Source organism: Perognathus longimembris, chromosome 26 (assembly GCF_023159225.1).
Source record: "Perognathus longimembris pacificus isolate PPM17 chromosome 26, ASM2315922v1, whole genome shotgun sequence".
Taxonomy (NCBI): Eukaryota; Metazoa; Chordata; class Mammalia; order Rodentia; family Heteromyidae; genus Perognathus; species Perognathus longimembris.
The window spans coordinates 2,217,280-2,286,034 of NC_063186.1; the positions used below are offsets into that span (position 1 = coordinate 2,217,280).

Genomic DNA, 68,755 nt, shown 5'->3' on the forward strand with positions numbered 1-68,755 from the left:
GCGATGTCGGGGTGCTGGGCGGCCCCCCCCCCCCCACCCGAGGAAGCCGCTCTGCCCCGATGCCGCGACCGGCCTTCCTGACAGCGCCGTGGCCCCGTGGGGACCGGCCGTCCAGGGGCAGAGCGGGGGGGGGGGGGTGGAGGGGGGGCGGGGACACACCTGCCCTCGCAGGGCTCAGGCCGGTGGGGGGGGGGAGCCCCGAGCCTTCAGCCCCGGGGCCTGTGCCTTTGCAGCCGCACGGACCTCAAGCCCCCCACGCCACGCGGGCCGGGCTCGAACCCGGGCCGTGAGTGGGGTCCCCCCCGGCCCCCCCGGCCCGCTCCGCACCCCGCTTCTCGTGCCGCGTGGGGCGGGGGCCCCGCTGTGTTAACTCGAGCCCCAAACACGCGAGCGGGGGGGGGGGGCGGAAGCCGGGCGACCCCACGCCCCGTCGCCCTAATAAAGTGTGAGCTACGCAGCACGGTCGTGTGTGTCAGCTGCTGTCTGTGGGGGGGGGGCGGGAGGGGGGACCCAGGCTGGAGGAAGGGAGGGCCCGGCCCACGGGCGGGCCGAGGGGAAGGAGGAGGCCCAGGGGAGGGAAACTGAGTCAAGTCCCTCGACGTGACGTCTTCCTGTTCCACCAGAGGCGGCCAGGAGGGGGGCAAAGGCAGCCGCGTGTGCCCCGGTGTTGTCACACCACGAGATGCGCCACGGGGGGGGGGGGGGGCGGGGGGGGAGGGGGAAGGGGAGGGCGGCCCCGGGCTCCCGCCCCACTCACGGACGCCGCTCCCCTCCACCCCACCCCTCGCCCGCGGCCGTGTCTAAGAATCACGTTTAGATAAGCGTGAAAACTGGGGGGCAGTGCGCACACACGTGTACACGCACACGCCACGCGGGCGCGCACGCTCAGGGCCCCGGCGGTTCTGGGGGAAACGCAACGAAGGGCCGGGGCGTCCTCACCACAAGGTCGAGTGAAGGTCAGCGAAGGCCCACGTGGGGGACGGGGCGCGGCCGGGGCCCGGGGGCGGCCAGCGGGGGGGGTGGGGGCCATGCACGCGGACCTCAGGGTGTTTGTGCCCTTGTTCCCCAACTTCTAAGTATTTGGGGATATTTGGAACTAGAACCGCTCTCGGGACGCCTGGACTAGCTTCAAGACAAACCACCGCCACACACACACACACACACACACACACGTACACACACATTACACACACATACACACATATACATACACACGTATACACATTACACACATACGCACACACACGTACACACATACACACACGTACACACATACACACACATATACATACACACATACACACCACACACACACATACACACACACACCACACACACACACGTACACACACATTACACACACATACACACATATACATACACACGTATACACATTACACACATATGCACACACATACACACATACACACACATACACACATGCACACACACACATACACACACATACACACACACAGAGAAGCCAGGGACAGCGCTCAGGCCCTGAGTTTCAAGGCCCAGGACTGGCAAAACAAAAACAACAAAAACAAACCAAGAAGACGAGATGGGGGCAGCCTTCGTCCCTTTGAGGAGAATGTATTTGTGCCAAGCAGCAGCAACCCAGCTCTCACAAACCCAGGGCTGCTGTTTTTCTCTCCCTGGCCATGTAAAACCGTAAAGGATAATTTAGACAATCCCCAAACGATCTTCCCGCCGATGGCGATGAACGTTCCGCGCTGAGCGGCGGCTCGGCCCGTCTGTCTCCTTCCAACGGCGTCGTGGCGGAGGACGGCGAGGGAGCGCAGAAAGCCATTACCAACCAGCAGCGGGGAAAGGACACGGGGAACGGAAACTCCCAACGAAGACAAGCCCGGCATCCTGGCCACTCTAAAGATCCAGGTTCAAAGCCAGCCTGGGCAGGAGCGTCTATGAGCCTGTTATCTCCAATGAGCCAGCAAAAAAAAAAAAAAAAAAAGCTGACGTGGAGGCGTGGCTCAAGTAGTCGAGCACCAGCCTTGAGCAAAACAACGCTAAGAGAAAAAGGCCTTGAGCGCAAGTCCAGTACGAGCGCGCTAGTAATCACAAGGCCCAGAGTTCAAACCCGGCCAGGGAAAGCAGGGAAATGCTTCAACGCCCAGCTTTTCTTTTATAATAAAAGCATTATGGTTTCTGGGGCTAGGAAAACAACAACAACAAAAAAAAACATTCCCTTGATATTATTCGTGTGTGTGTGTGTGTGACGGTACTGGGCCTTGAACTCAGGGCCTCACACCATCAGCTTTGGAGGGGAAAGGGCTTCGCCTGCCTCTGAGCCCCTAAAGCCCACGGCCACCCCTTCGGAGAGGAGGAGACGCGGAATGGGCAGTTCAGCGGCGTCTGCTACACCCGCGGTGCACGTTCTCTATGCGAATCGCCTCCGGCGACTCTCAGCAGCCGGCTCGCGGCTCCCCGCCGCATCCGCGCACCAGGAAGACACGGAAGACGTTGTTATGGCTTAGGTCCGTCATACACCGCTTCGGCGGGCGTTGCTTTTTATCAGCCAGTGTATTAAAGTCTACTTTTAGTACTTGCTAATGTCTCGCCGGCTCATTTTTTTGAGACAACGGGAAAGAAATGGGAAACTTCGATATAGGTATATATTCATCCTAATGAGAAACGGTGCACAGTCACTAGGAAAATGAGTTCAAACTCCGATTGTTGTCGAAACGAAATTGCTTCCGAGAGGAGGAGGAGGAGGAGGAGGAGGAGGAGGTGCACAGATGGAAAACCACTTTTACCGAGTGGGGCGGCTCGCACGTGCCCAGTCATCCCCGCTACCCAGGAGGCTGAGATCTGAGGATCACGATTTGAAGCCAGCCTGAGCGGGAAGTCTGTGAGACTCTTCCCCTCAATTCACCATCAAAAAGCCCCACGTGGACCGGGTTTTCAGTAACTTCTGTAAATAATAATAATAATAATAATAATAATAATAATAAAGGTGTATCATTATACTTTTCTATCAAGGAAAAAAAGGGGGCAATTGGAGATCTTGAGAAGCTAATACAAAGCTGTTACGAAGCGTCGTGCTGAATCAAGTGAAAACGAAGGCTGGCTCTGAGCAACGCGGCCAGAGCCCCTTTGACCTTGAAGACAGAAGCCCGTCGCTTGGAGGCCCGGGCGTTAGCAATTCCGTATTATTTTTTCCTCCTCTGCGAGTCTAATCAAGTCCTTGGTTCTCCACCGCATAATATAACATTTACATAATCATAATTTCCAATTGCCAACTAATGGTATTCGAGGTGGAGAAACTAGCCAATCGTCCACGCGCAGAAGACTTAATTACAGCCACAGAACAGAATGTAAATGGAGTCAACTTTCAGCTGAGGCGAAGGCTGTAAGCTCAACTTTCAATTTATCAGGAGCAAGAGCTGGGGGGGGGGGGGGCGGGGTTGCTGCGAGCAGGTAAAGAATGATGTTACCCTTCGTGCAACACCTCAATGCTAGTTGACATTTTTCCTTATGTGTCTGAATTATTTATATTGCTTATAGTTTCTGCACCCAAAAAAAAAAGTGCTGGTTTAGTCTGATGATAAATATGTATAATGAACTTACGGCGCCCCAAGCCTTCTCTACATTCCGGCAATTAACAAAATAAAAACCCTTGCCCTCAAAAAGCTACCGTTCTGTTCCGTGGGTGAGATTGTGGATGCCCAGGAGACGGATTGACGGGTCGCGTCCTTTAAGGCCGATGGACTCGGGTGACATCAAGAGCCGGGGGGCGGGGAGGGGGGTGAAATCTTCTTTATCTGGGAGATCAGGCGGGCAGGAGCCTGAGACGGGAGGGAGGGAGGGAAGACAGACACACAGGATTGGGGAAGGATTGCTCTCGAGCCCGAGACTGCACAGAGCTTGACGGGCTCCCAGCCGAAGCGAGCCAGGGCTGGGCGGAGGCGGGCGGAGATCGTCAGCAGCGCTGCTCGGGAAGTGCAGTGGGGGGCAGGTTCCACTGGGTCTTTGAAGTCGTGATCCATAGTTCAATTATTCATGTAAGTCACAAGAACGTCGGGATTGACTCCCGCGGTCATCGGTCTGTCGTTGGACTCAGGCAACATCACGGCCTAAGCTCTGTTTCTAACCACTTTCCCACTAGCAACAGAGAAAGTCGTTGCCCAGGAAAATGGAGATAAGACCAACATCTAGGGGGCTGGGGATGTGCCTAGGGGCAAGAGTGCCTGCCTCGTATACATGAGGCCCTGGGTTCGATTCCCCAGCACCACATATACAGAAAATGGCCAGAAGGGGCGCTGTGGCTCAAGTGGCAGGGGGCTAGCCTTGAGCAAAAAGAAGCCAGGGACAGTGCTCAGGCCCTGAGTCCAAGGCCCAGGACTGGCCAAAAAAAAAAAAAGACCAACAGCTAGGAGAGCTGCGGTGGCTTTAAACAGGGAGATAGCAGTGACGATGGTAAGGCGATCTGATTCAGAATGTAGTTGGAGGAAGAGTGAGAAGACTTATGGGGAGGAGGGACAGATGGATGATGGATGATGGGTGGGTGACAGATGGATTGATATGTGGGTATACAGATGGATGAATGGATGCACATGGTGGATTGATATATTGATGGGTGGATGGATGGATGGATGGGTGGGTGGATGGATGGATGGATGGGTGGGTGGATGGATGGATGGATGGATGGATGGTGGGTGGGTGGGTGGTGATGGATGGATGGATGGATGGGTGGATGGATGGATGGGTGGGTGAATGGATGGATGGGTGGGTGGATGGGTGGATAGATAGGTGGATGGATGATGGATGGATGGATGGGTGGGTGGATAGATGGATGGATGGATGGATGGGTGGATGGATGGATGGTGGATGGATGGATGGATGGATGGGTGGGTGGATAGATAGGTGGATGGATGATGGATGGATGGATGGGTGGGTGGATAGATGGATGGATGGATGGATGGGTGGATGGATGGATGGGTGGATGGATGGATGTGTGGATGGATGGATATGTGGGTGGACAGATGGATATATTGATGAATACATGAATAGATAGATGGACGGACTGATGGACATGTGGGTGGATGGATGGTGGACAGATGGATGGATGGGTGGACATGTGGATGAGTGGTCACAGTATTGGACAGCTGTAGAAGGAGAGAACTGAAAGCATAGGTCCCGGCCATCCCAGGGGACCCTGCGGAGATCATCACAGGCAGGAGAAGAAGGTCCATAAGGAGGTTTATTCGTGGGGCCATAGCTTCCCCGGGAGAGGGCGCTACATGGCGTCTGCACCTTATCCAGGTGGCAGCTTCTCTGTCTGGGGGTAAAGGGGAGGTAGTTAGGTAGTGAGTAGGGGTGGCTCGTTAGGTGTGGGTGGATCTGGGGGCTGGTGGGGGGAGCTGAGGACCTGAGGCTGGGGCAATGCTAGCAAGAGCCACCATCAGGGCCAGACGACAGGGGTCAGGTGTAGCAGGCTCGTTTGTCCGCACAGGTGTGGGAACTGCCGGCACCACGCGCGCGGTTCACGCCCCTCCGCTCTGGGCCCCATCGACTTGTATTTCCAGCCCTGCTCCTGCCGTCGGGTGTGTGGTCACTGTGCCTCGGTTTACCCATTTGTAACGTGCGGACGGCGTAGCCCCTGGGCTCTGGCGTGTAGGAATGAGGTCGGTCCTGGCTGCCTCCGGCGGCCCACCCCAGAGGCCCGGGGGGGGGGGACCTCCCAGGCACGACGGGACGCGGCGTGGGGCGGAGGGGACGGGGAGGGGCGGCGTGGAAGGGCTCGGAGCCACGGGGGCGCCGATGGTGGAGGCTGAAGGTGGAGGCCCGCGGGGTCAGGACCTCTCCCGGGAGAAGAGGAGGAAAGATCTCGAACCCGCCGCCCACAGAGAGAGGGGGGCACCCACAGGCGGCGCGGCCTCGCCCCCACCCGCGAGAGGGAGCACCCCGCCACCCTGCGCGCGTTTGCACGGCCAAGGCCGCGTCACACCCGTCCCAAGCCTGAAACACCCACGGAAAAAGCAAACCCCACACGGAGGCTCGTGCGTGTGCGTGTGCGTGTGCGTGCGTGCGTGCGTGTGTCAATGGTGCTGCAAAGCCAACGCAGACCGGCCCACCTTCCAGACGCTTCTCCCCAATAAACGCAAGCAGCCGGGGGTGTGGGTGCGTGAGTTCAAGGCCCGGGCCCGCACCCAAAGGGGAGGCATGGCCGGTGTGGAATGACCACACCTGCCCTGGGAGGGGCGTGGGGGGCGTGGGGGGCTGGGGGGGTTGGGGGGCCGTCCTTGCTCGTTCTCTCACTCCTGGGCAGGGGGGCGCACGCCTGTAACCCAAGCCGTCGGGAGGAGCAGGCGGGAGATGGGGAGTTCAAGGGCAGTCTGGACTGCGAGTGGGGGGCAGGTGAACCCCGGGGTGCCCAACACCCGGGGGAAGGGGGGGCTGCCCAGGAGGCCGAGAGCTGAGGATCGCGGTTCGAAGCCTGCCGGGCCAGGAAAATGCATGGGACTCCCAGAGTCCACACGCACGCACACGCACACACGTGCACACACACACGCACGCACCCAGGTCTCCTGTGCGCTTGTAGTCGCTCCCTCCTGGGGCTCAGTGGTTCGTTCTGTGCACCCCAGAACCTTCTAGAAGCCTACGGCCTGGGGTTTGAACTCAGGACGTGGCCCAGGCCCCGCTGTCCCTTGCTGTAGTCGCCGGTGTCCCCTGGGGTCCCCCCCCCCGCCGTCCCGGGGACCCCCACCCCCACTGCCTGGCCAGCCGAGCACCGACGCCCTGAAAGCCCCAAGCAGCCCCCCAGGTGTTCGTGACACTGGGGTGCAGGTGACAGCTTGGGCCCGGGGCCCCGCGGCGACCTGCCCGGGAGCAGCACCCCGGCTCCACCCAGCGCACCCCGAGAGCCAAGAGGAGCAGCGAAGGCTCCCGCACCAACACCCGCCTTGCAGCTCAAGCTCCGCAGCGTGTGCGCGCGTGCGTGCCTGTTGCGTGTGCGCGTGTGTGCGTGCATGCGTGTGTGTAGGTGCATGTGTGTGCGTGTGCCTCGTGCGTGGTGTGCGTGTGCGTGTGTGTGGAGAGCTGCGGGCGGGTGGCGGTGTGACCCCGCGCCCTGGTTGCCATGGCTACGGGCGGGCTGCGTCCCTCCCCGACCCCCTGACTCTTCCTGCGGGGCCTCCCGCCCGCCTGTCCTCGCTCCGCCCTCCCACCACGCGGAGCCCCTCGCCACCCTCCCTCCGACCGTCACACACCGGGGAGGGCGCGGCCCCCCACGGTCGCAGGGCTGGAGCTGCACGAGCTGGCGTAGAGAGCTTGGATGGCGAGGCAAGCACACACACCATGCACGCGCACACACCATGCACACACACCATGCACGCGCACACACCATGCACACACACCATGCACGCACACACACCATGCACGCGCACACACCATGCACACACACCATGCACGCGCACACACCATGCACACACACCATGCACGCACACACACCATGCACGCGCACACACCATGCACACACACCATGCACGCGCACACACCATGCACGCGCACACACCATGCACGCACACACACCATGCACACACACCATGCACGCACACACCACGCACACACACACCATGCACGCACACATGCACGCACACACCATGAACGCACACACACCATGCACGCACACACCATGCACGCACACACCACGCACACACACACCATGCACGCACACATGCACGCACACACCATGCACGCGCACACACCATGCACACACACCACACACACACCATGCACACACACACCCTGCAGGCTGGGGCTTCCAGCAGGTTCCCCGACCTGGGGGAGACATGGGGGGGGTGTGAAGAGGCCTCCGCCTGGACCCCCAAGAGCAAGGGGCACAGGAACCGCACCCCAAGGAGCACAGAGAAGAATGTCGTTTATGATCGTCTTTATTAATACTCACGGCCCCGCGTGGACCCCGCGAGGAGGGGGAGGGGAGGGGAGGGGGAGGGAGGGGGAGGGAGGGGTTCCCCCCCAGGGGGCGCCAGGTCAGGACGTTCAAGTCTGCCCTTTCCGGTGTGCATGTGCGTGACCGAGGGTGTGCGTGTGCGTGGGTGCGCGTGCACGCACACGTGCGTGTCTGCAGTGGGGGGCGGGGCGTGTGAATGCGCACGTGCGTGCGCTCGCTGTTCCGTGGAAATCCATCCGTCCATCCCAGCCAGACAGCCGGCCCGGGGTTGACCGCGCGGCCCGCCCACGGGAGACGGGAGATCGGGCGGCCAGCCCCGCCTCCGCCCCGCCTCCGCCCCGCCGCCCATCCCGGGGTCCGCCCGCGGGCGCTCAGGGGCGGGGCTCGCGGTGACCCCGCCCCCACGGCGCTCAGAGGCAGGGCTCCGCCCACGGTCACTGGGGCGGAGCTTGCGGAGACCCGCCCCCGCCGTGACTCAGAGGCGGGGCCCCTGGCTCCGCCCCCAGGTCACTCCAAAGCAAGGATTTTGCCGTGGCTCCGCCCCCGGGTCACTCCGAGGCGGGGCTTGCGTTGACTCCACCCCCGCAGTTATCCATAGGCGGGGCTTTCTCCGGCTCCGCCCCCTGGTCACTCAGAGGCGCGGCTCGCTGAAGTCGCGCCCGTCCTCGGGGCCGCGGGCACGCAGGCACGTCCTCGGGGCCGCGCACGCACGCCCCGGCTCAGAGGCGCGGCTTGGGCCGCAGCGGCTCTCCGGGGTCGCGCCCGTCCTCGGGGGCCGCGCGTGCACACGCACGCACGCACGCACGCATGCACGCGCGCGCGCCCCGGCTCAGAGGCGCGGCTTGCGCAGCAGCGTCTTGCTGAGGTCGCGCACGTCCTCGGGGCCGCGCGGCGCGCTCGTAGCCCAGCACGGCCATGGGCTGCGCGCAGAACTCCTCGACCTGGCGCACCTGCGCGAAGCTGAGCGCCGAGCGCCAGGCGCTGGCGGCCTGCGTGGCGTTGCGCGCCGACACCACGAAGGGCTTGGCGGCGGCGGCGGGCCCGCTGGTCATGTTGAGCGCGAACTGCTCCATGGCGGCGCTGACGGGCAGCCCCACGAAGGCGTAGACGCGGCGCAGCGTGCGCACCGGGTCGCCCACCAGGTCCTCGTAGCGCACGGCCAGGTAGCGGCCGCGCAGCCAGTCGGGCGGGCGCAGCGCCGTCTGCAGCGTGGCCGCCATGCTGTGGCAGATGACCTCCATGGCGCCCAGCGCGTGGTAGTCGGCGGGGCCCGCGGCGGCGGCGGCGGCGGCGGCGTGGGGCGGGGGCTCGCGGCGCGGCCGGTCGGCGGCGGCGGCGGCGGCGGGGGGCGGCGGGGGCGGCGGCGGGGGCGCGCGGTGGGCGCGCGGTCGCGGCTGCGCACCACCTGCAGCGACTCGCGGATGAGGCCGTGGCGCGAGCGGATGCGCGAGGCGGCCACGGCGCGCGGGTCGCGCACCAGGTGCACCACCTTGAGGTCGAGCGCGGGGTCGCGCAGCAGCGGCGCCAGCACGGCCACGGTCGAACACGCGCACGCCCTTGATGGCGAGCGCGCGGTAGCGGCGGCACTCGGCCTCGAGGCGCGCCAGGCGCTGCGGCGGGCACTTCTTGCACACGCGGTCGTCCACCAGCGCCACCACCTCCTTGCGGTAGCCGGCCGGGCACAGCGGCGCCGAGCACACCACCTTGTTGGTGGCGGCGCCGAAGATGCCGAGCGTGGTGAGGTTGCGGCCGCCGCCGCCCGCCGGGCCGTAGAGCTGGAACACGGAGAGGTCGCAGCGGTACAGGGCGCTCAGCATGTCGCGCGCCGCGCCCTGCAGCGACACCGCGTCGCCCGGGTACAGCTTCTGCCACACGTGCCACACGGGCTCGTACAGGAAGAACACGTCGGGGTGCTGGTTGAAGAGCTCGCCGAAGAAGGACGAGCCCGAGCGCCACGTGGTGAGCACGTACACCAGCCGCCGCCGCGCCCGCCCGGGCCCCGCGCGCGTGCCGTTGTCCCCCCGGGGCGGCTGCGGCTCCGGCGGGGGCCGGGGCGGCGGCGGCGGCGGCGGGGCCGGGGCGGCCGGGGACGCGGGCGGGCGGCGGTGCGGCGGCGGCGGGGGCGCGCGGCGGGGCGCGGGGCCCTCGGGGGCGCAGGGCCGCGGCGGGGCCTCGCGGTGCCACCTGTGGTCCAGGAGGTTGAGCGCGGTGAGCAGCAGCAGCAGCGCGTAGCCGGCGAGCAGCAGCAGCGCCTTCCTGCGGAACGCCTTCATGCCGAGCGGGGACGCGGGCCAGCGGCGGCCCGGGCGCGGGGGCCGGGGCGCCGGGGCGCGGGGCGGCCGGGGGGCGCCCGGGGGCGGCGCGCGCGGCGAGCTGCGGCTCATCACAGGCCCCGCGCGGCCCGGCGGCCCGGGGCGGGCGGCGGCCCCGCGGCGGCCCGGCCGCGGGCTCCGGGTCGGGGGCCGCGGGTCCGGGGCGGGCGCGGCACCGGCGGCGGCGGCGGCGGCGGCTGCTCCTCCCCGGGGCCCCGGGCGGGCTGGGCCATGGCCGCGGCTCCGCGGAGGAGGGGGGACCTGCGCGGGGGAGCGGGGTGAGTCGGGGCCCGCCGCCCGCCCGGCCCCGGCCCCGCACTCACCGGGCCGGCCCCGGGCGGCCGATCGCGGGGCGGCCGGCTGTCCGCGCCTCCTCGCCCGGCCTCTGGCGTTGGGGGCCCCGCCGCGCGGGCGCCCTGCGGCTCGGGAGCGGAAACTTTCACCGGAGCCCCGGCGGCTCTAGACGGGGCCCGGCTCCGCGGCTGCCCTCAGCCCCGCGCGGGCGCCCCGCGGGGCCTCGCCGCCGCCCGGGGCCTCGGGCCGGGCCGGGGAGGGGGGACCGGGAGGGGGGCGCCCGCGCGCCCGGGGCCGCGGCGCCCCGGAACCCGCAGCTCGGGATCCACCAGGAATCGGGGCCGAGGGAGCCGCCGCCGCCGCCGGTGCCGGTGCGCGAAAGCGGCGGCCGGGAGGAGGAGGACGCGGCCCCGGCTCCCCGCGCCGCGCCCGGGCCCGCCCGCCGCCGGGGTTGGCGCTCCGGGCCGCCCGTCACCGAGGCCCCGCCCCGCGCCCGCCCCGCCTCCCCGGGCCGCCCGTCACCGAGGCCCCGCCCCGCGCCCGCCCCGCCTCCCCGGGCCGCCCGTCACCGAGGCCCCGCCCCGCCGTCCTCCGCAGCCCCGGCCGGCCCCGCCTCCCCGGGCCCCCGCGCGCAGCCGCCCCGGGCCCGAGCCGAGTCGGGGCTCCGACCCCCGCCCCCGGCAGCCGCCCCGTCCGTCCCTCCCCGGCACCCCGGGGTCCCCGGGCTCGGGCGGCCTGGTGGCCTCGGGTCCCGAGGGCTTGGTGATCGGCGTCTCCCGCCGCCCCGACCCGCCCCCCTGGGGAGGGGAGGGCAGCGAGCCCGTGGCCGAACAACGGAAGTGCCCGCGAGGCCAGGAGCTCGAACCCAGCCAGTGACCGCGTTCTGGGCCTTGGGGGCGTTTGGGGTGCTGGGGGCGCTCCGGGCCTGTCCGCCCCGGGGCCTCAGCCGTCCGGGGAGAGCGGGGCGCGGGGCGGGGAAGGCGCGGGGCCGCTGCTTCTGGTCACCGCGGGGCGGGCGGCGCTCGCCGGTGTGGGTCGCTGCGTGGCCGGCCTGGCGTGGCCGTGCGGGCCCCGGGGCCCCCAGCGATGGACGACGGTCTTCCGAGCTCAGAGGGGGCCCCCTCCACCCCCCCCCTCCCGACCGCGCCCACCCGGGTGCCGCTGCTGGGGCCCGAGGCGGAGGCGCCCCCCCCCAGCATGATCAACACTGCTTATCGGAGCCGGTGGGGGGGGGCGTCCATCTGCACCCCGCCCCGACGGGCAGGGCTTGCCGCGCGCCGCAGTCGGGCCGCCCGGGTCGGTGCACCGGGTCCCTCGTGGCGAGGGCGCCGGCGTCCGCGGGGCACTCGCGGTGGCCGGGGCGGCTGACCTGACCCCGCCTCGGCCTCGGCCCACGGGGCTGCTCCTCCGCCTGCCTGCTGCCCCCCCCCAGCAGCTCCCCCAGCCCGCCTCCCCCCCCCCCATCCGCGGACCCCGCCGGGAGTCGGGGAGCGGGGCCTCCTGAGGGGCGGTGCCGTGGGTCCCCCGGGCGGGCCGGGTTTCGGTGGCCTCCGGGCGGCCCTGCCCGCAGCTTCTCGGCGCCGCCGGCCGCTCCGAGCGCTCGTCCACGGCAGACGCGGACCCGCGTGCCGGGCGCTGTTTGTGTGTATGGTTTCCAGGTAAGGCTTTGCGTGTGCGCGCGCGCGCGTGTTTTAAGGCGTCTTCCTGTGCCGCCCCTCCGGCGGGGGTGGGGCGGCCTGCGGGGCGGGGCCTCCGGCGGGGGTGGGGCGGCCTGCGGGGCGGGGCCTCCGGCGGGGGTGGGGCGGCCTGCGGGGCGGGGCCTCCGGCGGGGGTGGGGCGGGGCCTCCGGCGGGGCGGGGCCTCCAGCGTGGGTGGGGCGGCCTGCGGGGCGGGGCCTCCGGCGGGGGTGGGGCGGCCTGCGGGGCGGGGCCTCCGGCGGGGGCGGGGCGGCCTGCGGGGCGGGGCCTCCGGGCCGGGGGCTGCCGTCTCGTGCGCGGTGTGGTGTGGATGTGAAGGCGTCTCCTCTCCCGCGGCTTTCGCAGCTCAGCGGGTAGCACAAGGACAGGCGCCAATGGGGGGCGGGGGGGGGGGGTTCGCTCCCGAGCCGCTGTCCGCGCGGCCCCGCCGCCCAGGCCGGGCTCCAGGGAAGAGGCCGTGGACGGGGCCCCTCCGGAGAAGACCGGAGGCCCCACTGGCCGCCGGGTGGGGTGGGGTGGGGTGGGGAGCGCTGCCCGCGTCCGCGTCCTTGGGGCTGGCCGGGGACTCACTGCGGTCCGTGGTTCCGGGTCCACGAGGGGAGGAGGGGGCGCCCCCCCCCGCAGGCCTCTCCCCAGGGCTGGCGAAGGGGGGGCGGACGCCCCGCTCTCCACCCGGGGTCACAGCACGCGGCGGGAGCCCCCCCCCCGCACAGGAGGCTCCGCCGGGACAGGTCACTGCCCCCGCCCCCGCGAGGGGCGCTTCCGTCGGGGCCCGGGCCCCAGGCGTCGGCAGGACGAGGCCCAGGCCTCCGGGCAGGGCCGGCCCGGGCTTCCCCAGCGTCCTCGTCCTCGTCCTCGAGAGGCCGGCGCGGCCCCGCCACCGCGCTCCCGGCTCCCGGCCAGCGGACACGTTGTGAACCGACGCCCGGCCTGCGGCCAGCACGCCACGCCGCGGTGAGGAGCGCTCCCGGCGGGAGCCTGAGAGTGCGGGCGGGCGGAGGCCGTGCCCGGCGCCCGGCCCCTCAGGGCGCTTCCGGGGGGCGGGGGGGGGGGGGGCAGGCACCGCCCGGCCCTGCCGAGCGCGTGGAAGAGGCCAGGCAGAGGCCGCCCGGTGGCCAGGCGCGGCTTCCCCCGCACGCAGCCTTCCAACGCGGAACACAAGAGAAAGGCAAGCCACGGAGCACGGCTATTTATTTGTAAAACAACTTTGCAAAAGAAATTAAAGTAGGAGTCATCGTGGCAAAAGAATTTTTTGCTGTTATTTTTTTAATCACAGTAAGGACAAGTCATTATTATGGTCGTGTAATTTCTTGGAACTTAAAATAAGCATGTGCAGGATATTTCTAATAAACTCACGCATAAAAAGAGCAAAATGTCTCTGCAGTATTTCCACGCGCCCAAGAATATTCAAGTTTGAAGGGGGGAAAAATACCCAGGTTAAAAGCTTTACCTGGAACCCCGGTCGCAAGCCCACAGGAGTCACTTCTGCAAGCTCGGCAGGAAGGGCAACGCGACTCGGACAGATCACAGCTTCCTCTCTGGATGGGCGCTGTTAGGTTAGTGCATTCACCTTGAACTTTGAAAACAAGTCATAGTTCAGGAAACACCATGGCAAAGAAAGATACGCCAACACCTTTCTCCAAGTCGAGGGGCAGATACTTCCACCTCTCACCTGTGGGAGGAGGGCGGTGGCACCTGCCCCGTTGGGGACGTCAGTGGGGAGGGGGGCACTCATCCACACCCTCTGTCTACACTAGAAGATTCTAGCCAACCCACAGACATCCGACTGTCAGAGTGTTCTTTAGATACAATACAAAAACATGATAAAACATCTGCCTCCGTACAATTCACCAATTCCAAACGCTGTCCAACTTCCATACGCTCTAGTCAAAATATGACTTCTACTTTTGAGATGTTGTCCACCCTGGCCGTGAACCCGAGCTCACATCATCTTCCCTCCCCCCCACCTACCACCTACCTGAGGCACCAGACTAAATCTAGGGGGAAAGTACACACACTTCCTCGACTTTCTCCTCAGAAAGTAAAATGGAAAAACAACTGACCTAATGTATCGGCAATTCAAGGAAACCAAACCCAGTGTAACCTAATGTACATCTTAATAAGCTCCACAAATAAGTAAGTCTCCACCTAACCAAAGGAAGCCAGTCAACTCCATTGCAAGACCAACAGATCCACATAAAGAACACGGCTCAGTTCCACTACAGTAGGAAAATGCATTAAACCAACCTAACATTCTCTACCCACCTGGTTCCCGGGAACTGTTTTACGGGAGGGGTGGGGGAAAGACAGGACAGAGCTAGAATGGGAGCGTCTCGACTGGAAAAAGGCCGGCCTGACCAAATTACTTCCACGCCTATGCAAGATCACCTGTGAGCAGGGAACAAGCACCAAAGCACCAGCTATTCAGCATCAGTTAGTTGTGCAAAGAATACAGATAGATTTCCATCAAATGACAATATTTACAGCTTTCCTAAGTTATCAGCACCCAACGGCCACTCTAATTTCTGAGTAACTTGTAGGAATGAACATTCCTAAGGAAGTGGATGAAGAGTGGGCGACAAAGTGACTTCCACTCCTACCATCCCGTGAAATCACAGGGGGAGATGGCTGCCCAGCTCTGCTTGGCTAATCCAGTACTCCCCCAAACTACGGACTACGGGCACAGACCCTTATTTCTTAGAGTAGGCTGCAGTGAACAAATCAAAAGTAACTAAGTCAAAACCACACGGGATGAGGATGGTTTCCTACTTGCGGTCACAGTCCCTCAGAGCACTGCTCAGCGACCAACTGAGGGCATCTCCGGAACCAGGGAACCCTTTATTACATCACAGGGACACGGGGTGGCTCACCATGACAGCCTTCCTTAGCCCTACCTCATCCTCGCTCAACGCAAAGTCAGCATTCTGTACCTGGAATTTACAAGCCACGCGTGTGTTAAGACTCTGGAAAACCACCTGGCGTTAACATGTTTCCTTAAAGCCACACCTGAACCCAAATCCCTCCAGAAGAAAAATCACGGTATTTCAAACACAAACGCGTACAAATTATTCAGATACTAACGACTGTTTGAAAAACAAGACTGCAGACTTTTTTTAAAAAGGCAACTATTACAGGAAAGAATTCTATGGCCGGATCTAGATACAAAATTTCTCTTAGAAATAAACTTCCTTCATGAGAAGCAGATAAAAGTCAAGGCAGGCTCCTTTTTCCCCTACAGACACACGGTGGAGAAGAACATGGGCTGAGTGGGGAAGTCCACAGACACGGCCCCGGCCAGGGATCTGTGCGCGGTGGCCCGTTCCAGCCCGCGTCTTCCGGCCTCGGTGAGGGCTCTCCACGACAACTTCCTACCGCCACGCGCTGCGACCGAGCCGCGTGGCTGGCGTCTTCCAGTCATCAGTCCACGGCCAGCCTGTCGGCCAGGCCCACACCGGGGCTCGGAACGCGCACTCGTTACGGGGCAGAAACAACAGCAGTGCCAGATTCACTTCGGGGGCCGGGCAAAAAAACAACGTGATGCTTTTCTGTTCAGATTTTATTTGAAATCTAATTCAAATTGTCAAAGCTACAAAAAGGGGCAACATCTGTATTATTTCTGCTAAGTCACATCCTAAGACAGAATACTACTACCACCAGCAGATCCGTTATACACATCTGATGAAATTAGCACAATAAAAATTTCATCTTGAGAAACAGCCACAACGAAAGTAGTTTGTACAATATAAAACAACGACAAGTCTACAGATGCAGTTACTCGTGAGTTTACACATGCATTCACAAACAAACAAACAAAAAAACCCAGGAATGCTTTCATTTGATTTTTTTGTTTTTGGTTTTTGTTTTTTTTAAAAAAAAGAAAAACCAGACCATTCAGGCACAGAACAAAATTGCATTTCCAATAAGTGGCAGCATCTTAAAACCGTGTGTCAGTGTTTGTTTTTCTTGGACTTTTTATGAGACCTGTGTGGAGAGCGGGACTGGGATCTGGACTTCTTCCCTGATTTTTTAGGGGATCTAGACCGTGACCGCCTAGACCTTTTGGGTGTCCTTGAGCCAGACGGTGATCTGAGGAAACAAACAAACAAGAAACCAATCCATCAAGGTACCCGAGCACCAAAGCGGCGTAGCCTTACACTCTCTACAAGGGGCTGGAAGTGGGCACCCTAGAGGAAGGAGACTCGAGTGGACGCGACTGACCTTCCCTGCCAGGGAGGGGCCCACGGGCGGGCCCGCGGGTCTGCAAAGACCAACTCCAGAGCCTGCGCTACTAGAACCTGCCTCTTAAAAAGGCCCCAAACTTGAACCTCTCCTCTAGAAGGTCGAGCTCCAGATGGTGCCTAAGATCATTCACAAAGTGCTTAAAAATACACAGTAGATAATTCTCTTTGAAGAAAAGATAATTTGCAGATAATTCTCTTGGAAAAATAAAAAAGCATTTGCTACTACAATAGCATCCGAAGGCATCACTGAAATGGTGTTCCTGAAGATTTCCCAACAAAGAAATGTACATGAACATATATACATACATACATGTACGCAAGTGCCATTTATAAAAGGAGAAAGTTGTCATTCAAAAGTGTTAGCACATAAAGCAGTTGTAGCTCTCGGGAAAATTCTTCTCTGTAATAAATAAAGCATTTCTGAGCCACTTTCCCGCAACCAAAAGGTTTTAAATAAAATGTATAAAACACTAAATTACTGAAGAAGTGGTATAAATAGTATTTCTGGTATTTATTTCCACAAATCTCTACTTACAAACATGCTAACAATCTTCCTTTGGGGGAAAATAACTTTTCCTTCATATTCTACAGAAACAAACAGTGAGATGAAAGCAAAGCAGGCGTCCCGGCTCCCCACCGACCCCCGACAACAATGCGCATGTGTAAAATTCTTGGCTGGTCTTGAACTTGTTAGAAGTCTTCTTATACTTTAGTCATGAGACTGGGATAGGGGTGGAGAGAAATGACCTAAAATAAAAGTACATCTCCCTGGTTTTCTGCAATTCTTTAAAAGACCATCTGATAACCAGATTATTGTCAAGATCTGGTGGAATGACAAGGAAGCTAGTATTTGCAGTATGGTTTTTGAAAATGACTTGCATTTACCTTTTGGCTTTTTTGCTAACATCTCTGGGAGAATCTTTGTGAGATGGCCTGGACCGAGAGCTTTCTTTGTGAGATCTTTCTGGTCGCTCCGACCGCTCCGACTTGGGGGATGGGGACTTCACCCTTCGACCGCTGCTACTGCGAGAAGGGCTGGGGGAGTTACTGTGTCGCCTTTTCCTACGGAACAAAGTCGCCAAACATGTCAAGTGAGCGCCGGAGTTACTTTCCTTTTCCTAAGTTAGCTGGCAGTTCCTACCAGTTTACACTGACCACACGTTCCCTAACCATGTCAGCTGTCAGCATTATTTTCTAACCACACTCAAAGTCTTTTATATCAAGAACAAACAGGCCTCTGGACAAACTGTCAGATGAATTAGAGGAACTGGACTTTTATTTGCTACAAGAAGATTACTGGAATGATCAACAAGACTTTAAAGTTTCTGGACCAGCAACGGAGGCATTTTTTTCCCTGACCCAGTATTTTGTTGTTGTTTGTGAGACTTAAACTCGGGGCCTGGGTGCTGTAGCTGAGCTCTTTTTTGCTCAAGGCTGGCACTTGAGCCACGGCGCCACTCCCGGATTTCTGGTGGCTCATTGGAGATGAGTCTCAGGAGTGTTCCTGCCCGGGCTGGCGCTGCTGTGGTATGTTTACTACGACTAAATGAGGACAGTTAAGAGAACTGTATTGACCAGATAAGTCTTCAATGATTGGAGGTAGAGTTGGAAAGGAAGAACTGAAACCTAAAGAATAAATCAACACTTGGGGACCGTGGATGAAGGCTGTCTAGGAAACATTTACACTAGACGTTTCCCTGAGTCTGAAATGATGCCAAAATGAAAGTGACAGGCCTTTGAATGGAAACAGGTGGTATCATGGTTATCTCTAATAAGTATCCGCAGAATGACTAGGAAAGGGCGTTTTACTCTGCAGTCACATTCTGGTTTTGATTTGGATAACTTCCACTCTGTGCGACTGGAGCTCTGTTCTTAGAAAGTGAGGCAGAGGCGCGGACAGGGCACAGTGGAAGGACGCCGCTGTGTGCGCTGGGCATGGAGCCTGCAGGCCCGGGCCCGGGGCCGTCACAGGACACGCGCACCTGAGGCTGTAACCCAACCCCTCAATCAATTAGGGCTCAGGACACCACCGGGCCGTGCCAGGCGCGATGCCCTACTTAGTTAAAGCGAGAGGCAGCCAGGCGGCCCGCGAACGGGACTGATCTGATCCTGAGCTGCCACCAAAGCCCCTCCGCTCTGCGGCTGCGCGAGGACCGTCCCGACCCCGCGCCGCCCGCCACCCCAGAGCCGCCACGTGCCTCTCTTTCCTCGTCGGGGTGCACTCGTCCTTTTCCTTCTTGTCTTTGGACCGGGATTCCAACTTTTCTTTATCTTTCTTGTCTCTTTCCCGTTCTCTTTCTAATTCTTTCTCTTTCTCCTGTTGGTTGATAAGAGGAAAGTCGTTATTTCTGAAACCTGGGCTGATCCCGTGGACGTCACCACACTTGAGGAAACTTGTTTGCTTTTTTTCAGTCACTAATTAGGTGAAATTCCATTTTCAGAAAGCTAGCTACTGTTCCAGGAAAGCAAACCATCCCTTCCACCCCGGCTGGCGGGTCACACAGCGCTGAGTGTGCGTGAGTGTGCGTGAGTGTGCGCACCTCCCCGAGGGACTCGCCGCCCGCCCGCCATGCGTGTAGCCCCGGGCGCCCCCGCGGGGATTGCCCCCAACAAGCCCGGTGCTTTTGTCTTAACCTCTTTCTTACGCTGGACGTCTTGAGTGTCCAGCGCCCACGCTAGCGAGAGGACAGGGCGCCCTGGGTACAGCCTGGCACTAGCTAGAGTAGCAGCGCGGGCTGGCGGGCAGTGGGTCCCCTGAGGCCCGGGGAGGGCGGCTCTGAACGCGGGCCGCACGCAGCAGGGAGGCCGCGCCCCAGGCGGTGGGCGGCGCTCACTGCAGCACAGGGGGGGGGGGGGGGTACCGGGCCTGGGTAGGTGTGTTATCTTTGCCACTTTGTGGTAAATTTGCAGCTGTCAATGAAACTTAAGACAATGGTGGAATTACACACACACACACACACACTTCAGAGGTGGGTCTGCTACAGTTTTCAGTGTGTACAAATCACAGGACATGACTGCCCGCGCGCTCAAGCACACGCGCGCTCTGGGAGTGTGTACGATTGCATGGACTGATCCCTTACTCGTTGAAGCAGCTTATCTCTGTAGTGCTCTACTTGCTCTTGGAAACTCTGGCCTGGCTTTTTAGGTCGTTTTCCTGATTCCAGTTCATCCTGAAACTTCATAACTTTGAGCTGCGAAATAAGACCAGTTTAAAGTCAGTATTTCCCATCACTTACAGGAGCGGCCAGAACCACATGCAAATATGTGAAAGCATGCAAAAAAGCCGCTGACATCCGTTACAGGGAGAAAGGTGGCCACAGGAAAAGGGAAAACGTTTTGTTCCTGAGATTCAAGTATTTTCAAACACTTAACTACCAAGTACAAAACCAAATGCTCAGGCGGGCGCCCGGGGCCCACGCCCGCCATCCCGGCTACTCAGGAGGCTGAGATGGGAGGGTCCCCGTGCAAAGCCAGCCGGGCAGGGAATCTGTGAGACGCTCATCTCTAATTAACTAAAAACTGGTAGTGGAGCTGTGAGTCCAAGTGCTAGAGCGCCAGCCTTGAGCACAAAGAGCTCAAGGACAGTGCCCAGGCCCTGAGTTCAAGCCCCAGGACAGAACAAACCAAACCAATACCAGTTGTCAATTTGTGGTGGCCCGGTGCCACACATCCGTCCCCACGCCTCCTGACCTCGGGACAAGGCAGAAAGGCTGTTTCCTCACCACCACCAATGGCCCTAGGGCTGCTTCCATCTTCTCCTCTCCTCTCCGCACCCCACCCACCCACAATTCTACGTCCCTTCTGGATGGACGTGGGGTCCCGTCACATGCAAGGGCGCTCTGTGTCACCAGGGGCTTCCCTCAGTCCACAGCTGCCAGTGCTTAAAGCATTTTTCTTTTTTTGGCCAGTCCTGGGGCTTGGACTCAGGGCCTGAGCACTGTCCCTGGCTTCTTTTTGCTCAAGGCTAGCACTCTGCCACTTGGCCGTTTTCTGTATATGTGGTGCTGGGGAATTGAACCCATGTATACGAGGCGAGCACACTTGCCACTAGGCCATATCCCCAGCCCCAAGGAAACAGAATCTTTTAAAAGAATTAAGCATTCAGAGCATAGATAAGTCAACTTCAATTATCAAAGAAACGTTCTCACTGAACTCAAGCTTGCATTTTTTTTTTTTTGATGGCCTCAAGGTCTGAACCCCGGCCTCCCCCGGCCTCAGGCAGGAGCTCTGCGGTTCAAACCAGCCCTCCAATCCTTGGTGCTTTAGTTGTTTCTCAGATAGCCTCCCAGTAAGCACAGGGGGCAAGATGCTGGGCGGGGGAGCTCACTACTCACTGCCCCATGGGGGGGGGGGGGGGAGCAGGGACAGCAGCGCTGGGAGGGGCTGGGGGGGGGACCAGGGCCAGGAGGAACACCCGGATGGACAGAGGACACGCATGCATTTCCTGGGGTCCACCTGACTGGCTAGTTGTGATTACTGGAAAGGTTTGATCAGCCTGAGGTCTCTCTCTCGGGTCACCCGCGGTAGGCAGGCACGTCATCGGGGGGGGGGGGAGGGCAGATCCAGGGCGGTGGCGAGCTGGAGGCCAGCCTGGAGAGCAACTCCCAAACCCCTGCCTCAGGAATGAAATGCACAAACACCAGAGACATGGCTGGCTCAAGCGCTCCACGCTCCGGAGCCAGCCCCTAGCACTGCCCAACACGACCACAAATCACATCTCCCTCTGGCAGGCGTGGATAGTCTTTGACAAAACAAAAGGGAGAAGAGAGAGGAAGAGATGGAGAAAGGGAGGGACGAGCCCGAGGTAGGGCTCCACCCAACACTCCTCCTCCTGTACCAGAATAAAATGTAAGCATCACTTGGACCTACTGGGAACCGTGTCCTGTGTGACCCCGTGCTCCCAGTCACACACTTGATACTACACACATTCCAAATATGAATTCTAGTTCTGTTCACGAGAGCTCGCCTCTCCACTGCCTCTCCTGTTTCTCCATGCTACACTATCAGCCACTTAACAAGGAAGGAAACAAGCCACAGAACACAATGCACACCCCATATGGGACGTGACGCCACACCGGGAAGGCGGGGGGGGGGGGGGGCCTCACCTCGATCTCGCGGAGCTTGGCCCGCTTCTCCTCACTCATCTCCGAGTACTTGGAGAGCTTGGACTCAGCCATCTCCTCCTTGATGGGGTTGGAGTACAGGTGGTGCTCTTCAGACTTGGAGCTCTGGGTATCTTCCTCGTCTTCGCTTTCTTCTTCTTGACTTTGGAAATAAGAGTGCATTACGTGTCAAGACGGGGGAAAAAAAGCCTACTTTACAGTCTGGACTTTTTTTCACTGTCTTCGAGTATAAGTAACATTAGCAAAACCTGAGGCCAACTCAGCTGAAAAACTTGTTTTGCAAAATATTAAACAAACTACTATATTATAGACATTGGTGGGGGGGGGGCAGTCCTGGGACTTGAACTCAGCACTGTCCCTGGCTTCTTCCCGCTCAAGGCTAGCACTCTGCCACTTGAGCCACAGCGCCACTTCTGGCCGTTTTCTATATATGTGGTGCTGGGGAATCGAACCCAGGGCTTCATATATGTGAGGCAAGCGCTCTACCACTAGGCCATGTTCCCAGCCCCTTGTAGACAATTTTTACAGGCAGATTTTTCGAGTTGCAACTGAAAAAGCTCAGTACTCAAGTGTCAGGTGACTGACGGTTGTAATGGTTCTAAATCAGTGATGAAGACACAAAACCCTGAGTCCCACAGGAATGTAACACGCGTCGCGTGCAAAGCCAGCGCCCAGCAGACAGACAGCTGTCAGTCCTAGAGCAAGGCCAGTTCCAGTCTTGTCCAGAGAGATTTTGAAAATGAGCTACACTACTTTGGTAATTTTCAGTATGCACATGTTTTTAAATTTCTACTATCATTTCTGAAGGCCTGAGCAGTTTGTTCTCATTAGTTTTGGCCTTAGCTCTTAGCTACCAATTCTAGGTTCAGACTTTATTTAACATAACTTCTTACTACATTTCTTTAAAAAACAAACAGGAACCACCTAAATCCAAACAGAATTTATTAAAAATGAGGCTTTGTGGGAAGACCTATCTTTAAAAGTTTTATTACAAGTGCTATACTTCAAAAAAAAAAAAATGTGCAATGAAGTTACATAAAGCAGCCTACATAAAAAGGCGGTTTTGGATTCAGCCACTAGAGAGCAGCAGTGAGGTCTAAGAAAATTTCTAACATGCGTTTCTCCTTGCTGGGCTTCCATCATGTTTATTTTAAACACGAATTAAACATGATCATGATTTATCTGAAGTTCCTGAGAAAACTCACATAGATAAATCACAATTCCATCGATCCACACTTCTCTGGGTGACTACTGCAACCTCAATACTAAAACTGCCTCCATATTCTAAACATTATTGGAAGGATCAATTTGATGACCAAAATCCTAACAGCTTTAGAAATAAAACCCACTAAAAAATACATTTTGGTTCTTTGGTGGCTTTCCTACATTCCCTTCTTGCTTTACAAATTAAGTAATTTTTTTATGAATATACGGTTTAAAGCAATGATTCCAAAATCCTGAAAATAGGGCGAATGTCACAAAAGGATCTTGGACGTTAAAAAGTCAAAGCAAACCGCACTACACTTCCCTCACTTCCTGTCCTCCACAGTGCCCGCTATTTCCGTGAGAAAGCCTCGTTCCTGTCTTGTGAGTATTTCCCCGGGAGCAGCTGTGTCCCTGGAAAGCCGTCTCTAGGGCCAGCTCACCTCTCCGCAGCAAGCTGCCCCCCAGGCGCTGACTGGCCACATTCCTCAGCGACGACCCAGAGGCCCCGCTCCTTCCTCAAGCCACCCAAGGCACGTTCTGTGCGAGGACACAAAGGAGCTTTCTCTCTGCTCCTTCTTCTACTGGAGAACACTCAATTAGACTTTTAAAAACAAAAAAACCTCAGTGCTGTGTGCCTGGTGCAGTTTCGTCCTATTTGAAAACGTACACGGTAAAACGTGTTAAATGCTTCCTAAAAATTACCCCTACAATTGTAATGTATTGACCACCACCTGTTAGCAACAACTTGACTGCCAGAGCAAAAATAAAAATGTCTTCCTATTTCCGAGAAAATGGGGCTTTCTCCTTGGTTCTTAGTTCTTGTGAAGTGTACACATGAGCAAAGGGAAAGAAGACGAAGGCCAGAAACCAAACTATTATTTATTCACTGGAAAAAGAATGGAAGTGTCAAAGCCATCCTCTCCCAAATTCCTAAGAGGAAGTCTTCCCCCATCCCATCCCATCCCCCCCCACCGTGATCTGCACGGACCCCTAATGGAAAGGAGGGTGTGGACCCACAAGAAACTGAGCAGGTGCAAAACTGAGATTCTTACTTTTGATTTTCTTCTTCTTCTGATTCTTCATGCTGATCAAATAACTCCCACTTAGAAGTTGTTACAGCTGAGTAGAGAGGGGAAAAGGATGAAATTCCATAAGATAACTTGGCATTCTTACCGCAGCACACAAGCCCAACTTTAGAAGTGAAGTTTTTCATTACAGGAGTTCTTATCTACGTTTATTCCTTGAATAGCCAATTCTACATGCAAAGTAAATCTCTTTCCTCACACCTCCACTACCATGAAGTGACCAAAAAAAAAAAAATCCTGTCATTTCTGTGTCAGATGGGGAGATGCGTTCCAGTTAGAACCTACCAATATGAACAATGAAGCCAAGAATATGGTCCAAACCTCACCTGCAACGACTAAGCGTTGTGGAAGGGTCTAAGTGGTTTCTCTGAAACTGACCTCTAAGCCATTTCCCCATTTTCTCACAATACCTTAACCTGAAAGGTCTGCCGTAATGTCTCCATTACTCTCCAAGCCTCTGTTACCGCAATGCTAACCACAATGAAAGCTCACCCCTGACATAAAATAGAGAGCTTTAGAAAAACAGTGTACACAGAAAAAGAAAACACTCAGAAACACCAGGGGTACCTACAAATCCTCCCTCTGTCCCAAGTAATAGGGAGGGAGCCCAGAACCTCGCGTGTGCCGAGCAAACGCTCTGCTGTGGACATCTCCACTGTGGAGTTCTAGAAGTCTCCACTCACCCTGTGCTTCCAGTTCGGATTCATCGACAGCTTCCCACTTGGATGGGGCCACCTTAAATATCGGCTCGTTCTTCTTGGAGTCTTCAGTAGCATCCACTGTTGGAGAGAGAAGCGTTACCGCTGACCGCAGGGGGAGCCGGATGGGACTCCTTAGAAAGTATCTACCGCACAGAACTAGGCAGCCCCGCGCGGTCCCAAGAGACTCCTAGCTTGAGGAGGCTGCCCCCGGGAGGCCGCGAGGCCGGGTGGATCGGGGAGGCCGCGAGGCCGGGCGGGTCGGGGAGGCCGCGAGGCCGGGCGGATCGGGGAGGCCGCGAGGCCGGGAGGATCGGGGAGGCCGCGAGGCCGGGCGGGTCGGGGAGGCCGCGAGGCCGGGTGGGTCGGGGAGGCCGCGAGGCCGGGTGGATGGGGGAGGCCGCGAGGATCGGGGAGGCCGCGAGGCCGGGTGGATGGGGAGGCCACGAGGCCGGGTGGATCGGGGAGGCCGCGAGGCCGGGTGGATGGGGAGGCCACGAGGCCGGGTGGATGGGGGAGGCCGCGAGGCCGGGTGGATGGGGAGGCCGGGTGGATCGGGGAGGCCGCGAGGCCGGGTGGATCGGGGAGGCCGGGTGGATCGGGGAGGCCGCGAGGCCGGGTGGATGGGGGAGGCCGCGAGGCCGGGTGGATGGGGGAGGCCGCGAGGCCGGGAGGATCGGGGAGGCCGCGAGGCCGGGTGGATCGGAGAGGCCACGAGGCCGGGTGGATGGGGAGGCCACGAGGCCGGGTGGATGGGGGAGGCCGCGAGGCCGGGTGGATGGGGGAGGCCGCGAGGCCGGGAGGATCGGGGAGGCCGCGAGGCCGGAGGGTCGGGGAGGCCGCGAGGCCGGGTGGATGGGGAGGCCACGAGGCCGGGTGGATCGGGGAGGCCGCGAGGCCGGGTGGATCGGGGAGGCCGCGAGGCCGGGTGGATGGGGAGGCCACGAGGCCGGGTGGATCGGGGAGGCCGCGAGGCCGGGTGGATGGGGAGGCCACGAGGCCGGGTGGATGGGGAGGCCACGAGGCCGGGTGGATCGGGGAGGCCGCGAGGATCGGGGAGGCCGCGAGGCTGGGTGGATCAGGGAGGCCGCGAGGCCGGGTGGATCGGGGAGGCCGCGAGGCCGGGTGGATCGGGGAGGCCGCGAGGCCGGGTGGATGGGGAGGCCGCGAGGCCGGGTGGATGGGGAGGCCGCGTGTCCGCGCGTGGGCTTACGAGGCACTCCGTCCAGGTCGTCGTCCAGGCTCTTGATGGGGACGCCGTCCAGGTCGTCCATGGGAGCGGCGTCAATGGGGACGCCGTCCACGTCCTCCAGAGGCGCGCCGTCCAGCTCCTCTTCGATGGGCGCGCCATCCAGGTCGTCCGGCACGTCCTGCGCGACAGGGACCGCTCTGACACCCGCCTCTGCTCGCGGGTCACCACAGTGCCAGACCGGCCGGCCCTCCAGCGCCGGGCCACGCTGGCCGCACACCCCAGAGCCCCGTCGCCGGGACGGTTCTTTATCTGCTACCCACCAGGTGTCCCTGGTGCCAGGTGCTACCCAAGTTGCTAAGGGGCAAAAACCACAGGCCTTCCTGTCACAGAGCTTAGGAAGCTTCTGTGGCTGCTGGAGGAGCACATCAAGAAAGCACATGATCACACCTGCGCACACGCGCACACACACACCTGTGCGTGTGCACACACCCCTGCGCCACCAAGGAGACCCGCACGGCCATCCTAACGAAGAGAGTAACAAGCAAGTTCACTTAAAGAGGCTCCTGCAAGCGAGGCTTAGGCTGAGCTCTGGTAATTTCCATGAAGAGAAGTTCCAGAAAAGAGGGAAGAGCACACCCAAGGTCACCAGTAGGAGACTGTTCATTTAAGAAACAAACTGGGTTGCAGCAAGGAAGACGCTGCCCCAGTGAACAGGGAAACAGCTGCCTTAGCAGGGTGCAGACGGAGAGTGCAAGAGCGGCTTGGGTGAGAGGGAAGAGAGCGGGTGACACCCCCCGCAACCACGCCACTGCCACCGAGGACCCGGAGCCCGAGAGGCAAGCGCCGCACGCGGTGGCTGACAGGGCTTGGCAGAGATGCAGGGGCGTGGAGGGGGCACGCGGAGGGCTGGCGTGAGTGGCGTGCCCCCCTCACCCCACCCCACCCCACCCCGGGGGGCACGGAGGGCTGGCGGGAGCGGCGTGCCCCCTCACCCCACCCCATGGCGCTGGGCGTCCCGCGGGGACCGCGCTTCCCCACACGCACTACTCAGTGACCACAGGCGCTGCAACACTTCAGTAGGCATCGTTTGCCTATTAACATAGGCGAGGCAAAGCTGTGCCCACGAGGTTAGGCTTATTACACTGCTTTTTCCCCTCGTGGGGCTTGAACTCGGGGCCTGGGCGCTGTCCCTGAGGCTCTTGAGCTCCAGGGCCCCAGTGCTACTTCCCGCTTGCTGGAGATGAGTCTCATGCACTCTCCTGCTCCTCAGCCCTCAGCCCCCTGAGTAGCTAGCTAGGATCCACCAGCTTTACATGCATTTCCAATGCAGGGATAGAGTCAGGAAGACAATGCACTGACCCAGGCCCTCTGGGGTGTTTTTACTACTAACCTGTCAAAAGTGTTTATGTGTCAGCAAATAAAACAGCCACCAATGTTCACATAACACAACAAAACCATATGTAACTTGGGACTCCTGAGCTCCTGCTACTCACATGTGGAACATATGCATCATTCTCCTCCCCAAAACCTCCTTCAAAAATAGACCAAGACAAAATGCCTACCTCTGCTTCTTTTTCTTCGATAATATTTACAAGTCCTAAGAATATATTCTGTAGTTTGATCAAAAATGGCTCTGGATAGATTGCCCAATCTTCCCAAGCTCGGAAGCAGGTCATTACCCGTTGCTAAATAAATAAGAAACACACAGTGAGTTCTGGGGATACTTGAGACATTATGTCTCACACTTCAGTCCCTATGAACGACCATCATAATTTGTTAAATCTCCTGTAAGCTGATATTTTTCCTCCCCAGTCCTGGGCCTTGAACTCAGGGCCTGAGCACGGTCCCTGGCTTCTTTTTGCTCAAGGCTAGCACTCTGCCACTTGAGCCACAGCGCCCCTTCTGGCCTTTTCTATATATGTGGTGCTGGGGAATCGAGCCCAGGGCTTCACGTATACAAGGCGAGCACTCTTGCCACTAGGCCATATCCCCAGCCCCAAACTGACATTTTTTTAAACTAAAATTTATGAGGGAAAAGCCAGCAAAAATAATAGTTAAAGAACCAGCAACTGCTTTTTACCACTTCAAAAGTCCACACCTACACTGGGTGGACTCAATGTGAGCCAGATTCTGAAACACACACACACACACACGCGCGCGCGCGCGCGCGCGCGTTGACTTGACTTGGGATAGCTGGAAACAAAGTCACAGTTCCAACATGAATCCCTTCCGGTCCAATGAGGAACTTCTTGTTTCCGACCCATTCTCTCTGCCCATTCCCTAATGTTTTCCCTAAGTTGTAACTTACGGTCAACACTGAAGGTCAAATAGTTTTTAAACAGAGTGGCTTCAAGTCCCTCTAAAATGGTAATAATCACTGGGCATTTTTCCAAGCTTAAAAAAAAATTAAAGTCTTCTTCCCATAAAAAAAAAACTAACATACCCAATTATCAATAAGTAATTATTTGGCTCTGATTGGCTTAACACTGGTCTAAGCATAAGAGGCTAGAGAAATCTTGCCCTCCAATGCCCTCCTCCTATTAAACATATTAGGGAAAAATAGTAAAAATACACATACCTTAAAGTTTTCAGATTGTAAATGGCCTTGAATTGTACGATAGGTAGCATTGAGGTCTGAAAATATCTGACATAACTTTGTTTCAAAACTGAAAATTAAATAATAATAGTCTTTAAAACAGAATTGGTTTAAAAAAAAAAAAAAAACCATCCTCCTCAGTATGCTAGCCAATGAAACCCCCCCTGGACTTAAAATACCCATTAGTTGAGAAATCCTTAAAAATCAACAGCTAGGTAGCTGTAAAACTATAAATGAATTGATCCCTTTTTACTCTGGATTTTTCTCCTGCAAAGTCCTCAAGCCTTAAGTTCTCTCCATTAGCAAAGAAACTTTACATCTAGGATATTTTGAGCCATCAAAAATGAGCTAATCAAAAAGTGAAGTGACTTGGGGTTCAAGTCAAGCAAAGCTTAACAGCAGTTAAGAAGCAGGACCCCAGCTTCTAAATGTCATTGTAGTCAACAATTTCTCCCTGAATCTAGCTCACAAAGACAGAGAGATTCTGTGACTCTGAGTTCTGTGAATCTGCAGCATAACCCTCTATCTGCTGCTCTAGAAAACGTGGGGGTAGGATAATCACTACACGTGACCTTACGGTTTATACCTTTCAGCTAAATTAGGAATAAAAGTGAGGTTGCTTGAAACTCCTTTTTGTGTTCTATTGTCAATAATTAAGAGGCTAATACAAAATCAAAGTTTTGCAAGACCTGTTAATTCAACTTACAACAGAGCAGTCCAATGGAGTCAAGTCTATTTTTTTAATTTTACAAAATGAATAAATTCAAATTACTTATTAGTGAAGGAGGCTAACAAAGCGATCCTCTTGTCTAAACTCCTTTTACGTATATGTGTATATAATATATACATATTTTGTTGTTTCAGGACTACCACCTGATACCATTATACTTACAATTTCCTATAATATGAAGCATTGGCAACTTTGGCTGAAGAGTTGTACAAAACATCAGAAACCAAATATAATCTGGCAATCTATAATACCAAAAGATAATACAAAATCAATTTAAAATCAATGCAGTTAGCCAATATTGTATTCTAAACAACAAACCTGTATTCGCATTTCTTGGAATCAGTGGCATTTGGGTAATGTTTGAATGTAATTAAATAATCGCTACGATTTACAAGAGACTGAACATCTCGACAACTGTGACTCTGGCAAGAATTAAATCTGATCCTTCTTTTACATTTCAACTTGTGGAAAACGTTGTGTTACCAACGAAAATAGTTTCCCAGGCAGAAGGACAATAAGACTACACAGGAAAGATCTCATTAGTCAATTTTTTTTCATGCAAAAAGGAAACTAATTATAAGCCAAAAACAAGTCAAGTACCGCCTCCTGCCCACACTGGCTTCTCAGCCTCGTCATCGGCTAGGCGGGTGTGAGCCCAGTGCTGGCTTGGCTTCTTCCTGACTGCATGTTCGCAGGGAACGATCACGGCGTACCTTTTTAGGAAGAGGCGTCTTTAGGATGGACAGTGACTCAGTAATGCAGTCCACTATCTCCTCGGCAGCTTCGGCATTGTTCAGACAGAAAACCATTGCGTCTCCAATGTCATTTTTCCTTGGCGTTAATCCCCGCAAGATTTCCTCCAATTTGTCTCTCTGTCTAAATACAGTGTTAAGCTTATAAACATCTACATAGAAATCTCAAGTGCCATTGAAGCTTTTGCTCACAAACTAATTAAGACCCACCAAGATGGAGTAGGTCTGCAGCATGCACTCTATTAAGTCTCTTGAGTTTGTTAGATTTTGTAGGCATTTATAAAGAATAAGGAAGAACAGTTTTCAGGGAACTAATGAAAGAATCCAGCTGAGGTGTTCTTAGCTTCCAAAGGAAGCATATTTTAACTTAGGGCATTGTCACAGGTCTTCACGGGTGCCAATCCTATTTTCCCATTCCACTGGAGCAGCCCTTCCTAGGAGTCTCTTCAGAAGAGCAGCTTGAACTGGCTGGAGCAGCCGTTCCTGGGCGTCTCTCTCAAGAGCAGCTTGAACTGGGCTCCGCCACCAACGGCACGCTGGGAAGAGCTCCAGTGTGGCGGGCTCTGGGGTCTCTGCCAGTTACTCTACTGACGCAGGGAGCCGTAAACAACAGGTAAAGAATAGGTGGGCAGGGGTGTGTTCTAACAACACCAAGAGGGACTGGGGAGAGGGGAGGGGGGCGGGCAGGGGCCTGGGGCAGTGCTGAGCTTTGGACTCAGGGCTGTGTGCTTGCCAGGCAGGTCTTCCATCAGAACTGCACCTGCAGCCTTGTGGGCATTAGTTCTGTCTCAGGTGGGGTAGTGGGTATCTCTGCCTGGGGTTGGCCCCCGCCTTCTGTCCTCCCACCCATGCCCTCAGCTGGAACCACACACCTGGCCTATGGACTTAACACTGCCCTAACTCTTGATCCTCTACCATGACCGCCCAAGTCGCTGCCGTTACAGACGGGAACCACCAAGGCTGGCTTCAACTACGAATGTTTAGGAGCCTATCACTAATTTTATCAAGGTCACTAGGGAGCACACGTGCATTTGCCAAGACGTTAAAATTACAAAGCATATAGTAAAAGATGTTCTATTTGAAACATTCAAAAGTGAGAACTATCGTTTCATTGTAGAGTTAGGAGCATCTAAGATTGTTAAAACAACTTTCTCAGAACATACAACAGAAAAGGAAACATCTTACTCTTCCTTCAGCGCCCCCTTTTTACTGGGCTCTTCTACAAACGCTTCTGTCTCCTGCTCTTCCGACATGCCATGGAGGTATGGATTTAATGGTGGTGGCCTCCAAAAAGATCCGTTCTTGAACATACGAAAATCCTCTGTCCTCCACTTAGTTGGAGAATCACCCTAATGTACACCCAAAAGTGTTAGTGGAAAGTTCTGGCACTCAGAGTCAAGAATCACAAAGGAATTTAATTCTACTTGCCTGCAGAATAGAATAAAGCTTCCACCTATAATAGACATGGGCTGGTGTCTGGTTTTCAAATAAGAACCTACGTAAAATAAAACAGAACATTAAATATCACAATCTTTCAGAAAGAGCTATCTCATACTGAAAATAAACAGGAAAGACTATTTACCAAGTAAGCACTAAATGAACCCAAAGCAAGGACCCCAGAAAGGCAACTCTCACCCATTACTCCCTGTAGCCAACCTCTTCTCTGACCCAGACCGCCCGGACCACTACTGCTAGCCCTGAGAGAAAGTGGCTGTGCTGGGTGTGATAATCATGTCATTATGTAATCTCCAAAGCAGTGGTGCACACTATGCACGAATATGACACCACGTCAGCTCAGAAGAGACGCCCTTACCTTCCTAACTCATTTGTCCAACTCTATGACTCTCAGTGAGAAACAGTGAAAACCATTTTCCTCTTAGAGAATGCTAACAAACAAAAACTGCTATTAAGTTACATCAAAAGGGAACTGGCCTAACACATTCTCCTCTACTTACTAAGACCAAGTATGACTCAATATTGGAAAGAGCTCTGGAACCTAGCTACCATCTGGATAAAGCTGGAGGACATCATGCTAAGGTAAGTGAGACCCAGGACAAGTGCTGTGTGATTCCACCCCTAGGTACCCATGGAATTTACGACAAAGTGGAAGAGTGGCTGCCAGGGCAGGGGGCGTGGAACTGTTGTCTGATGGGTTCCAGAGGAGAAAACAGGTCTAGAAATGGATGGCAGTAATGGCGGCCATCCATGTGAATGTACTCAAGACCACTCGATGGCACTGTTATATTAGCAAGCTTCGTTATACTTGTCATAGTGACAACTGCCATAACCGTTAGGGTATCACAACTTTTAGAAAACGCGCACCTGAACATAGGGTTGTTGATTTCTCTGTTCATAATCATAGCTTCAAACATCGGCCCTTCACGTACAACAAACTCTATCATTCGATGTATCAGAGCGAGCAAATTCCTACAACAACAACACAGTTAAAGAAAATGGATTCAGACCTACCACTATAGAAAGCTACACTTGATCTAAGTTACTACAATTGTGCAGAAAAAGATTATTGTGCTGACTAGCAGAATTGGAGCCTATGTTAACACGTGTGCATTAGGAGGGGCCAGGGCGGTGGAGGCAGGGCAGAGGGAAGGGCAGGTGAGGGTGGGGAGCCACAACACGGCATCGTAGCAGTAAGACTGAATTTTCTAAATGCCACTTCATTCTAGTCTCCAAGTGCAAAGTATTAAATTCTGAATCACAACTAATTAGAAGGCTGCAAGTATATGAAAACAGTAACTTAGAGCTTTGTATGTTATTGAAACCATCTAAAAATTTGCACACTGTGTTTTAAAGAAAATATTCCTAACCCAAGCACTTTGTGGTAGTATTTTAAAAATATTACAACAATGACTATAATGTGTGAAATGCAAAACTACGTAACAAATTTAAGGCCTGATTCAATAAAAGATCCATCCAATCACCGTGCTTTTCTTATATGCACACACCAGATGGAATTTTCATTAAATCTGACCTTTAATGAGGCAACATCCCTTTGGACCACACTTCAAACTCGTTTTGAGACTCATGAAATGTATACTTCTGCCTGTGTATTATCAACCAATGCTATTATTTCGCCACAGCCATAAATAAGTCAAGTCCCAAGTCCCACTCTTTCCAAAATAAGGGATATAGTGAGAAGGCCTTCTCATTAGATTCCAATGGGTAAGTCAAAAATAAATGTGAGTAACTTGGTATTCGTTTGATTGTATGGATTCATACAAACTCTTCATCTTAAAATCTCTACTAAGAGACTTCAAAAATAATTTCAGACACTGACTATGCTGTCAGGCAAAAATGAGTCGGCTGCGTTTTTATTTCTAAGCGGCCTTTGGTTTCTCCTTTCACCAGTGCTCTGGTATGTGGCATTGACAAGTTAACCATCGGGAGAGCAAAAGGATATTGGCTCATGGTATAAGGCAAACACTGTCACATCTTTAGCATTCCCGGCTCAACTTAGGTTCTTATAACTGCTAGGATATAAATATAGTTATAGAACAAGACAGCTTGGTTTTGGCTCTATGATGGCCTGCTTCAGAGTATCTAAACAGTAAAATAACCTCTTATGTTCGAGATAATTATTCTGTCACAGTTTCAAATAAACCTACTTATGTGGACACTAAAATTTCTACACAGTTGTGGAAAAGAATACTTTAAAATTCTGAAGGAAGGTCAAAAAATTATATGAAGATTTAAGTATTTACAAAGGGGAAACTATACATGTAAAATACTAGCTCAACAACCTTAACTGGTCAAAACAAAAAAGCATGGCTTATTTTGAACTTTAAAATTTTTTTTCTTTCATGAAAATTATCGGCTGTCCTGCAAGGATGCAGTTCGTGACGTCCCACTACAAAGGGAGTCTCGGCCTTTAAACAGTTAATGACATTATTTTTCAAGAAAGGGAGATAAAATCACTATTCATTTCCAAAATTCCAACTCGTATTATCAGCCAAATTAAAGCTAACGGGAATTTTGTGAATGTAATATATATGACCACTTACGAGGTGGACAAATGCTACAACACCCAGAAACTTGTTGTAAATTAAGTCAAAAGCAACTTGACCTCAGTATTAAAGATACACGAAGAAAGAATTTAGCAAGTTTAAAACCACTGTATTTGTTCTAGCAGTAACTTAAGATTTTACAGCCAAATGTACACTCAAAATTTTGTTCAGAAATAAGCTGAGCCACACACCTGAGGTTTCTATTGAATATATAGTTTTGAGTACTAAAAAAATTTCCTGTGAATGCTTTATCACCAGTGGAAAAAAATAACCCACAATAGTTTTAAATAGGCTTGTAACTGGTAAAAATCTATGTTTAGAAAGTTAAGAGCTCCAGTTTTCTTTAAGTGTTACATATGATTATTTAAAATCAAAATCTGACAATTGGTTGTTGCTAACCCGAATTCAAGATTAAAGAATTGCAACGATACTCTACTTAAGTAATGTATAATTTTCTTACTTAAAAAAAAAATGGTGACTTTTCTACCAGCATGAAACAGTGTAGTACAAAAAGATGTTAGGTTTTAAAGTGCATTATTTTATTTTTAAAATGGAAATTATCTTATTCTGGGCAACCACAATAAAAAAATAAAAATTAAATTAAATTAAATTAAAAAAATTGTCTCTCATTTACTATAAAACCACATTTATTGGATTGATCGTACCAATGTCTGGTCAAAAACTGTATACTTTCCCAATCCAGCCCATGATGTTTCCTGGTCCCCCGCTGCCGCAGACAGTTCAGCTGGTGTTGCTCACCAAGGCCAAGGTCAAAGAGAATTTGGTATTTTGTGTTCATTTATTATTCAACCAGTGTTGTGTTCCTGTGTTTGGGAAAAGGCTTAGCTTGACTGAGCAAGAGCACAACCTACAGCATGAATTCTTCCATATTCATAAGTGTATTGACAAAGAAAACAAAGCAGAAAGAAACGTAAAAGTGATCTAAACATCTTTGTTACTGTGGAAAAAAGTTGTTCCTACTATGTCCACTGTCCATGAATAGGGATTTCTTCCTAAAATCAATTAGGGGGAAGAAAAAAAAAAAACTATGCCTTCATTAAAAAACTAAAGCCAAGGTTGAGTATTAAATGCACAGTTCAAACACTTAAAAAAAAAAAAGAAAAGAAAAGCAACATACTGGATCAAATTCTATCATCTAAAATTCACAATACATTTTATTTAAAGTGTCTACTTCCCCCTCGCAATCGTTTAACATTACTAGACCAACAACTCAAGATTAAGCCAGTAAATACATTCAAACTTCTACAGCTATAAAACTCCCTACACTGGTGCCCATACAAACTCATCAAAGATTGCAAAGTACACTGTAAAGTTAAATTTCACATATCCCCCCCAAAATGTACTGGGAAGGAACCATTGCTCAGTCAAGATGTTACCTTTTCCTCAACACCATTTTTTTTTAATTCAGAAGGGGATATTGTCTATATTTAGATCAGTAATAATAAAGAAAAACATGTACCTTTCTGTTGGGATAACCACTTTGACTATGGCTTGCGACAGAGTCTGTATATGAAGTCACATCAGATAATAAACATAGAATATGTGAGTATTGTTAACAAGTAACAAGCAAAAATATACATATGCATTGAAAATACTACACATCTAATGACAAGTTTTGCAGGCAATCACTGCACTTGAAGTAATTATACACTAAGCAATTACATAAATGCAAATGGATGTGTTCAGCGAACAATTAGTTCACCAAATGCAAAGAACCAGAACATTCCTGCCAGAATGCACACCAATGCACTGAAATAGTACTACACTGAGAATTATCAGATAAAGATTTTAATTTGTGAAATAATTAACTGTTTGCCTCTGACCACAGTTTGCTAATTTGTTCCCAAGCCTTTAAAACCAGCCCTGTCATTTTAGGTGTAATTAAAACTCATAACAGAACCAACAAATTCTTGTAACTGCAAGTTGGTTTGTGTTTAAATAAAGAAATACTCACCCTTTGCTTTTTAACTAGGTTAATTTTTTTAAAAAAACATACCACATACGCTCTCAAGTATTCTAAGACCTCAAGACCTTGAGAACTAAGTTAGCTAGCTGACACCCAAACCATTTATTTAGGTGCCCTTTCTAATTGAAAAGTCACTTAGCCAAATACAAATTATCACTTTCTCAGAACAAAATAAATTTTAAATACTGTGCTTAAGTAAACTTGAATACAACACTGGACAAAGGGGAAAAAAAACTTAACAAGTTGTCAAAAAAGGAATGGTAACCATAAATAAAAATACAACCTACTATTGCACTAAGGGTTTCCATGGGCTAAGGCAGGGAACACATCTACTTGGCTCTTTAAAGAGTTGCCAAACACAATCAACACACACATTTTCTATAAAATTGTTGAAAGGAAATACTACCACAGATTTAGTATTCACAAATTAGGTTCAGACCTATGCACGTTTTTGAGTTACCTTCTCGAAGTCCTCCTTGTTTTTGGGCGGCGGCAGCATGGGGGCGTTGGGGTTTTTGAGCCGCTCTCTCGGCTGCGCATTGAAGGGCAGTCCCGAGGGGGGCGGGGGGAGCGTGTGCTCCATCATGGAAGGTGGGATGTATATCGGGTGAGGAGGAATTGGTACCGCTTTGCCCCAGCCTAACTTCATCTCAAAAGACATAATCATCTTTCCTGCAAGAAGGAAAGGGAAAAAAGAGAAAGGTCATGCCGGCTAAGTCTCAAAAGAAAAGAGACCTCCCGTGATCTGAGCTCAGTGTTAGCGGCTGAGTGTCAGTTTCAGGTGCGAGTCCTCTTCACAGGGTCTGTCAATGCCTGCCCGGCCCTGGCCTTGGGCTCAAGGGCTCACACTGGGTACCAGGCGGGCACGGCGAGCCACGGCGCCCAGTCCTTACGAGTTTTTACCATCATTCTGATCAACCAAATATACCTAAATTTTGTCACTGGACCCAGACATGTCCTCACCGTTTAAATTCTTTAAAGCTCTCTCGGCATCTCTTCTATTCATAAAGGCTACAAAGCCACAGTTCCTCTCTCTCGCTCTCTCTTCATCGGTTCGAGGCCACATGATTTTTACACTGGCTAATGGCCCAAACCTTCCAAATTCTTGGCACAGCATTTCTTCATTCATCTATTGAAAACAAGGGAAAGGGTTAGGGTAAGGAGAGACATCTAAGCAGGAGAGTGAAGCTGCTTTTGCTAAATGGAAAGCAATACACAGAGACAGCAGGAGCACAAGTTCAGACCAGCCTGGGCTCAAGACTCAAGTCTCAAAAAGACAAAGACAGATGAAAAAGACAATAGCTATTACTGGAAAAAACCAGAAAAGGGGCTTCCTAAGGAAGCAACAGGTGTGCGCCAGAAGGCAGTCTCAAAGGACTTTACCCATCGCTGATCACTGCTACGTGATAAAGCTGCACCAAACAACACACTTCACCCTTGTTGCCACCTTTACAATCTTATCATTGGAAGCACACAATCCCAAGGACTAACATCCATGTCACAAGTCACAGTACCTGGGGGTTAATGTTTCCAAGGTATAAATTAGTAGTGCTCGGGTCTCCCACATCATGCGAGCCAGGTGCATAATCATCAAGAACTAGGGCAAAGAGAAAAGAGTTATAACCTGCAAACACAACGTCTGGACAATTTCTGATTGACGAAAACAGCAAAAAACTGTATTACCACCAGATGATCGATTTCTTCTGGAAGGCACATCCACTTGAACAGGAGAAAAGAAGAACAATCATTAGTGTTCAGAATAATAAACAGTGAATATGCACATGAAAACAGATGTCACTTACTAGATCGTCGCTGGCCATCAGAGTCTGACTGAGGCGGCTCAAACCGGCTCAGCCTGCCTTTGGTTTTATGTCTCTCATCACGCTCTTCTTGAATTCTGTGGAAAATACTTACAGTCAGCAAAAATGGAGCTAAGGTTAGAGAACAAGCTTATCCAAATACTACTATTTGGAATTAAATACCAGTGATGATGATCAAGACCAGTGAATACCTCAGTTCTAAGAGCGGCATGAATAGATATCTAATATTCCAGCAACAGTTTTTAATTTTTAAGGTGAAGAGAAAACCTAACGCTAACACGACTGAAATTACTCTTACTTGTGAAGTCTGACCACTGAGGATGGGTACCCCACTATTTCCATGACAAATAATAAGAGTCTGACCATAAAATAAATGAATTCAATCTACACAATGCAAGTAACCTTGATGCTGGACTAAATCCCAATTCCTACCCAAACCCATTCCACTAGAAATCAGTGCAGTATATAAACAACATATGGAAGCTAGATTACAGAAAGTGGTGACTACATCCTTCACATAGGCTTTTAGTAATTACACCTATGAGAGTTCATTCTCCAAACTATAAAACTTACTGTTTCAATTCTTCTTTGAAGAGTTCCAAATTGCTTTTTTTCTTTTCTTTCTCTCCTTTCTTTAATGGCTACAAAGAATGCAAGTTGTTCAAACAAAAGAAGATTAAATGAACTATGGTTCAATTAAGGTAACTTTTAAATCATGTTTACTGTAGCCAACATATTTTTAATTATTCCAATTAAAAAGAACGTCTATTATCATTAAACTTCCATTTTTTTTCCCTGTTCCGTCAGTCTAACAGCTAAGCAATTAAATTTTAAAACCAATAACTAAAACAACTGGCAGTCTTAGGTAAATAAAGGAGCCATTAAGCCTACCCCATGCTGTATGCCACAGACCTGAGGGGGGGAAGGGAGATTACATAACCCAAGAGTAACTGAACGCAGCTACGCAAGGTGAGCGCACCAGGACCAACTATCAACAACATGCACAGACAGCATTCAGCTCTGGAGGATATGAAGTACAACCAAGAGTAGCATCGTGAGAATTTCCCTCTAAGAGTGCTTGCGGAGCTGCTTTGGAGATCTGCCCTTCATCCCAGGGAAAGGATAAGGGACGATGCTTCCAGCGGGTGGTGTTGGGACAAGAGCACATCCCCGAGGAAGAACGGGGCTGAGCCCTACTGCGCGTTACCGACAGAATGAAGCCCAAAAGGCCTAGTCCTCAAATGAGCGGCTCAAAGCATACAACTCCTCTGAGGAAAACACAGGACTAAATCCATCATCTGCAAATGCACAACGGGTTCTTAGATATGAGCCGAGGAGCACAACTGGCACCATTTTCATTAGAATGTAAGACTTCTGGGCTACCTTTTAAGGTAGCATCCAGAGAAAGGAACCATGCAGGGGAAAGAAGAGACAACCCACAAACGCGAGAAAATCCCAGCAAACTGATTAATACCAGTTAGTACGAAGAGCTCTACAAATTAAACAGTGAAAGATCATCATTGAAATAATGGACAAACTAATAGACTAGGCAGTTTTCTAAAGTATAAATAGCAAATAAATAATAAGAAAGTGTGCAAGATCCTTAGCCATAAGGATCAAAAGAACTTGTCTCATCTCGGTCAAAATGGCTATTAGCAACAAAACACATAGCAAATGCAGGCAAGGACATGGGGCAGAGAGTCTCGTACGTTGTTAGTGGGAACGTAAACCGGTACTACTATTGAAATCAGTCTGGCGGTTCCCAGAGAAAGTGAAAATGAACCACGTGTGGCTGGCACTTGACGAAAATGGAAGTGAGTACACACTCGAGATAACTCACATTCGCATCCACTGCAGCACCAGGCACGTGGGACGGCTCTGGAGTCAGCCTGGATGCCTCCACAGGCAGGAGGGGAATGTGAGACACACACACACACACACACACACACACACACACACACACACACACACGGCAAGAGTCAAAGTATGTCCTTCTCAAGAAAATGGAAGATCATTATGCTGAGCAAGCTAAACCAAGCCTACAAACAAAATAGTTTTTGCTCATGTAAAGGACCTAGACTCAAAACGTAACAATCGTGACGTGAGCACAAAAGGGGGCTGGGTAATTCGCAGGAGGGAGGAGGGAAAGAAAGATCAGGAAGAAAGTGTTATGCGTGCGTTTGTGTGTGTGCGTGTGTATATGTATAGAAACGAAGATAGCATCATGAAACCCACCATACGCTGTATGAACAAGAGGAATAAGGGACAGTAACGGGCGAATCTGATCTCAGCAAGGACATTTCATGCATCTATGGAAATACTGTAAAACCCTTTAATAATCCATGTTTGTGGAGGAAGGGAGGCCTTTCTTTTCAATGTAATCATATTCATTCACCAAAATTAGACAAGTGATATGGCCCTTATCTATTTACTACCCTCTATAAAAACCCTACCCTCAAGAATGTAAGTGAATACTTAAAAGATATTACTTCTGATCATAATTTTCAAAACGTCCTGGGAATATATGCCACTTGATACAACTATTTTACATTTACACTCAAAATACAGGACTTTGAACTGCAATCCGTGTAACCTGCTCTAAGTGTCTGCAGGGCCTCTGACCTACCATCTCAGCCTCACACATTACTGAGGTAGAAAGCATTAGTGCCTCTACTTGCGCCCCAAAACGCCTCAGGAAGAAAACCACCCAGCTTCTCCTTCCGGCGGAGGTGGTTACAGTACGACAGACAGTGCTCAGCGCCCAAAACAAACGGATGTGACAAGAGTGACTCACAGGTTTTTTTGTTTCAATCACAAGAAGAGATGGGGGTCTTTCATTGGATGACTGATTTGGAGGATTTTTTTGATCTGCAAACCTTGATGATGGCTTATAGATTTTTCCTCTTTTTTCATCTGTTTCGTGTTCTTCTGAAAGTCAAAATACTAAGTTAGAAAAACTAATTTGGCGTTTTCTTTACCCTTTTACTTCAATATTATGAATATGCTTTTGACATTAAGATTCATCACTACTGATTAATTCAAAGTAAAATAAAATTTAAGGATGACGTTGTCCAAAAAGAACTGCCTCATTACCTGACGTATGAAGTGGTAAGCAGTCGGTACAACACCTTTACAATAAAATTATAGTTTCAAAAATTAAACTTAAGCACTACCACCTCACCCTCAAACATACTAATGCAATCACTCTATAGGTAGGCCAAACCAAAATGTATTAAAATATCTGCAAAGTGCTCTGCTGTGATAAAACTTGAAAGGTATTAAGTATTACTTAAATTGTCTGGATTCAATGTTTCTTCATTGAGCACTTCAGCCACTGGATTTGCCATGACTGCAACCACTAGAGGGTGCTATCAGAAAACAACCGGGACGCGACCTTCCCGCTCCAGCACGGTCTTCTTCCGCAGTCTACTTGGACAGGGGGTGCGGGCACCTGCAGCCCCTTCCACGGGAACCACTGCCCGCAGTCCTGTAAAGATCGGGGTGCGAGCTCACCTTTGGCTGCATTGACAACTCCTCCGCGAACAAACGTCTTCACTTTGTTACCATCGCTTCCTTCAAAAGCAGCAAGAAACTCCTCGTAAATCTCGGCAGCCGCCTTCTCGTCCTCCTGAACACAGAGCCAAACATTAGGACGTGGGAAGGCAGAGGAAGAGGCTAGCACGGTGCACACCGTACCCCCACCCACTCGGGAACCCTAAGGAAGAGGCACAGCCAAGTGGTCGAGGCCCTGGAGTCTCACGGTACTGCACAGAGCAAGACAGAGGGGGAAGAAGTCATCCTAACTACCCAGGAAGAGCACGGCTCCAAACCTGCCCCGCCAAGAACTGGGCGGGTCCTCAACTCCACTGATAAAAGCGGAGCATGGGGGCGCACGGCCGTGACCCCAGCTACAGGGAGAGCGCACCGAGAGGAGCACAGGCGAGGCTGGCTGGGCATAAACAGACTTGGTGGGCACTGGGGGGCTGACCACCTGCAGAATCACAGTTCTAAGCCGGCTGAGATGCCTCTCAAGACTCCACTTTCAAAATAAAAAGCAGGGGACTGGGCTGGACTTCAAGAGGCGACTCAAGTGGCAGAATGCCAGGGAAGCAAGCAAGAGCCCCACTCCCCAAAACACCGTGCTTCGCCTGGTACAACGTTTCTTCATTTCCAACAATGATTCAGAGTCACTTTAAACATTACCTTTTTCTTTAATTCCTCTTGTTCCTTCTTACTTAACGTTCGCTTGGCTGTACTCATTTTTCCAATACTGAATGCTTTAAGTTTGTTTTCTAGAAGAGGCTATGAAAAGAAGGAAACACTCTTAATGCTATCTATAAACTTAATGCCTACCTTCACTGATAAGCAAGTCTTTGAAACGATTACTTTTTTTTTTTTGGTCTTTTTTGGTAAAGGGGATCGAACCCAGGACATTGCACTTGCTAGGCAAGCGCTTTGCCACTGAGCTACATCCCAGCCCCGAAACGGATTACTTTTTAAAGGTGTGGTTATAAACAAAAGCCAGCATTACCCAGTGCCTATGATTTTACTTCCTATTCCTAGCTCGCAGTCAGTAACAGCCAAAAGCCATATACCAAGTCTTGGAGTAAGAATAAAAGTACAGGAAGAGGAGAAATACAGACATTTCTAGGCAAAAGCCGCAATGGGAGAAAGCAGACCCCCACTACGGGCACGAAGGCGTGTTTCCACAGCCCAGGTCGTCTGCCATGATCGCGTCTCTTGTCATTTAGTACACTGCCTGATGCCTCAGCAGCTGCACTGGTGTCCATCAAGTGTCCCTTTGCTGGGAATGTGGAACCTACAGGGGCATAGGCTCTGTGCAAGTAAAACTGCACACATTGATTGTGAACACACAGTGTATCCTTAACACAAATATAAAACCTGAGGGCTGGGAATGTGGCCTAGTGGCAAGAGTGCTTGCCTCGTATACATGAAGCCCTGGGTTCAATTCCCCAGCACCACATATACAGAAAATGGCCAGAAGTGGCGCTGTGGCTCAAGTGGCAGAGTGCTAGCCTTGAGCGGGAAGAAGCCAGGGACAGTGCTCCGGCCCTGAGTCCAAGGCCCAGGACTGGCAAAAAAAAAAAAAAATACAACCTGAAATTTCTTCAACACTAACATGACACCATAACCACTGTCCACTGGGGCTCCTGACAGGGCATCACGCCCCATCAGGGAGGAGGAAAGGCCAGAGCTCTCCTCTCCTTCACAATACCCACTCTGGAGAGGTTCTGATGAGGAGAGTCGCAGAGGCTTTCCCGGGCACTGTCATTCCTGTAGCTGTGTTTCCTCGGGCTCTTGGGTCGTGTCCGACTTGGCACATCACTATCTGAGGGTCCAGACGCGTCCATCTTGACCAAAGGTTAATAAATACGTATTAAAAACCACAACGCGTTACCAAAGTATGTAAATACAGACAAATCTCAGCACACTATTGAAACCACTCTCTTCAGGGGTCACCAGTGCTTTCATTAGCCATTAGGAACGGGAACGTTTTCAGTATTTCCAACTTCTCTTCCATTTCCACGAAAACGTCTCCCAAATAATTAGCTAACTCTGATTCACAGTTGTTCTGTAAGAATGGAGTCCATGAAAAAGCACCTTGTTTTCCATTTCCAATTCAAACCATCACACAAGTCCTTCTCTCAAGACAAAACTTCACCCTTAGATAAGCAGTCATTTACATGTACTTCCGTGTCATTACATGTTATGTTAAAAAGTCCCATGGGTGAGTCTTGAAACTAATTTTTTATTATTTCAGTACAAGTATACTAATGTGAAAGTAGCCTCTTTTTACCATGCAGAAGGGAAGACTGTGATGACTATCAAAACATTTGGGCTTCCCTTCCATAGCTTATGCTCAAGTGCCCCTTCTTTAGACTCACCAACTGCTTTTGTACCCGCAGTGAAAATGACCAACACAGTAAGAAGGGCAAAGAATGATTTAGTTTTTAACAAGACAGTTTTGTTTTTGTGGTGTTTTTTCTTTTTGGTTTTTTGGTGGTCCTGGGGCTTGAACTTGGGGCCTGGGCACTGTTCCTGGCTTCTTTTTGCTCAAGGCTAGCGCTCTGCCACTTGAGCCAAAGCGCCACTTCTGGCTTATTCTGTGTCTGTGGTACTGAGGAATGGAACCCAGGGCTTCATGCATGCTAGGCAAGCACTCTACCGCTGAGCCACCTTCCCAGCCCCAACAAGATAGTTTTGAACCCACACTCTCTTCAGGAGTGTCAATAACCTCAAGAAGGGGTCTGGGGCTGTACTCTTGAGCCATGCAGCAACAGCAAGTAAATGAGTGTTTATTGGTCCTCAAATGTCAAAAGGCTGTAAAGAACATGTATGTGCAGCACCGAGCAGGAGCTTAATAAACGCTCCTCCCCACGGTGGCACCTGACAGCACGAGGAGGAGCCGGTTAGGGAGAGCGACGCCAGCTGACTCGCAGAGACTTCAGCAGGCAGAAAGATGCAGGAAGAAAAAGGAGCGCATGCACAAAAATCTTCAAGAACAATAACACTAAGCATGGGGTTTCTTACGTGGTTCGAAGGAGCTAAACTATACGTATCAGAACAGGAAGAAAGAGGAAGGTAAATGAAAAAGGCGTGTCAGCGTAATTGTCTTCACTCACATGCGCGTCTGAAGATCCCGATGAGTGAGGATCGGAAGACCGGGCCTGCGGATGTGGAAAGGAGCCATTACTAAGGATTTCTAGGTGGTACAAATGTAATGTTCCCCAACTTTCACCGGTTTTTGCAGCTAATAAAACGGAACCAGCCAAGTGGCCTTATGAAGACTGGGGTCCAGGGCAAACATGATTCAAGGGAGTTCTTTAAAACTCGGGGTGTCTGTTGGCAAACTAATATGCTATGGATGTGCGGTGACCCTTTGTTGTGCCTTGGCTCTGGCTGGGCCTTTTCACCCCAGGCCGGTGCTCTACCACGTGAGCCACACCTCCACCTCTGGCTTTCTCTCACTTCTCCGCCAGGGTTGGCTTCCCACCTGGGTCCTCGGATCTCAGTCACCAGCACGCAGCCACCGTGACCCTGTTTATAACACACCACTATTTTTACAACAGGGTATTTGTGCAATCTCAGGTCATAAGATACACCACTGCCACAGCACTGCTGGTGCAGCAACTTCTTGGTACACAGCAAAGAAACCTCCCTTCCTCTCTCCAACCACCCAAAGCCAAATCCAGAAGCAGATTCGAGCAGCAAGAAAATCCACCCACTAGCTCTTCCACACTGTATCGCTGTGTTCAGCTATGCGTGCGTGTGAGAAGAAAGGATACAAGTTCTGCTGAGAAACAGTGAAGAGGAATATATAACCAAATCTCCAACTTTATTTTACAGGAGCTGCCTCTAAGTTGGCACCCTGACAAGCTAGCCAGTGGCACAGGGAAGAATTCAATTTTCAAATAATGACACTTTGACAGAGTTAACAGTTACAATTTCACACTAACTTTCCTTAATTGATTTATATCCCAGACTACACACGCATATGCTAACTTGGTTTTTGTCTATCAGTCTGTCTGTCTGGACAAGGAAACCAAGCTGCAAGGACAATGATTAAATAATACATGCAATTTCTCTGAAATGTAAACCTTGTCAGTTTTTATTTTTGAAGCTATTGAGTAGTGAGATTTTATCTACTTCTTTTTCCCTGTCTACCACAAAGCTTGAATTCAGGGCCTGGCTCTGAGCTCTTTTGCTCAAGCGCTCTACCACTTTGAGCCACTGCCCCACTTCTGGTTTTCTGGTGGTTAAATGGAGATAAGAGTTTCACAGACTTTCCTGCCGTGGCTGGCTTCAAGCTCAAAGACAGTGCCCAAGCCCTGAGTTCAAACCTCCACGACTGACCCAAAAGAAAAAAGGAAAATCCGCTCTTGAGATGACAAGTATCTCACCTGATTCTAAATCCCAGTTCCAGATTTCAATAAAACATTAATATGCCAAGAGAAAATTAGAGACTCGTGTGTCACAAAAAGGAGAAAACATGAGGTTAATATGGGTCTCCACAGTACTGCTCTATTTACTTTGTCTCAACATAAGGCTAAAAATAGTCATGTTTTCACACCAACTAAATCTACTTCTCTGAGTGCTAGGCAGAAACTAGTCCAGGACAGACAGTGAGAAGCTGAGAATTTTTCTGAAAAGTCAATCCTAGCTACCCAGCAGACTGAGATGTAGAGGAGAGCAGCTGGAAGGACGGCCTGGGCAAACCCAAACTCCATCTCCAAACTAATCAGCAAAAAGCTGGACTGGAGGCATAGCTCAAATGGTAGAGCATCTTCCTAGCAAGCATAAGTAAGGATCTGAGTTCAAACCCTAGTCTTGCCAAAAAAAAAAAAGTCAAGCTGGCACAGAAGGAAGTTTGTTCACTTTCACCACTCTGTGCAACACAACACTAAAGTACATCAACTACAGACATCTAGAAATGAGAAAACCCAAGAAAACGAATGTCTACTTTTACAAACTATCAATTGCAGCAAGAGGCTGAATGGATTTTTTTAAAAAGCCAACTGTCTTCCAACACACCAGTATTAACCTGATGGGTAAGGAAAGTAATATCCTAATCAGTATAGTAACAAAAAACTAAAAACCACCTGTGAGATTCTCATCTCCAATAAACCACTCAAAAAACCCAAGTGGTGCCGTGGCTCAAGCGGCAGAGCACCAGCTTCATCTCAAACCTAGCGCTCTATCACTTGAGCCACAGCTCCGCTAGCAGCTTTTTGGTGGTTAATCAGATAAGTCACGTAGACTGTGCTGTGGATCTCAGCCTCCAGAGTAGCTGGGATTACAGGCACGAGCCACCAGCCTGACTGTCCAGCTGATTTTATTTTTAAGCAAGGGACATAAACTAATTACCCAAATAAAGACTCAAAAGGAAAAATAAAGGGCAGAATAGGGGAAGTGGGGAGTAGGTGGGGTGGAGCAGGCACAAGAGAAATCTATCTTTAGGGCAGAGAAAGCAAACAGTGCAGATGAGGAAGATAGCCAGAAAAATCCACTAAGCACCGTTCTGATGGCTAGGAATGAGATTAAAAGGGAAAGCCAAGAGCACTTCGCCTAATGGCCCCGTAGCACTAGGGCTAAGAAGAAAACCCCACACCTCGGTTTTCAAGTGATCAAGTGTTGGAGCACCATCCCTCTCCTCCACCGCTGTTCCTCCTCAACAGCTCCACTGCGTCAGCAAACAGTGCCTAGGTTTTCATCTTCCTGAAGCTCACAAGCTCTCGCCGAAGCCGAAGAGGCACCCCAACACCTTGCTTGACCTTACTGAGATGGTTTCTAATTCCTAACCTTCAATCTGGGTCATCTTAAACTCCTAGACATCTTCTCCTCAGATTTCATCCATCTAAAACCCTGCCCAAACTGTCCCCTCCTGTCGTCCTTGTTTCTGGCACCCACGGGTGGCAACCTGGGTTCTGGGAGCGGGCTTCCTGGTGTCTGATCACACTTCCCAGCTCTGCACCTGAGGATGGAGCCTCTTCAGAGGGGAGGTGCTGCTGTGCCTGCCAGACCTGGCGGTGGAGGGCTAACACAGAGGCAAAGTGCTGGCAACAGTGTTACTTCATGACTGTTCAGTGAGTGCAGGCCAACAGCCACCTTGTATCAGGGCCACACACACCCCCATGTCCCACGATACATTAGCAGAGTTAAATCTTGTTCACCTAGCACCCACCTTCCAGAGACACCTGCTTACTAAAGATCCGGCGGTCTAGAGCTTCACCGAGGGAGGCCCCCCCGGAGCTGTGGAAAAGATCCGCCCGGCACTCCTCCAGGCTTACGCCTTTCACAAAGCTCCATGCCAGTGCCCCAGGCGCCCCCCCAAACCAAACCACTTACCAATCCATCTCCCAGACGTCCACTCCCTTCACCTCACTCAGGTTTTTATGATCCTATCTGTTGCCTTTCGCCTTCAAAGCTGTTTGCTGCTCAAAGGCCTCGACCAATCAAACCCTTGCTCTTGAAGCCCCTCTCCCCCAACCGCCACTGAATGAAGTGTCCCTTCTGACGGCTCGGCCCTGTGTTACTAGAGCTCTCTTCCACTAGCAAGCATGCTCCCCCAAAGAGGGCACCGTCGAAGGGGACATTTTCTATCCCAACATCAAGTGCCAGATTCGGCAAGTGACAGAGCGGGCCTCCACCTAACCGCTGACACAAGCCCTCCAAACAATGAATGGCCTAGCACACAAAATCCCACTCTACCTCGTCAGCATGCTGTGCCGCTGTCCACCCAGGAGCAAGCAGAGCTCCCAAACCAGACCACGATTCCACCACGCCAAACGAGAGAAGCATAACAGAAACAACCCTAAAACAGCTTTAAATTACACCCAAATCACCGCCCACACACGAAAGCCTCAAGTACACCTGTAGTCTATCTGAAGCGATGAAGTACTTTGTTTCTACCTTCTCTGCATGCACAGCTAACTCTACAATAGTCTCAAGTGATACTGGAAAATGTATCTAGGTTCCAAAACTGTTATTTCAGGACTGCAGTCTTAGTTCACTGAATGCACTCTTAGCAGGGGCAAGGCCCCAACACCAAAGAAAGAAAAAGCTTGTTTTATGTCATGCCTGTAATCCTAGCTACTCAGGAGGCTGAGATAGAAGTAATAACCTAGTCCGGGCAGAAAAGCCTGAGGGACTGTTTTCTCCAATTAAACACCCCATCAGCTGCAAGTGCAGCTATGACTCAAGGGGCAGAGCACCAGCCTTGAGTAAAAAAGCTCAGGGACAGCTCCCCGGCCCTGAGCTCAAGCCCAGCACTGGCACCACAGAAAAAAAAAATCCAAAAATAAAAGCCAGAAGAAAACAAAAGCTGGGCTTCTGGAAGTCAGCTGAGAGCTGGCGGTCTCACGCCTGTAATGCTAGCCACTCAGGAGTCTGAGAGCAGAGCTCACAGTGTGACGCCAACCCGCAGGAAGTTCCATGAGACTCTTACCTCCAATAAACTACTCAGCAAAGGCCAGAGTGGTGCTGTGGCTCAAGTGGGAGAGCGCTATACTTGGACAAAAGAAGCCGAGGGCCAGGGCCAGGCCCAGAGTTCAAGCCCCTGGGGGGAAGGGGGGGCCTCAATCAATTTAAACCAAAACATAGGAACAAGTCATCACTCATATACCAGCACCTTGCTGTAGGCTGAAATGTCTAAAAGGTATCAACCAAGAAAACAGGAGTTCATACTTCTACCTTATACCCCAAAACACGCCTTCCTCACTACAACAGTAACATACTTGGCCCTATTCTTGCCAATGAGGAAGAGCTTAATTTTCAAGACTTGTGTCTTGCTTGGAGTTGCTCACGCTGACATCTTTGGTTATTGCCAAACATCAAAACCAAAAACGTACCCTGGCAGTTATAAATACTTAAGGATCACGAGCCTGGAAAGACTCTGCTCATCGGCAAAGGCAGTCAATCAAAACAGTCCCCACAGCATTTCAGCAGTGCATGCCCGGGAAAGGCATACTGAGTCCTCTTCACCTACTGTGACAAGACCACTTGAAGCTGAACACTGAGTGCTTTTCAGACCCCAGTAAGAAACCTGCAAAGAGCCTAACAGCACTTCCTTGTAAGGGGCAGCCGCGGGCAGACACCCAGGACTGTGATCTCAGAAGGAAGTCTGAACACACACACACACACACACACACACACACACACAGAGACGGTTTCAATTTATCCAAGGCCTCACGTGGCGAATACTATATACTCTTGAGAATCAGCAAAAATTGCTTTACTAAAGTTCCATAACAGAATGTGGAGCTGTTTGCATTATGAGTGTGTGGAAGGAAAGACTGGCCGGACTGGGGCACTCGTGGATTCACCCCTCCCCCAAGGAAGGGGGGGGGCAGAGTGAAAAGCGACGACTGGGCTGTAAATCCCCCAGCCTCACCTAACCAAAGGACGAGGATGAGGTCCCCAAGTGGCCTCAAGACTCAGCTTCTTGAGGGAGGAAGAACGCAAACAAACATCCTCACACTTAATCCTCCCACCCTCAACGTTCACTTCCTAATGCTCGACTTGGCCTAAGAAGTCCCCAGGGCCCTCCAGGTGCTACACACCAAGCTGCCCGGAACAGCACCGACACTGCCTAACTGCCTCGCGGCCCCACTTTCACCCTCCCTCTCACCCGGGGCTCCCCGACGTTACGAACAAGAAGATGCCCAAGGCATAAATAACAGCGACTCAGTGACCGCCCCGCGGCAGGCCCCTCCCGGACCGGGAAGGAAGCGGGGGGGGGGGGGGGGCAGGGAAGGTGGCTGGGGGGTGGCGGGCCGGCCTGGAGGGCACCAAGCCCTGGGCTCCGCGCACGCAGGGAAGCCCACAGGTGGCTCTTCCTCACCGTCGGCCGAGCCGAGGGAGGGAGGGAGGGAGGGAGGGAGGGAGGGAAGATGCCCAAGCCAGCCCCCCCCCACCCCCGGTACGCTGAGCTCCGGGCGGCCAGCGGAAGGCCGCACGCGGAGCTAGCGCCGGCCGGGAGCACGCGCAGCTCAGGGGCAGCAGCGCCCAGGCCGCGAGTTCAAGACCCAGGCCCCGCACCCGAGGGGGGGAGGGGGGCGGAGCCGGCGGCCGCCGGAGGCTCCGCTGAAGGGCGCCATTCCGCCCGGCCCAGGCGCCATCCGCCCCTCCGGCCCCCCCCCCGCACCCCTACGGCCCGACCCGCCAGCTGCCCGCCGCCCCGCCCCCGGGGGCCCCCGCACCCCGACCCGCCCGCTGCCCGCCGCCCCGCCCCCGGGGGCCCCGCACCCCGACCCCCGCATCCCCACCCCTAGACCTGCCAGCTGCCCGCCCCGCACCCCGGCTCGGCCCCGGGCGCCGCCACCCCAACACGCCAACCCCGCGCCCCCGCCCCGGGCCCCCCGCGCCCCCGCAGCCCGGCCCCCGGGCCCCGCCCCCCCGCCCCGGGCCCCCCGCGCCCCCGCCCCGGGCCCCGCAGGCCTCTCCACCCGCGCAACGCGGCGCGGCGAGGCCGCGGCGGGTCCAGGCCCGCGCCCCGGGGGGGAGCCCGGCCCGGCGCCGGGCCGCGAAGCAGGGGCGTCGGGGGGCGCCCGGGGCGCCGGGCCGGGCCCCCGGGCCGCGCGGCCGCGGCGAGGTTACCTTCGAACTGGCCTTCTGCGACCCGCCGGGCGTCTTGTCGGCCATCTTGCGCCTCGCTCCTCCTTCGGCGGCGGCGGCAGCGCGGGCGAGCCGAGCGCCGAGCGAGCGAGCGAGCCCAGCGCCCGCCGGGGCCCGCCACAGCCCGGCCAGGCGCGCTGCGTCGAGCGCCGAGCGCGCGGAGGCGGGCCGCCACGCGACACGTGACTTCCGGCGCCGGCGGCGGCGCCCCTCCTCCGGCCCCGCCCACCCGCCGGACTTCCGGCGCGCGCGGGCGGCCCGTCGCCCGGGGGCCCGGGCTGTCGTGGCGGGGCGGGAGGGGCGCCCCGGACCGTTTCAGGTCGAGGCTGACGCCGCTGCGCCGCTTCCGGCCTTTGGCTGGCCTCGAACCCGCGCGCCTCGGAGCCCAGCCTCCGGAGTAGCTGGGGTCACCGGGCCTGGCCCTGGCGTGAGAGCCTCCCATCGGGGTCCGGACCTCGGGAGGGGAAGTCACGTGGCCAGGACCCCCCCCCCAGGTAGCCGAGGGTGCGGACAGCCAGACTTCACCGGGAGGGACGCCGGCGGCCGACGAGGGTGGCCCACCCCCCCCCCCGGGGGAGGCAGGCATGGGGGGTGGACACACTGTGAGTTGAAAATACTGTTGGGGGGGGCCGGTTTGGGAATATGGCCTAGTGGTAGAGCGCTTTCCTAGCACACATGAGGCCCTGGGTTCGATTCCCCAGCACCACATATACAGAAAACGGCCAGAGGGGGCACTGTGGCTCAAGTGGCAGAGTGCTAGCCTTGAGCAGGAAGAAGCCAGGGACAGTGCTCAGGCCCTGAGTTCAAGGCCCAGGACTGGCCTATATATATATACACACACACATATATACATATACAGATATATATATATACACACATATATACATATACAGATATATATATATATATATACAGGCACCCACATTTTGTAAGAAAAGTACAAAGAGACACGTCAGGCGCATTCCAGTTGTTGCCTTTGGGAGGAGATTTAAAGGGAAATAGGAACAAGATCACTGAGTTACTTAATAATCAGTCGTAGACAAGGAAGGAACCATGACGAGACCAACAGAACAGATCCATGATGGCTCCTTCATCTCCTCTGTCCCTTTCCCGAATCCCTCCCTGTCCCTGGTCATTATAAAGTCCACTCCAGGAAAAGCAAGAGCTAGGAAAACAGAAGGGCCAAGCCAGGGAAGAAATCACCGTCCAGAGACACCCTTGGCTTACCACAACAGCCCTTCAACATGACACCATTTGGGGAAACTTCCGATAAGTTCTATTCTTAGATCGCTTTCACAGGCAATCTGTTGTGCTATGTCCTCACTGCTTCCGTGGGCCAATGAAACTCGCACCGGGCTGAAGTTCCTGCTGTAGTTGTTATCCATACAGCTAAATCTAGACTGAAAAGTCACAGTCTACCCGTGTATCCGGCTTTGGCAACCTGGATGGTAAAGCCAATTAAATGCATGGGTCATTTTTCTCCTTAGATTCTAACCTTGAAAAACACCGTGGGCCAGGAGCCGATGGCTCACGCCCATAATCCCAGCTGCTGCTCAGGAGGCTGGGAGCCGAGAAGCTGGGTTCAGAGCCAGCCTGAGCAGGAAAATCCGTGAAGCTCTTACCTCTGATTAACCAGCAGAAGGGCAACTCGAGTGCCAGCTTTGAGTGAAAAGGCTGACAGGCCCCAAGTTCAAGCCCAAGTACCAGCACAAACAACAACAGCAGCAAAAAAAAGATACAGCATGTTTGTTTCATATATATATGTAGATACATATATATATATGAAGATATATATTAGATACAGTTTTAGAACTCGAGGTTTGCAACTGGATTTTTTTAAGTAAGAGGTTCCCGATCAGGCTGAGTAGAGGGTAAATATTTTCCTTCGCCACTAGAGGGCAGGTGGCACTTGCTGTTTTTTCTCAACCCTTTCAATTCTGTGATCAAAAACGTGTCTTTCAAGACTGTGAGAGAGACTAAGAGAGGTGTGCTTATTTTCTTTTTAATGTAAGTATTCTAGAAAAGCAAAGCTTTTGCCTGCTCAATTGGTCACGTTTAATTTTGAAGAAAGGGGCAAGATGGAATCTCTGAAAGCTAAAACCTGGGTATGTCCAGATACTGTCCTTGGGCAATCAGGTTCACGCAGGAAGCTCTCCCGTCAACTCTGAAGTGGGCGGGGAGCGGTCTGACCCACTCATAAGTGAAAAGCCGTGGCCTCCAAGAAGAGCGCCACGGGGGGGGGGGGGGAGGGGGGACAAAGGCAAAGGAGCAAAGTGCCGCTGTAAATGGCTTTCAAGGTTTTCATTTGCTTTTTGGTACGTAGATGTCTTTGTGGTCGTTAATGCAAGTACTCTACCGCTTGTGCCACACTCCCGGACCTTTTCTTTTTGCTCACTTTTCAGGTAATGTCTCACATTTTTGCCTAGGGCTGACCTTGGCCCAGTGCCCTCCTAGGCAGCCTTCCGGGGGAGCCTGGGGTATTAGTCAGGAACGGCCACGCTGGGCCCGCTGGTCGGAGTGTTGTCATCCTTTTGAGCACCCCGCGACATGGTGGTCTCCCGAGGTCCCGAGCCCACCTCTCCTTTGTGGTTCGGGATCCACGGGCAGGAACGGGTTGATATAATGGCTGCCTGGACTGGCTTCGAACCTGGGTCCCCAGATCTCGGCCTCCTGAGTCGCTGGGATTACAAACGTGAGACGCTGGAACCGGCCTTGACATCATTTTGGAAAACACCTCGCACTGTTTGTGTTTTGTTTTGTTTTAAAGGTGCTCAACTATAGTTGGTGTATGGGTGCGATAAGTACTAGACTTTCTCTGTACCAGCGGCCTGTAGTTTTGAAGAAATGCGGATTCATTACCTGCATAGCTGTGTGCTTTGTTTTCTTCCCAACGTTATCCCTTTTTTTTTTTCCCAAATAAAATATCTGTCATCCCTCCTTCATTATGAAGGAATTTGCCATAGACTAGAAAGAGTCGCTGGAGGAATTGACTTGACTAATGGATATCAAATTATCACGGCTCAGTGTATTGTTTTAGACCACAACTCTTCAGGGACATTAATAAATGTGATTGCTTTTGCGAGGATATGCGTTAATCCTGTGGTCTCGTGTGCTGATCACGGGGCCTGCTGCTCCATGATTTTCAGTGAGCTTACCCCATGACGAGCAGAAAGGCAAAAATGATCATAGTTCCACAAACATGTTCATCTGAGGAGGACTAACGGAGTTTTTGAATCTCCCCCATGCTCTCAGAATAGATCTGGGAAAGGTGCACTTCCATATACTTGCCTTTGTTTGTTTGCCAGTCCTGGGGCTTGAACTCGGGGCCTGGGCACTGTCCGTGGCTTCTTTTTCCTCAAGGCTGGTGCTACCACTTGAGCCACAGCGCCACTTCTGGCTTTTTTCTGTCTATGTGGTGCTGAGGAATCGAACCCAGGGCTTTGTGCATGCTAGGCGAGCTCTCTACCACTAAGCCACCTTCCCAGCCCCCTACGCCATTGCTCGAGGGGGCAGCTGAGGACAGGCACACGAGTCCCTTTCTCCTCCTGCCCCTGCGGTGGTTCTCTGCCTGGAGTGGCCCCCCCCCACTGTGACGGCCAGTCTGTCCTGGGGAGGTGGGGTGGAAGGGAGGGGGGCGTCCCGTGTCCCTTCCTCCTGGGCATCTTGACGCCTGACACCTTCACAAGGTCCAGCAAGGGCAGGAGGCCCGAGCGGGGGGGGGGGGGGGGGCCGCTGCGGCCGGGCCCTGCCCAGCAAAGCTCCTGCCCTTGCAGGGGAGAGAGAGGACTAAACCCTAAGGAATTAGACACTGTCAGTAAGAAGAGACACGGAGAGGGGTGAGCTGCACGGTCTCCCCCCGAGGCGCTGGCCTGAGTGAGGTTTAAGGGAGCGGGCACGGCTTAAATAAGCGGAGGCAGCGAGAAGCCGCAGGCTTGGCAAGGGCCGGGGGCCGCTGCCTGTCCACCCAGGGGGCCGGAGAAAGGCAGGCGACGGCGCACGCCCTGGCTTGGGGCGCGGTCAGCAGAGCCAAGGCCGTGCACCAGACCCCCACTGCCCCTCCAGTGGGGCCACTGAGCCTGGCCGAGCCGCAGGAAGTCCCTCCCCCCAGGCCGGGGACTGGGGCACACAGGGAGGCTGGTATGGCGGGAAGGCAGAGGGGGCAGGATGAAGGAAGGGGGTCCTGAGCAGCCTCAGACACCCAGACGCCCTCTCTGTGAGTCAGGTGTGGTGGGCACACTTGTAAGGCCAGCATGCTGGAAGCAGGAGCAGGAGGGCGATGGGTTCAAGGCCAGCCCGGGCTATGTAGACACGGTGGGGCCTTGTTAAACTGAGCCACAGGGCGCAACTCCAGCCAGCACCCCTTCCGGTGGGGGCCGCTTTGCGCCCTCCTCTAGGAGGCTGGGGTAGGTGGGGTCTCCAGTCGCCTCATCCCTGGGACTCTGACCTCCAGTAAACCAGCAAGAAGCCAGAAGGGAAGCGGGGCGCCGGTGGCTCAGGCAGGCCTGTCAGTCACCCTGGCTGCTCGGGGGGGGGGGCTGAGCGCCGAGGATCCAGTGAAGGGTGAGAAATCATAAAAACCAGAAGCCAACCCCCCAAAAAAGCTGGAAGCGGAGCTGTGGCTCCCGTGGTCAGCGCTCACATTGAGCAGAAAAGCTCAGGGACGGCGCCCAGGCCCGGAGCTCAAGCCCCAGGACCTGGGGCTGGGGGAGGAGGAGATGCTGGGGGGCGGGGGGGGGGGGAGGACAGACGACTGGGAAGATTCCCAAGCTGTTTACCGGGCGCAAACGACTCTGTCTCCAGGAAAGCTACTGATAACGCGGACCTGGCTAATCTGTCTCCCCCGCTCACCTAACGGTTTCTCAAATTAAAAACATGGCAACTTCCCAAGAGGCAGTGTCAAAAGCGGGCGTCGGTCTAGAGCAGCCTCTCCCAGGTCGCCGCGAAGCTACACACAGCACGTATTAAAAATGTGAAGGGAGCCAGGTGCCGGCGGCTCACGCCCCGTCACCCCAGCTACTCGGGAAGCTGAGATCCGAGGGTCGCGGTTCAAAGCCAGCCTGGACAGGAAAGTCCGTGAGACTCTCATCTCCAGTAAACCACCAAAAAGGTAGAAGTGGAGCTGTGGCTCAAGTGGTACAGCACCAGCCTTGTGCAAAGAAAGCTACGTGACAGCACTCAGGGCCCTGGGTTCAAGCCCCAAGCCTAGCACACCCACATACCTCTTTTGTTGGTTACCTGGACAGAATCACCTCACGAGCTTTCCTTCCCAGAGCTGGCTTCGAAGCACCGTCCTCACATCTTGAGGACAGTGAAGCATAGGTCCACAGTGGCCTTGTATTTTGTTCGCTCAGTTTTTAAATAAAATGAGACCTTGAAAGGTAATTTCCGCGGAAGACAGTGGCATTATTAACAAAGAAAACGGCACACTTTCTTCCAGGTTTTACGGACAGCTCGTTGTCCTGCTGTCTGCCGTGGCGTGTTTAATGTATGCTTTATTAGTGGGGCAAGGAAGCCTACATAACCTCTGTTTGGACAAGCACCGCCTCGTGGGAGAAAGTCGGGTGGAGGCGGCGTCTGCCGGCTGGGCACACAGTCCCAAGCCCGGGGCTTCGGAGGGGCTTCGGAGCCCACACTGGGGGCGAGGGCACCGGGCTGGCTTCTGCCCTCTGAACGCGGGCACCGGCGCCCCGAGGCCAAGCGTGGAGGCTGCGGGTCCTGCAGTGCGGGCCCCGGTCCAGCCGGGAGGTCCGTATCTCCCAGCACACACCTGCCGGCCTTGGCAGACACCCTGCCGCCCCTCGGGGCGCCCACCACACCCAGGGGCGCCAGCCTGGTTCCCTCCGACAACACCGCACCCCAGGTTCCTCTGTGTGTGTGTGTGTGTGTGTGTGCCTCCACGCGCTCGCCCGCCTCGGCTCTCCTGGCTCAGACGCGTGCCCGGCGAGTCGCCAGGTCGACAGGCGTGAGCAAGCCCGGCTCCTCCGTGGTGTGGCTGGCTGCAGAACCTGCAGGAAGGCCACTTTCAGGCAGGGATGGGTGAGAAAGGAGAAGTCAAGAATGTCACGAGATCACGTCTGACACTGTAATCTCTCTGTACATCACTTTGGCAATAAATAAGAAAAAAAAAAAAGGATGTCACAAGGGAGTGTTTTTGACGCTGTAACACATCTCCTCTTTTTCTGAAGACCGCTGTGTGTAACCGAGAGTCCGGCCGCCCCGTCTCCGTCATGGGCCAAGATCCGCCCTTTGCTCTGCCTGGACTCTTTCTACACCACACTCCACTAGTTCGGCTGCCAGGCGTGTGGTCAGCCGCTGGCGAAGCTGACAGGGCGTGAGGATGATCCTAAGGCCCACAGTCTTCCCGCGCGCGGGTCGCTCACAGGCTGACCGTCGTGGGCCTCCCCCCCCGCCCCCCGAGTCTGCCCCGCGTTCGGATTATGACACCCTCACCTCGAACGAAGCGCTTCGCTCTCCATTAAACACACGTATACGTGTGTATATTATATATGTGTATATTATATACGTGTGTATGTGTATATTATATATGTGTGTATATTATATGTGTGTATATGTACATATGTGTGTATATTATATGTGTGTATATTATATGTGTGTGTATATTATATATACGTGTGTATATTATATATGTGTGTATATAAGTGTGTATATTATCTATATGTGTGTATATGTATATACGTAGCACAGGTCCTGCGTGCAGGTGCGCGAGGCTTCCATTTCCCTTCAAACCCGCAAGCAAGGAACAGCAGAAAAAGAAGAGAAAAAAATCTATTTCACTAACCTGAGCGGACCTCGGCCTTGCAAGGAACGCCCCGTGTGCGGGGGGGGGGGAGGGGGGGTCCCCAGGCGAGCGGACGCGTGTGCGTGCGGGGGAGGGGGGGGAGGGGGGTCCCCGGGCGAGCGGACGCGTGTGCGGGGCGGGGGGTGGGGGGGAGGTGGGGTCCCCGGGCGAGCGGACGCGTGTGCGGGGCGGGGGGTGGGGGGGAGGTGGGGTCCCCGAGCGAGCGGACGCGTGTGCGGGGCAGGGGGGTGGGGGGTCCCCGGGCGAGCGGACGCGTGTGCGGGGCAGGGGGTGGGGGGGTCCCCGAGCGAGCGGACGCGTGTGCGTGCGGGGGAGGGGGGGGAGGTGGGGTCCCCGAGCGAGCGGACGCGTGTGCGTGCGGGGCGGGGAAAGGGGGGGGTCCCCGAGTGCGCCCGGTGCGGGGGGGGGCGGCTTTAGCTTCCAAAATGAACGAGAAATATAAAAAAAAGAAGCAAACAAAAGCCAACGACCTGGAGACCCCTCCCTCCCTCCCTCCCTCCCTCCCTCCCCCTCCATCCTCCCCGGCCGAGGCTGCGGGGCGCGGGGCGCGGGGGGGGGGGGCGGGGGGGGACGGGAACCGAGGCTCGAGGCCCCGGGGTCCGGAGCAACGGGATGAAGCTGGGGCTCAAGGTCAAGGGGCAGGCGGGGGGGGGGGTGGGAAACGGAGGCTGCAGGCTGCGGGCGGGGGGGGGGGGGAACCGAGGCGGGGCGGGCGGGCGGGGCGGGGCGCGGCGGGGGGTGGGGGACCCCGATGACGGTTAGCGCGTCTCCAGGCTCCCCGCGAACGCGGCCCCCCGGAACCTTCTGGAGCGCCCGCGGGCGCGTTGCGGACCTCCACCCCCCCACCGCCGAGGCTCCCTCCCCGGTGCGCGGCCCCCGCCCCGCCATCCACCGCGAACAGGGCGGCCGGGGGGGCGGGGGCGGGGACGGCGGTGTCCCTGGTGTCCCCGGTGTCCCGGGCGGAACCCGAGCCGGGCGCGCGCGCGCGCGGGTGCGGGCGGGGAGGGAGGGGAGGGAGGGAGGGAGGGAGGGGAGGCGCGCGCGGTGCCCAGTCCCCGCCGCTCACGGCCGCCGCGCGCCGCCCTCTCCCCCCGCAGGCGCGTCCGCGGGCGGGCGCGGGCCGGCGCTGCAGCGGGGCGCGCGGAGCCCGGGCCGGCGGGAGAGGCGAGCCCGCGGCGGCGGCGGAGGCGGAGGGGAGCGGCGGCCCCCATGGCGCGGCGTCCGCAGCCCCGCGCCCGGCCGGAGGAGCCCGAGGAGCCCCAGCCCGGCCCCGGCCCGGCGCCCCCGCCCGGGGCCCGGCGGTCGCCGCCGCTGCTGCGCTGGGACGAGGTGCCCGAGGACCTGGTGGAGGGCTTCATCCTGTCGGGCTACCGGCGCCTGCCGTGCACGGCGCGCGAGTGCCTGGCGTCGGTGCTGGCGCCCACCAACGAGACGCTCAACTTCTGGACGCACTTCGTGCCGCTGCTGCTGTTCGCGGGCCGCTTCGGGCGGCTGCTGCTGCGGGGGCTGCCGCCGGGCGGGGAGGACGAGGCGGACGGCGCGGGCGGCGCGGGCGGCGGGGACGCGCTGCCCGCGGGGCACCCGGCCCTGCGCCCGCTCTGGTGCTACGCGTCGGGCGTGCTGCTCACGCTGGCGGCCAGCTGCGCGGCGCACGTGTTCAGCTGCCTCTCCCGGCGCCTGCGCGCCGCCTGCTTCTACCTGGACTACGCCTGCATCAGCTACTACGGCTTCGGCAGCACCGTGGCCTACCACCACTACCTGCTGCCGGGCCTGCGCCTGCTGGACGCGCGCGAGCTGGCGGCCGCCGCGCGCCGCCGCCTGGGCTGGAGCCCGGACTGCGCGCGCCTGCTGGCCGCCTACCGCGCGCTCGTGCTGCCGGCCGCCTTCGCGCTGGCGCTGGCCTGCACGGCCGCCTGCTGCCGCAGCCGCCGCCGCCGCCGGCCCGACGCGGCGGGGGACCCGGATGACGGCGGCGGCGGCGGGGACCCGGATGACGGCCGCGGCGGCGGGGACCCGGACGACCGCGCACGCGCGCGCGCCTGCGCACGCGCGCGCCGCCCGCCGGCGCTGCGCACGCTCGTGTTCGCGCTGCCGCTCAGCATGGCCGGCCCCATCGCGCTCGAGGCCTGGCTCTTCGACCTCGGCGCGCGCCAGCCCGCGCTCTGCCGCCGCTTCCACCGCCGCTACCTGTGGCTCCTGGCCGCCGCCTTCGTCAACCTCACCAAGATCCCCGAGCGCCTGCGCCCCGGCCGCTTCGACGTCGTGGGCCACAGCCACCAGCTCTTCCACCTCCTCACCGCGCTCAGCATCTACGAGCAGGCCCAGTACGTGGAGGACGGGCTCCGCCGCGCCCTGCGCGCCCCGGCCCCGCACGCGCCCGCGCCCACCCTCGCCGCCACCGCCGGCGCCATGCTGCTGCTCGCGCTCTGCCTCGGCCTCGTGGTGCGCGCCTTCCTGGCCCGCGAGGCCCCCGCCGCCGTCGAGGGTCCGGGCCCCGGGGGCCCCCGGCGGGGACAGTGACGGGGGTGGGAGGGGCGGGGGGGGCGGGGAGGGGGAGGAGGGGGGGGAGCGTCAGGTGGCCCACAGCCCCCCTGGGGTTCCCCCCCTCCCCCCAGAAGAGCAGGAACCGAGAGAGAGAGAGGGGAGACTCGAACCCAGGGCTTCGGACCCTGCTGGGGAGGGCGGGGAAGGGAGGGGGGGTGGACATGCATGGAATGTGAATCCAAGTGAATGATCGCAACCCTCCCCCCCCAAGAAAAAAATGTTCCTCAGATGTTATTTAAACCATAGTAATAATAATTAATAATAATATATACAATGATTTTTCGCATCGTTTATCAGAGCCCGGGGAGGACGCAGGCCTTCCGCATCGCCCTTACTTGAACTGGCCGGGCGAGCAAGCCATCTGCTGCTCGCCCCCCCCCCACCCAACACACGCACACACACTGTTTCCGGAAGGCCTGTGCGTGCACCTGTGCACACGCGTGTGTCTCGTGATCCAGCTGTGAATGACTCTGCCCCGGGCGCTCCGGCTAGATGGTGGAGGAAGAGCTGGAAGGACGTGGACAGGGCCTAGGTTTCCCCCCCACACAACCCATCTGCCTCGCTGCTGCTGGGGTTGCATTTTCGTTTTTCCGTGCATCTGTTTGGGTTGTTTTGTTGTTTTTTAGTCTCACGCTCTTCTCTGTTACTTTTGGAATTGCCACTGGGAATAAACGTGCCTTTTGAAGCCATGCCCAGAATGACCGGTCCTCACCCCGTTGGTTTGTGCACCCGGAGATCGGCAGGACAAAGCGGCTCGGCTCGGCGGTGGCTTTCCCTTTGGGTTTTATTACGGTGAACCGGGATTTGACATTCCACCCCAGGTGGTAGGGGAGGATGGTGCTTAGTGTTAAGGGTTTGCTGTTTTGCTTTGTCCTTTGCAAAGGGCCGGAAGTCACTGGCCTGTGAGCATTTATTTGGCTTTTCCGCTGAGCGGGGAGCCAGCCCAGGAGCCGGGTAGCCGTGGTGGCATTTGAGGGGTCACCCAGGCCATCTGTTCTTCAAGCCACATTCAGGGGTGAAGTGACGCGGTGACACGGTGAAAGCCAGGAGCGGGTTCAGGAGCCAGGTGTTCTGCTGTTTCTGGTTTGGCTGTTGTTGTTTTTTAAGATACTTTCTATGAACGTTAGTCTGTCGTGGCGATGGCAACTTGTGACGAGTAGAAACGACACTTTTCGGTTATGTGGTTTTGGTGGAGAGCCAGTCCACCCATGGAATCCCGATGTCACAATCAAGCGCCAGTGAGGGGTGCTGGTCCTTCAGACCCCACTTCCCCCCCGGAAAGGACAGCATCCTCGCGTGCGTGTGAGCCCGTGCCGGGGTGCCTCGGTCTGCACGCAAGGCAGGCTCTCCTCCTGGGATTGTAAATACGCTCTGCACGCTATCCTACCCACCGTCGGCGTCTCGCCCAGCGGCCCCGGGAGGTGACAGGCCCCGGTCCCTCAGTGTCCTCCTGCACACGGCACGGTCAGTGGTGCCTTCACTCAGCAGCCCACGACAGCTAAACTGATCCGCCTGCCTGCCATCGTTTTCCTCTACTGAGCCCCCAAGAATGTTCCCTCGGAACTGCGAGCCACGGGTTGAAGACCCGGCGTCCTCCTTGTCAAGCGTGGGACCCTCCCTTCGGGAAGGATCTCAGGAGAAGGAGAAGATGGCCCCAGCTGCGACCCCAGGCGAGGCTCTCCCTGCCCTGTGTCTTTGTCCTTAAGCAGAGGCCGCTCCGGGATAAAATTATACCCCTATCATTTTCAAGCAATGATCACCTGCAAGCTGGTGACAGGATACCGTTTCCCTGGGGAAACTTCTAGATGGAGTCGGGGCCTACCCTCCCCGGGCCCCTCAGCCTGCCGTTCCACGTCCACCTCTGTGGTCTGTGAGGTCAGGGATGGTTTTTCGCTATAGGCCAGTATTTGCCGGGTCACATCCGATTTCTGGTGGTGGGAGGCAGATCATGCCGTTTCAGAAGCCAGGGTTTACCTTGTCTCTGCCTTTGCCTGGGACTGTTCAGGTTTGATCGCACATTTTGGGGGTGGGGGTGGGGGAATGGGGATTAATTGGGCAATCAGAAAAAAAAAATAACCTTTGAAATATTCTGTTACCCTCCCTGTTTTGTTTTGTTGCCACCTCCATGACAATTCGGTTTTACTTTCTTGTTTGAAATCTAGGGCAAATAACTCATAAGAATTCAAGCCTGTGCTCTGTAGGATCTATTTTGGCATTTGAATTTGGAAGCATATTATGTAATCTATATAATATATACGTGTATATTATATATATATTACCTGCTAGTCCGGATCTGGTGACACATCTTCAAGTCCTGCCTGGGAAAACGCTTGCGTTTGTGTGCTGCTGCGCCGTTACCCCTGCAGTTGGGTGTCTGGGGTTGGCTCAGCCTGACTTATTGGTGAAAGGCATTTCTTCCCTACCCTCCTTGTAGTTCTTTCGGGTGGGTGACCTTCCTGGAGGCAGTTCCTCCTCTAAGCCATGACTGGCTTGTAAAAATAAACCGCATCTTCCCCTCCTCCCTTCCCACTGGCCAGAACACTTCCCATGAATAGCCCAGGGAGAAAGTGGGGGCTGCAGCTGACGGAGAGTGGACCCACGTTTCCATTCATAAACCAAAACCCCGCCTGGAAGCGCTGACCTCCTGTGAACGGCAGCCTAGTTCACCCTGCTACGTCACAGGAGCCGTTTCTAAGAATGGACAATTGGGTGGTGGCAGGGGTTGGATTTTTCTAAAAAAAAAAAAAATTTTTTTTTGCTGATGTGGTGCTGAATTTGGGGGTTCGCGGCAATAACAAACATGGATTTTTGTTTGTTTGTTTGTTTTTTAAGAAAGTCTTGAAATCTCAGAGCTTTACTTCATCTGCACGAAGCTGTTGGGAGAGACGGGGGTGGTAGGCGTCACCGCCCTTCCGGGGACCTGGTTGGTGGGCTCAGGTGTGTGTTTGCTCTTCTGCATGAATATGTGCCCCAGACTGTACACAGATGCTCATTGGATATTTTATATGTATTTGGATATCGACTCCTTCAACTGGCTGCGTTTGGCTTTTAAATAAAAATAAAAACTAAGAGATGGCTTTCTTTTTCTTTTTTCTTGTTGTTGTTTTTTTTTTTTGGTGCAGGTACTGGGGCTTGAATTCAGGGTCTGCGTGCTTTCCCTTAGCTTTTTTCCACTCAAGGCTGGTGCTCCCCCCATGTGAGCCACACCTCCGGCCTTTTGCTGTTTCACTGGGGATTTGTCCGCTTACGCGGGCGGGAAAGCGGGGAGGAGGGAAGGTTGGATTTGAACAGCCAGAGGGACGAGTCGATCCCACCCTGGACCCTTCTGCCTGGGTTTTTTTATTTTTGTCCCTAGAAAGCCACGTGAAGCCCTAGGTGGTTCAGTGCGGGGAGGGACAGGATTTTCTTGCTTGGTTATTTTTGCTCAAGGCTGGTGTTGAGCTACAGCTCCACTTCCAGCGTTTTTCTGGGTCACTGGAGATAATGAGGAGCCTCGTTAACTTTTCTGCCCAGGCTGACTTTGAACTCCAAACTTCAGATCTCAGCACCCTTGGTAGGGGGGATTACAGGCGCGAGGCACCAACGTCTGTCCACGTCTTCGTTATAGAGGTGATTACAGACTCAGATGTCAGATCTCCATCATCACTGTCCCAAACACCTCACGCCGATTCCCCATGGCAATTTCTAACCAGTCTGCAGGCTTTACGTTTTGTTTTGTTTTAGTACAGCTTCTTACCAAATCTGTGAGCAAAATTAAGAGTGTTTATTCCTACACCAGGGGCCAAGAAGGCTCACCGAGCTATTCAGCGTGTCGGGGTGTGAGTTCTGGAAGTTCTGCACGCCCGCCTTTATGATTTGCTGCTGTCATCCATCAGAATGAAGCCTCTTGCAGAACCGTCTCAATACATTGTGCTTCTAAACCAAATGGGAGCTTTACTGTTCTTCCTCCTCAACCTTGGGAAGCTATTCCAAATCATGGCCTTGCTCAAGGACAATTTCTTGAGAGTGCAAATGTGACCTCAAGTGTGTAAGAAGGGCAAGCCACCCAAAATATGCAATAAGGCCCAAGGGTCAGGGGGATCCAGCCATGCCTTCAGAATGGCTTTGTTTCCGACCATTCATTACCACATTGAGAGCAGACAGCACGCACAGAAACCCTTGTTTCTAGATGAATCGTGGGGACACGTGCATTTCATCGTTTAGGTCCATCTCTAGTTAGCATATGTTTGTTGTGTTTTTGTTTTGTTTTGTTTTTTGGCCAGTCCTGGGCCTTGAACTCAGGGCCTGAGCACTGTCCCTGGCTTCTTTTTGCTCAAGGCTAGCACTCTGCCCCTTGAGCCACAGCGCCACTTCTGGCCGTTTTCTGTATATGTGGTGCTGGGGAATTGAACACAGGGCCTCATGTATATAAGACCAACAAGGGTAAAGAGTTCAAGGTGATTCAACTCCCAGGACAAAGATGAGACTCTCCGAAAGAGCACAAGGTCTCACTGGCTGCCTGGTAGAGCGCCCGCCTAGCACGCATGAAGCCCTGGGTTCGATTCCCCAGCACCACATATATAGAAAAAGCCAGAAGTGGCACTGAGGCTCAAGTGGTAGAGTGCTAGCCTTGAGCAAAAAGAAGCCAGGGACAGTGCTCAGGCCCTGAGTCCAAGGCCCAGGACTGTGAAAAATAAAAAAGGAAATAGTGTATAATTTAAAGAGGGATGCAAACCACTAAAAAAAAAACGCAAAATAAAAAAAAAATCAGATAGGTTTTAGGTGTACAATTCGGATAAATTTAAGAGGCTTCTGTTTTGTTTTGTATGGTAGTGGGGCTTCGGCTCTGGGCCTTGCACTCTTGCTTGGCTTTTTCACTCGGCTGGTGCTCTCCATTTCTGGCTTTTTGGTAATTAATTGGGAATAAGAATGGCATAGACTTTCCTGCCCACACTGGCTTCAAACCTCGCTCCTCAACTCTCAGCCTGCCGAGTAGCCACACTTGCAGGGGTGAGCCACCAGTGCCTGGATCACCAGGCTTTTGGTTGGGGTTTTTTTGGGTTGTTTTTGTTTTTAATTCTCATTAGAAACTTCATTAAACGTGCTCTCCTGGGATGGCTTCGCAGGGAAAAGTCTGCTTTTCTGCCAGGTTGGTTCACGACGAGCATATATATGCTTTTGAACTCAAGGCTGTTATTGTTCTACCACTTGAACCACACCCCCGCTTCTGACTTTTTGCTGTTTAATTGGAGGTATGAGTCTCCTGGACTTTCCTGCCCGGGCCTGCTGGCTGACTTTGAACGGTGATCCAGCCTTAGATGTCAGCCTCCTGGGTAGCCAGGATTCTAGGCATGAGCTACTGGCCCTCGGCCTTTTGTTTTGTTTTGTTCTAAGCTCATTTAATGGCGATCATAGAGAAAGAAGGGAGTAGAGAATCCTGCAAGCATAAAGAAAGCATTCCTCCATTAATTTCTCTCAGGCTACGTTCACCTCGTCCTCACCGACGCCGGAGGAAGCTGGAGTCAGCACCTAGACAGAGTGTGTGAGCGTCTCGTGATAGTGTATCCTGACCGCAGCATTGCTTCATGATAACCCCGGATACTAGACGGAATAATGGATAGAAACCAATGGTCACTGCTTTCTATCTGCCATAGAGTTGCTATGATTTCAGTTTCCTGAGACATCTGTTCCCTGCACAAGTCTTGAATAGGAAGCTCTGTATAAAGCATGCGCTTGCATTCTCTTGGTTGAAAAATAAAAACAAGTGTATGAACTAATGAACGATTTGCAAGCACACTGTTTACGAATGCGTTGTACATCTCTGCGCATATTCGAAAGAGAGTCTCCAAGTAAGGGCATTCATTCTCCCTAAGTGAACAGTGAAATGTGCCCACTGCCACCTCATTTATAATGACTCCTTTTATGAAAACGAAAAACCACAGGCAGAAGGCAGAAGTATAAATTGGTCCAAAGAACCCTTAGTATTATATTTCTTGGGATATTAGTTGAAAGGAAGATTCATACACTGTCTTCAAGCCGCGGAGCTGGCGGTAGCAATTCCATATTTCGGCTTATAAAACTTGTTCTGCCTCCCTGAATTTCAAGGTGATGAGCAGTCCACACAGATTGTGTATTACAATCGGTCCAGGGACCCAGAAGGGGTGACTTGATAGTATATTTCCCCCCAACAAAACCCTAGCAATGACGCCAACGGCGACAGCAGCAGGCGCCGTTTCTCAACCGCATTCACTTGCGTTTCGGTCAGAGGCTTCTGGCTTTGTTTCTCGTGCCCATCCTGGGGACTGAACGCGGGGTCTGGGCATTGCCCCTTTGCCTTTTCACTCACCATGGGTGCTTTACCCCTTGAGCCATGCCTCCGCGCCTAGGCTTTTGCTGGTTTGTCGGGGGATAAGTATCTCACGGTCTTTCCTGCCCAGGCTGGTTTTGAACGCTGATCCTCAGATCTCAGCCTTCTAGCAGCTAGGATTATGGGCGTGTGCTACTGGTACCCAGCTGGGGAGGGGAAGGCGGGGGGTGGGGGCGGAGGCTTTTGGTTTCCAAGGGCACAAAAGTGAAGCAGGAAGAGGTTTTCCAGGGAGGAGCCGGGGGGAGCTCGGGCCCTGCCGGCCAGCCACGCGTGCTCAGGGAGGGACAGGGCCAGGAGCCCCAGCCAGGGTCGCCTGGGATCACATAAAGCCAGAGCCAGGGGCCCAGTGCCCTGCGCCCCGTCACGCGCTCCCCCAGGAGCGAGCGAAGGGCAAGGGAAGCGGAGGGCAAGGAAGGGGGGCAAGGAAGGGGGGCAGAGGTGTCCAGCTGTCCGACGGGCACTCCACCACGCCGGTGCTGCCCTCGCTAGCACGGCCCGAACCCCCACACTTTGCGGGGAGGGGACCGCGGGGAGCACTGACTGCCCTGTGAGCCAGACTCAAGTAGGGTGAAGATGCCGCCGTGCTCCCTTCCTTCTTGGGTGTCATGAAAGGGGGTGCAGCCTCTAAACCCCGAGGGAGCTTTAAACCAGAACCCTCTTCCTCCTCATTCCTTCAGTGCCACCTCACACGTGTTCCACAGATGTCTGTGACACACACACACGCATGCTGGTGACTGGACACAGTGTGTGTCTCCCGAGAAATCCCAGAGGGTTCCCCAAGTTCTGTCAGGAGCCATTCTCGGGGCTCCCCCATGCCCAGGGCTATGCCAGGGTGTGGCTTGGCCCTGTGTCTGCCGTCGGGGTCCCCACCGTCGCTCTTGTCCCCGCAGAAGGCAACCTGAAGACAGACGGCCTCAAGTTCCTTCTGAAGCCAAACCCTCCTCACGGCACGGGGGCCCCCCAGACACCCCCAAGACAGAGGGGAGATGGGCTGTGATAAGAACCCCAACTCTAAAGAGCCCTCAACACGCATGTGCGCACACACACACACACACACACACACGACACACAGCTCCGGCGACTCTGGGAGCCTGAACACACTCCAAACCAAAAGGACTCGAACTCAAAAGGCATTCTTTGTGTCCTGGTCTACCAGAAAGAAAACTGCACAAAGCATACACGGAATTGGAAACCCTGGGGTTGTGTTTCCTACACACCGTGGATCACCAGGCACAATTCCCTCGCTTAGGGTTCCCCTCTCCCATGGGAAGACTGCAAGTGGGGAGCCTAGCCCCGCCGGCCCGGTCCCGGGGAGACTGCATGGTAGGCACCCCTGAACAGGTGCACGCATGAATAAATGAAGACGTGAATGCGCTCGTTCTAGATGCGTCGTCCTCGTGGTGGAAAGCGAGGTTGCCATTGCGGAGGCTCAGCTTCTAAGAATAAAACAGAGGAGGAGGAGGAGGAGGAGGAGGAGGAGGAGGGGGGGGAGGAGGAGGAGGAGGAGGAGGAGGAGGAGGAGGAGAGGGAGGAGGGAGGAGGAGGAGGGGAGGGGGAGGGGGAGGAGGAGGAGGGGGAGGGGGAGGGGGAGGGGAGGAGGGGGAGGTGAGGGGGAGGAGGGGGAGGGGGAGGGGGAGGAGGAGGAGGAGGAGGAGAGGAGGAGGAGGAGGAGGAGGAGGAGGAGGAGGAGGAGGAGGAGGAGGAGGAGGAGGAGGGAGGGGGAGGAGGCGGCATTAGCCTTTTCTCTATGCCACACTACCCTCGGTAACCCCGAAATCGATGATGCATCAGAAAGCACTGCCTGCGCAGGCTGCTTCGGAGGCAAGGGAAGAAATGGCCTTTGCTTCCTGACAAGTGGCTAAAATTAGAGGCACTCGGACGTGCACGCTTTCTGTCGACATCCGAGTTTCAGGTCCCTAGGAATAAAAGCCAGGTTCCCTCCGAACTTAAAGGGACGCCGGTGGCCGACAGGAGAGCTGCAGCCCCGGCAGCGAGCAAGTTGTTGTTTACGGCAAGTAAGGTTGCCAAAACATAGAATAACAACCTAGGGTGGCTCTCACCCCGACTAACGAACGACCCAAAACCGGCCAAGAAGACACCACGGGAATAACGCTATACTGCCGGAGCAGCCCAAAGGCTGCAGAATCCCGACGGAGAGGGAAGCAGCCTCCCTGCTGCTGCTGCTCCATCAAGCAAAACAAGTGACTCAGTGAGGCTCTG

General features: G+C 54.2%; 3 protein-coding genes across 6 annotated transcripts; 1 reads left to right on the forward strand and 2 right to left on the reverse strand.

Annotated features, from left to right (window-relative positions):
- Positions 1-8,721: 8,721 nt before the first annotated feature.
- Chst2 (carbohydrate sulfotransferase 2) lies at positions 8,722-10,320 on the reverse strand. Its single transcript, XM_048334964.1, is given in 6 exon segments — positions 8,722-8,825; positions 8,827-9,272; positions 9,323-9,473; positions 9,475-9,951; positions 9,953-10,048; positions 10,051-10,320. Coding segments are annotated over 6 exon segments (1,500 nt in total). The 3' UTR covers positions 8,722-8,765.
- A 5,459-nt stretch (positions 10,321-15,779) lies between these two features.
- Positions 15,780-50,947, reverse strand: LOC125342648 (U2 snRNP associated SURP domain containing). Of its 4 annotated transcripts, none has more exons than XM_048334950.1 (28): positions 50,808-50,947; positions 44,336-44,380; positions 42,932-43,063; positions 41,895-41,993; positions 41,205-41,319; positions 40,486-40,619; positions 38,265-38,332; positions 37,674-37,768; positions 37,555-37,590; positions 37,386-37,468; positions 36,835-37,000; positions 36,332-36,543; positions 35,365-35,408; positions 32,185-32,289; positions 31,291-31,357; positions 31,048-31,211; positions 29,824-29,986; positions 29,273-29,352; positions 28,363-28,450; positions 27,347-27,469; positions 25,806-25,962; positions 24,578-24,673; positions 23,862-23,928; positions 21,586-21,745; positions 19,561-19,671; positions 18,679-18,797; positions 17,366-17,542; positions 15,780-16,325 (listed from the first exon to the last, which is right to left on the reverse strand). In XM_048334950.1, the coding sequence occupies exons 1-28, from the start codon at positions 50,850-50,852 to the stop codon at positions 16,187-16,189; spliced, it is 3,090 nt and encodes a 1,029-aa protein (XP_048190907.1). In that variant the 5' UTR covers positions 50,853-50,947; the 3' UTR covers positions 15,780-16,186. The 4 variants fall into 4 exon arrangements, with proteins under 4 accessions (XP_048190907.1, XP_048190908.1, XP_048190909.1 ...); XM_048334951.1 differs by having other exon boundaries at positions 37,558-37,590; positions 50,808-50,930; XM_048334952.1 differs by having other exon boundaries at positions 40,486-40,616; positions 50,808-50,901.
- A 7,907-nt stretch (positions 50,948-58,854) lies between these two features.
- Paqr9 (progestin and adipoQ receptor family member 9) lies at positions 58,855-60,165 on the forward strand. Its single transcript, XM_048334441.1, has 2 exons — positions 58,855-59,578; positions 59,690-60,165. The coding sequence occupies exons 1-2, from the start codon at positions 58,855-58,857 to the stop codon at positions 60,163-60,165; spliced, it is 1,200 nt and encodes a 399-aa protein (XP_048190398.1).
- The last annotated feature ends 8,590 nt before the right edge of the window (positions 60,166-68,755 follow it).

Coding starts and splice junctions, on each gene's coding strand:
- Paqr9 (XM_048334441.1), top strand. CDS start 58,855: ATGGCGCGGCGTCCGCAGCCCCGCGCCCGGCCGGAGGAGCCCGAGGAG. Junction 59,579..59,689: donor CTGCTGCCGCAGCCGCCGCC/GCCGCCGGCCCG, acceptor CGCGCGCCTGCG/CACGCGCGCGCCGCCCGCCG.
- LOC125342648 (XM_048334950.1), bottom strand. CDS start 50,852: ATGGCCGACAAGACGCCCGGCGGGTCGCAGAAGGCCAGTTCGAAG. Junction 44,381..50,807: donor CGCAGAAGGCCAGTTCGAAG/GTAACCTCGCCG, acceptor CCACATCCGCAG/GCCCGGTCTTCCGATCCTCA. Junction 16,326..17,365: donor GTTAGCAAAAAAGCCAAAAG/GTAAATGCAAGT, acceptor TTGTTTCCTCAG/ATCACCGTCTGGCTCAAGGA.